Source organism: Amia ocellicauda, chromosome 1 (assembly GCF_036373705.1).
Source record: "Amia ocellicauda isolate fAmiCal2 chromosome 1, fAmiCal2.hap1, whole genome shotgun sequence".
Lineage (NCBI taxonomy): Eukaryota > Metazoa > Chordata > Actinopteri > Amiiformes > Amiidae > Amia > Amia ocellicauda.
In genome coordinates this window covers 36,925,723-36,997,811 of record NC_089850.1, presented here as the reverse complement: position 1 = coordinate 36,997,811, position 72,089 = coordinate 36,925,723, and the positions used below count along the sequence as shown (strand labels likewise).

At 39.3% G+C, this 72,089-nt stretch overlaps 2 protein-coding genes and 1 long non-coding RNA gene across 10 annotated transcripts; 2 read left to right on the top strand and 1 right to left on the bottom strand.

The window, feature by feature from the left end:
- Positions 1-14,128: 14,128 nt before the first annotated feature.
- On the top strand, positions 14,129-31,161 carry sertad4 (SERTA domain containing 4). 3 transcript variants are annotated; one of them, XM_066703517.1, is made up of 5 exons: positions 14,129-14,816; positions 16,068-16,192; positions 26,848-27,027; positions 27,295-27,410; positions 29,118-31,161. In XM_066703517.1, exons 3-5 carry the CDS (start codon positions 26,865-26,867, stop codon positions 29,904-29,906), a joined length of 1,068 nt encoding a protein of 355 aa, XP_066559614.1. In that variant the 5' UTR covers positions 14,129-14,816; positions 16,068-16,192; positions 26,848-26,864; the 3' UTR covers positions 29,907-31,161. The 3 variants fall into 3 exon arrangements, with proteins under 3 accessions (XP_066559614.1, XP_066559595.1, XP_066559606.1); XM_066703498.1 differs by lacking the exon at positions 16,068-16,192 and having other exon boundaries at positions 14,130-14,816; XM_066703509.1 differs by lacking the exons at positions 14,129-14,816; positions 16,068-16,192 and adding an exon at positions 22,493-24,840.
- Positions 31,162-37,520: 6,359 nt separating this feature from the next.
- Positions 37,521-48,712, top strand: LOC136749309 (uncharacterized). 6 transcript variants are annotated; one of them, XR_010816737.1, is made up of 7 exons: positions 37,522-37,652; positions 38,657-38,705; positions 39,024-41,749; positions 43,706-43,801; positions 44,172-44,371; positions 46,121-46,192; positions 46,596-48,018. It is a non-coding gene; the product is annotated as an uncharacterized LOC136749309 (long non-coding RNA). The 6 variants fall into 6 exon arrangements; XR_010816739.1 differs by having other exon boundaries at positions 37,544-37,652; positions 41,611-41,749; XR_010816735.1 differs by having other exon boundaries at positions 37,521-37,652; positions 38,657-41,749.
- An 8,935-nt stretch (positions 48,713-57,647) lies between these two features.
- gnmt (glycine N-methyltransferase) lies at positions 57,648-67,000 on the bottom strand. Its single transcript, XM_066703456.1, has 6 exons — positions 66,678-67,000; positions 63,457-63,584; positions 62,763-62,876; positions 62,478-62,620; positions 61,931-62,055; positions 57,648-61,769 (listed from the first exon to the last, which is right to left on the bottom strand). Exons 1-6 carry the CDS (start codon positions 66,881-66,883, stop codon positions 61,598-61,600), a joined length of 888 nt encoding a protein of 295 aa, XP_066559553.1. The 5' UTR covers positions 66,884-67,000; the 3' UTR covers positions 57,648-61,597.
- Between the last annotated feature and the right edge of the window lie 5,089 nt (positions 67,001-72,089).

Below are 72,089 nucleotides of genomic sequence, written 5' to 3'. Positions count from 1 at the left end.
CTTGAAGTTGTCCTTTGCGGAATTCTGTAAGGTTGTTATTTGATGTGTTTACACCATATGTCTCTCCAGGGCCATCCATTTTTTAATCTGCGAAAATCTCAAGGGCAAGCTTAAAACAGATGGAAATCTGAAGGCAATAAGTTGATGCGTAAGTGTGTGTGGATGTTTGGCCTTGTCAGCTTATATTCTGTATAGCAGTGTCCCCCCATAGTAAAGCAACATATCCGCTATGGACACGGGAGCATCAGAGTCCTTGAAATTAGTATGCATTTTTGATGTTGCTATTAGGAATCTCTCCCTTGCGCTGACTTCGATTGAGGTAATTGGTTATGGGTTGTGAGGCATGTTCACAGGAAAGGATACTTAACCGAAGTTCCATAGATTCAAAGGGATTAAGGGACCTGCAATTTATATCCATGGGGGGTGGGGGGTTGCTTTTCTCATTACCGATAATGGTTTCAAGAACATGTACGTGTTTCTTAAAAGGATGACTAACTTTTCTCAGTGTATAGTGGGCTATATTCTATAGAAAGAATGCGGAAGCCTGTTTATAAAATGATTAATTACTGATAGAAACACTGTACTGTATAATAGGAGACAGATTCTTGCTCAGGCAATGTGCTTCACCTTCACTTTTTCGAGGCAGCTTTCTACAGCGACGTATGAGTGTAATATCTCATCTTCACCTGTAAATGAGCTGGTCTGTCATTGTGTCTATCCCTGTCTTTGTCCTCCATTCTGCTGTATGTCATGGTGTGAGGGCTGTAGTGTGAGACGGTAACAGAACTGGCCGTGAACTGGACTGATAGTAATGAAGACTGAGAGCCAATTAATCCAAGAGGGGTGAAAGGCACTCGATCAGTCCCTGAGCCATCCAGGTGACTTAATTTAGTTTTTGGAGAAGAACTATTCAAGGTCTATAAGCGAGATTGTAATCAACCTCAGACACATCAGACATACTATTACAGGAGAGAGAGTTTTATTGATCGAAACCCTCATGTATCATGCTCTGAAATCAAAGGATATTTAATACATCATTATTTTTACTTCAGTTCAGTGCTTGGAGTGACTGTCAGGTTTGTGAGGGTGTTAAATTAGGGATCCATTTAAAACCATCTATAACAAGAATATATGCGCTGTTAAAAATACGAAATAGGAAATGGCATTTTCTTACCATATAATGTTTTTAAATATAATACAAATAATACAAAATCTTAATATAATATTGGTATGGTTTTCTATTATGCTTTAGTAATAGGTTTTATGTTATTATTAAACGGATACTGTAATACTTAAAGATGTTATAATAATGGATCTTTAACATAAAGTTTTGCTGGAATGTGATTTTTTTTCTTAGATGCTTGTGGTTTTGAAGGGAAAGGAGAATGCATAGGGTTCTGAAGGCACAATTGCCTCACAAACCATCCATTAAATAAAAAAACAAACACAATCCAGTATTTCTATGATGAAGCCTTCACAGGTAGACCTAAAAAACTGAGCTATGTGAATTTTCAGGCTGAGTAATTTCTCATGTTAGCAGCATAATTTTACTTAAAGAAAACCTGGATGTACATTTAAGGACCTTGTTATATTATTGGATGCAAACTTAGGTGGCACTGCTCTGAAATCTGTGACCTTGTTGTTGCGATTCTCATTTGGTAAAGTCTTCAGACGGTATAATTCACACCCCATAGGGGATGCACCAGCACTGTGGATACGCAGCCGAAGAGCACTGATATGGACACACTTTCGATCCCAAGATAACAACACACTGATGAGTGCATGTTGGCAGCCAGCTTGCAGTAGTGACACCAGTTCTGACATCTGACAGTTGACAGGAAAGCCTGCCTAATTGCATTAGCCTATATGTTCTAAACTGTCGCTTACTGGCCAAGCTCTGCTTCAGTACCAGTTTGCCTGACATTGATGTAACGGGTCAGCATAATCCTACTTAGTAATATGGCTGCAGCCATACTGGTGTAAACCTTGAGCCAACAGTTGCCTCATCATAGTAAAGTTATCTGGGTCGTCACTGACCTCCTTAATTCACTGCCTGATACTGCCTTGAGCTGTCTGGCAAATGGGCGTAGCTAGTTCTCTTCATAGCCTTTCTAAACCTTTCTTAGCAAACTCATAGGGCAGGCACTGTTTTCAGAGAGGCTCTATTTTTTATGGCCTCAATACAATGGGCGCCGGTGCTGCTGTCAGCGTCTCGCTCAAACGCCTTAGACTCCTTCAATTGTGCACAGGGGTTTCCCATTCTCACCAGGGATAACCAAAGGGGTGGGGGGGGTGGGGGTGGGGGTGGGGGCTTTGAATGAGGGGCAAGGATCTTAATTTAAAGCAGTGCTGTTTGCCCAGGGACATTTTACACTGGTGCTCCACAGCTGAGCAAAAGCACACAGGTGGTGAGGCAACTGACTCAGTCCACGCGGGCTTCAGTGCTTTTGGGAGATGATGTATTGGAAGTTGCGCAGTCAGTGTGGCAGTAGGTAGGTTATAGAGCAGCGGGTACACAGCTCTGGTTCTCATTGGCCGCAGTTGGGCATGCTTTCTACACCTTGTTCACATATTAACTAAATAACAAGGATTGATTTTAAACTGGCCACACAGAGAACATCATAACAATATAAAACATTGTCCTTGCAGATTTGGAGTTGTGCACCCATGGCTCAATGGCAAGGAAAACAAAACTGAAACAGACAGGAGATCTGAATCTGAATGCTCTGTATATCTTTCCATGCTCAATAATACAGTAGATATCTGGCTGTTGTCTGAAACGTTGTTGGTGGATGTGCTGTACATGGTGTTTAAACTTGCTTGTGATCAAAACGAGTTCTGTAAAGCAATGCTCTAGACGTGGGCTCACTTTCTTACATCTAATCCAATTTCTCTAGAGATAATTAACATCTGTTCTGTCCCTCCTTTGAAACCAACTTAATAACAACTGCATTTCAGATGCACAAAAAAAGGCAAAATCACTTAAACTTTTTTTGGTCCATCACTGTTTTGTCCCTTTGATTAAGGGGTGTGTTTCCAATTAAACATCAAATATGAGGAGTAGTTTTGATACTGAAATCTCTGTTGTTTTAGACATCTGGTATTGATCTCGGGAAACCACTGGATTTTCTAATTATTTATTTTCCCTGTATTTTTTTCAGTTGTCCTGGGTAACCAGCTTTGGAATTCACAATTGAATGTCCCCTAATTCTTTTTCTATGTTTCTTTTTAAATATAATAGTGTCATCTTCAACTACAATGACCACCTCAGAATTCTGTCAGATCATATTTTTAAATTTATATTTCAGACTATCTTCTGATTTGCATTATATACATAATAATTCATTGCAATTGATAAGGACAACGTATTGTACAGTAGCAGCCCTCCTCAGCCACCTACTGTGCACTTTGGATTGGACATGAAGGTGTGCCCAGCCCTCGAGCAAGTGAATGTAAAAGTGGAGTTGTACCATGATTTCAATAGGTAATTAGATGCGTTTGTCAGCCACCAAAGGATTGACACACATTAGAGCCCTGTAAATGATCTCTTAGCTGGATATCTTTTTTCCAGTGTGTTGATGATAAATTCCTCTTCTTCATGCAAGTTTCAGAAAGCGATCTTTTTTGATTCTTCTATTGCGTTTTAATCAAGATAGTTAAATCCTATCAATTGTTACATACTGTATACTTTATAATATAGATTTTTCCTATCTATTTTTATATTAAAATGTGAGATAATTAAATCAAGAAAGTATCTGGTATAAGTTAAAGCTCTGTGAGCAAGAATAATTACGAGTTAAGTTAAAATCTGTTTGATTTATTGATTTATTGACTACTTTATGTGTCATTTCAACACTGCTCAAGAACTGATCACCAAGCATATGGTTACTTTCTCTTCTGTTCATCTTATTATGTTAAGGTGTAATCCAATGGGGAATTAAAAACCGTAAGGGAAGAAAAAAAAAAAACAACAAAAAAAAAAAAAAAACATTGTTACTAAATGTGATGTTGTCTTGGTTGTGCTGATGTCAGCGGTGATAATGAAATGTCTCTGGTCTTGTTCCATCCCCCATTGAAGGTGTACAAAGGAAACATACATGAATCAGCCTTTGTGAAGTGATATGCTCTGTACAACAAAAGCACATCTTAAAGCACAACAGTGAAACACACCTTGTGAAAGTTAGTAAACATAGGAATCCCCTGACAGCTGTTCAAAAGATGACTCCCTGGCGAAAGCTGACAAACTAGTGCTGCTGAGATGTTTGCTGCAAACTATGTTGAGCTAAGTTGAGCTCCTGTGCAGCTTCAACCACTTTCACTATTGATCAAAGATTTATTTTTCTGTCACTTTTCTTTTTCCATAACTTACTGAATACAATTACATTTTTTTTTTCTGAAGGAAAAATGTACCTGAAATTTAAATAACGTCCGGGTATGAATAGCAGTATCCTACTTATGTATAAAACAAAAGGCAATGTTGGACCTGTATTAAAAATAGTCATCATGGGATTTGATAAATAACTGTTTTAAATATGTAGAACAGACCCCCTCACCTATAGCAAATGCCATGCCCAGCTTTATCATAAGGGAAAATGCTTTATTCTGTAACTAGTGGCTTTCCCTTGGAGAAGAATCCACTGTTGTGTAATTTATATTACATTTTCATTTTCACTTTGGATTTGTGATGAATATTCTGCATTTAGCTTCAACATCAAAGGAGTGAAGCTTATTGATTTAATTGTCCTACCTTGGGCACTTCAGCAAGGCGTCCTAAAGAGGGGATCTACTATTGCACCGGGCCCTTTCTCACTGTTGCATTAACACCTTGCTGTTTTTTGCTTGCTGTTGCATTGATGTATTTTAATTTAATGCATTAACATGGAGACATAAAACCATGGAAGTAACAATGGGAACCACAAAATCAGCCCCCTGCAGGTGACTAAAGCAGCCAGCCTGCTCCCTACAGACACTGCTGATCTGTCATTGTGTAGAACTACACCATAAACCCTGATTTATTTATTTATTTACTTTCTGCAGCACCTATGTATAAACCATGTAATTTATCTTCAAAGGTATCAAATTAAGACAATAGTCTGGTTTGAAAGTATAGGAACAGACCATAAAGGTTTATCTTTGTGAACCTAAGAGGGTCTAGAGAAGCCTTAATTACATCATGAGTCCAGCTGTATTTATCTATATATACACCAGCACAATGTCCACAGTCCACAGATATTAGCACAAGAGACAAGATGTACAGAAACCGATCTTCTTGTGTATCCTTCCTATTCATATCCCAAAGACTGTCACGATCCACCTATTAAAATGGCACCTTTCTTTTTTACATCAGTCTTTTACAAGGTGTGTTCTTACTACTGTGGCTTAAATCAAGTAAGATTTTGTATGTGTATTGGATGTTCTGTATATTAATTTATTGATTTTTTTAATTTTTATTTTGGTTTTGTTTGGTTTCCTCTCTTTTTTAATACTGCCTATGACCACCGATCCTGTCGGTGCCTTACATTTTTTTGTCGGGAAGATTATTAAGACGACGTTGTGTCACTGTGTGTAAATGTAATTCTTAAGAAGTGAATTAATTTGTAACAATGTCTTAGATGATGGTTTTGTGAACAAAGAGGATTTGTATGTGATATCATCATTTTAAAAAAGAAACACTTCTATTGTGGAGTTGTGTGTCCCGTGTGTGTATTTTGTTTTTTCAGTTTGTTTGTTTTTGGGATATGGATTTAAAGGAAAACTAAAATAGGTAAGTGAAAACCGATTTGATATATAAGGACAAAGTCGAGGAACCTTAAACCTTAAACAAAATTATACAGTACAATACCATCTAATACAGTAGCCTTGGACAGACAGCAAATGCCCACTGTGCACATGGTAGGAAGCATGGCATGATAATTAGTTAGGTGCCCGTCTTGCCACACACAGCCTTTTCCGGCAGCATCAGGTCAGCATGATTTGTATGTTGTGTGGTTAAGTACATTATCATTACACCCACCTGTCTCTGGATCACTATTAAGCCAATTGTGCTCCGCTCTCGGATCAGTGTGTCCCTCTGCCCAGTACACTTTCTCTCTGGCGATGTAAGGAGCAGTGGCACATGGCCACTACAAGAGCCAGCAGAGATCTGTGAAGTAAGAGGAACTGGGATTGTGACCTGAAAGACTTAACAACATCTGACTTAAGAGCAAACTATTTGGCAATAGTTATATCAGTAATACATGCAGTGGAGTCAGAACAGTTACAAATAGGACAGTTATAGGGATTAATTACATCCATACAAGTGCAAGCATGAATGGAAATATAATGAGTAATAGTTGGGATCTAAAATTCAGGGAGCAGATTGAGATAAAAGTGCAACTAAGGTTAGGTATCGTATTGTCCAGAAGGCGAGGGTTGAGGTAATACAAATGCTGTCTTAATACCACTTTCTTGTCCAAAACATATAACACACAACAGGCATGTTTTGTTGCTTGATAAATATCAGTTTCTTCTGTCTCTTTGCCTTTGTAACATAACCGTGTATACGGTAATTATAGTAGCAATTAAGAGTATCGATGAGTTCAAGCTTGATCATCGCAGAAACAACCTCTGTAATTTTGTCCCACTCAAATCCTTGACTTCATTCCTGTTCTCCCCAGCTGGATCTATGGAAAGATAAGGTCAGTAAACATCTGTGTCTCACTCTCAGCAGAAAGCAATGGAAGACAGGTTGTGTTTTCTCTGACCACACTGCCCTTAGATCCTCTTTTCACAATTCCAGTCTGTTTAGCACAAATTTCCAATCTCAGTAGCCCAAGGGGAATTAAATTCACCTTGATAACTTGTTACATAATAAACTTTGCCAAATCCCAGTTTATTTTTAAGTTTCATGGCTGCAGTAGAATGAGATGCTTTCATGTTAAAATGCATCTCTTTGAATTCTGTCAAGATATTTTCAGATTCTCTTTAGGGCCAGGAATTGCACACACATGTAGACAACGTACAATCGTTACCCCCATCATCCCCTAAACCCCCCACACAAGCAGATGCCCCGTCTATGTTCCAGGGAGACTGTGGAGGCTTGGAGACAGCAGACTTTGAATTGTGGAGCCTAAGGAGCAAATTAAACTTCAACATCCCCCCCTGGAGAAAGACATCTGAAACAAAACATAACAAAGCAAAACAAAATTAGCTGAACCCATGAGAATGACAAAATTGAGCTGAAGGCTGTTTCTTATGGAATTTCTGTGTCTCCTGCTTATTGTGTGGTGGCCCGGGCAGGCTCTGATTGTTAGTCTAAATAGGCTGGAGAAAGACAAGACTGTCCCTCTGTCAAACCCACCTATTCCATTACAGCCAGAGCAATAAGGCAAAAGGGTCCCATAAAAATATGCTGCCCCCCCCAATGACCCTCTCTCACACCATTCAAGTTTATTAAGGTGTTCCAAAAATATGTGGTTAATTTCATTTAGCTGTACACTTCCAGGCTGAAATTGACAAGGGGGAAAAGTAATTAATTCACATCCAAATTCAAATAAATACATTGCAATACTTAATTTCTTCTCAAACGGAGGTACCATTCAATTTCACCTCGACATCACAATTCCCTGCCACCTATCGTGCCACCAAAAAAGATACAATCCTACAATGGCTCCTGCCAATAGTTCTCTGCTCTCAGCGCCACAACAGACCATCTGGGTCTATTTTGCCTGCACAGTTGGCAACCTTTCATCTAAGGCAATTCCCCCTGCAGCTACGTCATCCTGGATTGCATTGTACTCAGCTGAACAAGCCTGGTCTTTGTCAGACAGACAGTTGACTGGGGTTCACCACACATTAAGTTCACCATAGGGGTTTTTGCCATTTGCCCTGCTGTCGTTCTGCAGGGACTGTGCTGTATTATACAGTAATGATGTATGGGTTGTGCCTCAGCTAACCCCAGCAGTTCTTTAAAAAACAAATGTATAAAGTGCTATAAATCCAATTGTTGTGGACTGTCAACACATTATTCTAATAGACTATGTAATCAAAATAATGCTGAGTAGGTAGAATTTAATCTTCCAGGTTGAGGAGTTATACAAACAAGATGACCTTGGTAGAGCATGACATCAAAGGACACACACTGATTATCTGCAGCTTATATTTTCAATTTAAAGCAGGCAGACAAAACACATGTGAGCTTCCTGAGTCAAAGACATGGTTTTACTGAGTGGCCATTTTGGAACAAAAAGGTTTTGTTTCTTTTTGTTCCAAAAAAAAAAAAAAAATGTGTGTGTGTGTATTTTCCTGTCATCAGGTCTTTCTGTTAGGATTTCTTTGTTTCCTAGATATGGAATTAGGAAATTAGTATAGTTTAGTTTATAGTTAAATTTAGTATAGCTTTAATTCTCAATTTTATTGTGACATTTTACTGGGATACCATGTACTGTTTCTTAATCTACATTAAGGTTTATTTACTCATTTACATTGAATTTAGTGCCCTGCTATTTGAGCTATGTTTTTAGAAAGTGTATTTGTATTTATTAACATATTTATTATTTGTAGTTAACTGGCCATTCTCTGACTTGATTGTACTTTTACTGTTGTCCTTTAATAATACACTGCATACGTGCACTCTTGTTTTATATAATTTGTGCAAGTCCGTGAGTATTTTGACTTTAAATATTGTATACAGCCATTAAACTCTCTAGTTCAGTCCATAACCACAGTGGTAATTAGATATATACCAGCTCAAGATGAATTGCCACACAGCGTGTTCCAAATCCTGATACCGCAGGAGACATGCAACCACACATGAGAGCAGATGTGGAAAAAGGAGCGGGAAAAAAACAGAAAGAAAGTGATTTCATTACAATCTAAAGGATAATAAAAAGAATAAAAGGCGGTAGGATATGTGTGCCTAATTTATATGGTGGGTAACTTTATAGGTCTGTCTGGGGTATCCACAGTTTCCCTGGCACCTGGTGAGATCACAAAAAATGTCTTGAAGTCACTTCTTAAGCTGGCTGCCTGTCAGGAGAGTGCGGTTTGAGGGCTACATTGCAGCAGCAGTGGGATCAATTGTGTGACTCCACATCTGAAGGCCATGTTCAGGACTTTCAAACGCAAACAGCAGTCATCTGTGTGAGAGGGAAACTCCCTTTGCAACAGTGTTAGTATGCTTGGGAGGCCAGTATGCCCAGTTAAATTGGATGGAAAACTCTAGTCATTGACAGACATTTTCTTTAAGGCCCTGTTACCTCTTTATACAGTATATACAGTTTAACATTTTTCAACAATTTTATTTTTAAATTCTCCCCACCCCCTATATTTCTCTCTCTCGCTCTCTCTCTCTTTTGTAGAGGCACCTTTTGCAGCAATTACAGCCATGAGTCTATGTGGATATGTCTCTACCAGCTTTGCACATCTGGACACATGCATTTTTGCCCATTCTTCTTTGCAAAATTGCTCAAGCTCCATCAAGTTGGATGGGGACCTTTGGTGAACAGTGATGTTCAACTCTTTCCACATATTCTCAATTGGACTGAGGTCCTGGCTTTGACTGGGCCACTCCAGGACATTTAACTATTTTATTTTAAGCCACTCCAGTGTGGCTTTGGCTGTATGTTTGGGGTCATTGTCCTGCTGGAAGATGAATCTTCTCATAAGTCCCAGGTCTTTTGCAGACTTCAGTAGGTTTTCTTCCAGGATTTCTCTGTACTTTACTGCATCTATTTTGCCCTCCATCTTTACAGTGTTTCCAGGCTCTGACGCAGAGAAGCATTGCCATAGCATGTTGCTGCCACCACCATGCTTCACAGTAGGGATGGTGTTCTCAGGATGATGTGCGGCGTAAGGCTTGCACCAAACTTAGCACTTAGTATTGAAGCCTAAAAGTTCTATTTTGATCTCATCAGACCATAGAATCTTCCTCCACTTGGTCTTAGAGTCTCCCACATGCCTCTTGGCAAACTCTAGCTGATGAGATTAGATGTGAGTTTTTTCTCTTGTAATAAAGGCCACTTTTGTGAAGTATCCGGGTTATTGTTGCAGTATCCACAGTGTCTCCCAGCTCAGCCGTGGAAGACTGTAACTCCTTTAGAGTTGTCATTGGCCTTTTGGTGGCCTCCCTGACTAGTGCCCTTCCTGCCCAGATACTCAGTTTTTGAGGACGGCTTGATCTAGGCAGATTCACAGTTGCACCATATTCTCTCCATTTCTTAATAATGGACTTTACTGTGCTCCGGGGGATATTCAATGCCTTGGAAATGTTTTTATATCCTACCCCTGATTAGTTATTTTGAAGAACCTTATTCCGGATTTACAATGAATATTCCATCGTCTTTATGATGTAGTTTTTGTTAGGAATTGTACTAACCAACTGTGAGACCGCCTAGAGACAGGTGTATTTAACCTGAAATCATGTGACACACCTTAATTACACAGAGCTGGACTCCATTCAACTAATTACATTACTTCTAAAGACAATTGGTTTCACCACAGCTCAATCAGGTGTGTCATAGCAAAGGGGTGATTATTTATGCACTCAATTATTTTCTGGTTTGTATTTGTAATTAATTTAGAACAATTTGCAGATTATATTTTTCACTTTGACATTATGGAAATTTTCTATGTTGATCAGTGGCAAAACCTCCTGATGTTTTAACACAATGAAATGTGGAAAAGTCCAAGGGGCTGAATACTTTTGAGAGCCACTATATATATATATATATATATATATATACACTCACCTAAAGGATTATTAGGAACACCTGTTCAATTTCTCATTAATGCAATTATCTAACCAACCAATCACATGGCAGTTGCTTCAATGCATTTAGGGGTGTGGTCCTGGTCAAGACAATCTCCTGAACTCCAAACTGAATGTCTGAATGGGAAAGAAAGGTGATTTAAGCAATTTTGAGCGTGGCATGGTTGTTGGTGCCAGACGGGCCGGTCTGAGTATTTCACAATCTGCTCAGTTACTGGGAATTTCACGCACAACCATTTCTAGGGTTTACAAAGAATGGTGTGAAAAGGGAAAAACATCCAGTATGTGGCAGTCCTGTGGGCGAAAATGCCTTGTTGATGCTAGAGGTCAGAGGAGAATGGGCCGACTGATTCAAGCTGATAGAAGAGCAACTTTGACTGAAATAACCACTCGTTACAACCGAGGTATGCAGCAAAGCATTTGTGAAGCCACAACACGTACAACCTTGAGGCGGATGGGCTACAACAGCAGAAGACCCCACCGGGTACCACTCATCTCCACTACTAATAGGAAAAAGAGGCTACAATTTGCACAAGCTCACCAAAATTGGACAGTTGAAGACTGGAAAAATGTTGCCTGGTCTGATGAGTCTCGATTTCTGTTGAGACATTCAGATGGTAGAGTCAGAATTTGGCGTAAACAGAATGAGAACATGGATCCATCATGCCTTGTTACCACTGTGCAGGCTGGTGGTGGTGGTGTAATGGTGTGGGGGATGTTTTCTTGGCACACTTTAGGCCCCTTAGTGCCAATTGGGCATCGTTTAAATGCCACGGCCTACCTGAGCATTGTTTCTGACCATGTCCATCCCTTTATGACCACCATGTACCCATCCTCTGATGGCTACTTCCAGCAGGATAATGCACCATGTCACAAAGGTCGAATCATTTCAAATTGGTTTCTTGAACATGACAATGAGTTCACTGTACTAAACTGGCCCCCACAGTCACCAGATCTCAACCCAATAGAGCATCTTTGGGATGTGGTGGAATGGGAGCTTCGTGCCCTGGATGTGCATCCCACAAATCTCCATCAACTGCAAGATGCTATCCTATCAATATGGGCCAACATTTCTAAAGAATGCTTTCAGCACCTTGTTGAATCAATGCCATGTAGAATTAAGGCAGTTCTGAAGGCGAAAGGGGGTCAAACACAGTATTAGTATGGTGTTCCTAATAATCCTTTAGGTGAGTGTATATATATATATATACACACACACAATACAGTTACAATGCAAACACGTGACATATGAAAAGCTTATTACTAATGTATTACTAATTGGCCTGTAGACATCTATTTTCAATAGTTTAGTGATCAAAGAACCCCATCACACCATGTCTTACAACCCCTGGTGAATCAGCATTCATAATGGGGCTTAATAATTTATTCCTTACACCCACCCAGAACTGAATCCTATTTTCAGTCTTCAAAGTAATGTCAGTGAGCAAATTAGCAGACAAGCACAATAATCGACCTTGTATCCTGGAAAGGCATGGATCATACTTTTGAAAGTGCAGTTTTACACACACTGCTCTGGGAAGCATACACTTGAGAATTGTCAACTGCTGCAAGCTGTGGAAGCAGAATTCTTTTGGGAAAAGGCAACACAATCCCCAGACAACTTGAAGTTGTGAAACAGAAGCACAGGGGAAACAACAGCCTTCAAGTCTCATCACATACCGAACATCTGGTCTAGTTATAAATACAGTGAAAAGCACTGCATTGCTTCACTGCCATGACATCTACCACTTCCACTACCACTAGCATTTCCACTACCAGCTCCCCCTGGGGCACTGACAAGAAATAATTTAGTCTGACCAAAGAAAAGTTATTCCCTGATAGTTGGTTTATCTTTTTAAACACAAACCATGTGCTTTTCCTGCCAGCAGGGGTCATCCATTACACATCTCCTTTGTTTTGTGAAAACCAAGTACATAGGATCTGGGCAAAATAATTCTGAGCTCAGCACTGCATCTAACACATGAAATTTCAGAGGTGGGACGAGCCATAGCCAAGTCTGGGACTATTTGTAAGGAATTTATTCATTCTAATTACTGATATTGTCCAGTTGGGATGTAAACTTGTGACCAAAGGTGTGATGCTTCACTTCTACTAAATATGAAACTTCCTGGTAGCAGCTCTACAGTTAGTATCTAACTTGTGTGGGAATCGTCCTGAAGGGTAGAGCCCGGACGGAATCTGACAGACTTTTTTGGTGGAAAATCTGAATAAATTCATATATTGGATTTAATGTTCTTTTATAAAGGAATTCAAGTAAGATTTCAGATGTTCTGACAGCATTTGCTTCCAGCAGTGGTCAATGGTGTGCTGACAGCAGGTAAACAAATTGTCATTGTCATGGCCATGAAATGCAACTGTCGAACCAAGGACTTTTGAACCCGGATGTATTGAGAGTACACTAAAAAATGTGGAAAGGTTGTAGAATCTGTACTGTTTGGTAGAATAATTTTATTGTGATAATTTTACTTTATTATTTTATTTGATATGGTCCAGGCCTCAGCGTGGAATGCACTTTCTTGCATAGCGGTGGGTGCCACTGGAGCAGGTGACCAATCATGACTGAATGGTACACAATAGCAATTTTATTTTCTTAAAACATGTCTTAACAGATGTTTCAGGACAATGCTTAAGAGGTCTTTGCCAAGTAAAGAAAGCGGTACAATGCAATCTAAGCTATGTTTTCAAAATTGAGACAGTGCTCCATTATTATTATTATTATTATTATTATTATTATTATTATTATTATTATTATTATTATTATTATTACAAAATAAAATACATTTTCTTTACTTTAAATAATAATCTACCCAAACCCAGGTTGCACAAGGGACATTTTTCATCTAATCCACTGCTGAAACACTCATAAAAGCCTGCGTTTACATGAAAGTCAGCATTTTTTGTTTTACCAATTATTGCATAATTATAAATAACTAATATATTGTATATCACACTTCCCTTAAACCTGTATAGTTTAGAACTATGAACTATGAAAAAAACGAACCCTTAAAAATAAGCCAAGGTAACTCAAAACGCCCTGTCTGCCTGTACTGTGAAGGTTTTCAAAGGTTCACCCATGCAGGGTCTGCAAAAGTAATATCGGCAAGGCACATGAAGAGATTAATAACAATATATAGGTCTGGCTTAGACATGTGTTCCCGGCTTCGAGGATTTTTTTTGTACAAAGTTGTGGCCATATATATATATATATATATATATATATATATATATATATATATATATATATATATATATATATATATCAAGGGAGCCAGTGAGCACGCACTGGCGTGCTTCCCAAAGCCTTTCTAAATAGGAAGCACAGAACAAGATTCTAGCATTTCTAGAGATGCTGGAAAATACGAGTCGATGCTGGATCCAAGTGGAAATGCATAACAGATGCCTGAATCTCCCTCCCTCCCTTCTTCTCTCTGCCGGTCACACGTTACAGTCCTCCTTCTCGTCTGAATTTAGTCCAGCAGGGGACTACCGCTAAAACTGAGCACCAAAAAAAAAAAAAAAACATAATAAGAAGTACTTTGATGAAGGCTGGCTAGGGATGGGGCGACGCTTGTGTTTCCTCCAGACGTTTACAGCTGCCATTGCGATCGCCGGAGCAGCAGCAGAGCACCTCTGTCTGCGGTGACAACAGCTGGATTCCTAGTGGAGGCATCTGCATTCAGGGAAAGCAGGCGGTCTGGAGAGAGGAGATACACAGCGCAACTTCACCGGCGGTGTCTGAACACTAACATGGTTGTCAGAGTGGCATTGATGCTGCAGTCTGCCTACTCAAGGAGGACGGGATCCTCTCATTGTTGCATATAGATACAACACTGAGCCACACATTGGATACATGGTACTGAGCTGTGTCGCTTTATCAAGCGCCCTGCTTTTAGTTGTACGGTTGGAGAAAAAGGGGGCATCGTCATCTAAATCTTGACCTCTGATGCACAACTGTTTCTGGACACCCAAGGATAATAATATCTGCCGTTCATAAGAGGAACTATCTGAAAAGAGAACACCAACTTGGAAGAAAAGGACTCGTTTAAAGGTAGGTGCATCATTTCGTGTTGGGAAATATCTTTAGATATGAATCCAGACAAATGATACGAATGGTACATTGCAATGTTGTATTTCCCAAAGATTTTATCCATACTTATTGATACTGTGCTACAACAAAACTATATAGATAGATAGATAGATAGATAGATAGATAGATAGATAGATAGATAGATAGATAGATAGATAGATAAAACATATTTTTTCAACCCAATATCTGATTATGTAATTAATGACTGGCTATATCATTTTTGCATGTTGAACTATATATCTGACCTCAGTAGTATTTTCCATTTGCCTAATATACACAAACATTAATGAGGGTACTGGTGATATATGTATATGACTAAATAAATGATCTAGCGCCTATTTGCCTGCAAGGATACACATGTTTAATCGTATTCAGTGATCTCATAAGGTCCACCGAGTAAGACCAACACTGATATTTGCCATCACGATCATCAAATCATCTGGAAATATTTAAGTGCTGGCCTCAGGTGTTTTATACTTTTTTTTCCATAACAAACTCGAAGGTATTTCTTTTAAGTTTTTTAAGTGGAAAAGCATGCACCATTCAACGTGTCTTCCCAATTAGGTGATTCTCAAAAGCAAATATTAATGACTATAAAAACCAGTAGAGCAGAGGCAGAAACCATATTTTAACTGGGTAAAGACTGACCGGTAAACGGATTTATGATCACATCCTTCATAAGAATCCCGGACTTCACAAAGGACAGAAACCGTTTCATTTTTGCTATACTCTTATTGTTTTAAACACCGTTGCAAAGTGTAGCAGAATACATCAATGTAATAAACAGATTAATGTTACCAATTAAAATAATAATAATAATAATAATAATAATAATAATAATAATAATAATAATAATAATACTCTGTATTCTTCACAGGACTGAGCCACAAGTGCAGCGAATAGATTGCAAAAGGTGAAACGCCGTTAACAGACGTTTCATCAACACAATTGTCTTTGTCAAGTAGAAAACAAACAAACGAAATCATTAGAAACAAACTAAAACACGATAACAAAACAAAGCGCCAGGCATGTCCCTGTGCAGCTGTTAACAGTGTGAAGTGTGTGCTGCCACTCGCCCCCAGCCCCTCTCATCCCCGGGCTGCTTTCGGACACACAGACGCGCTCACTTCCAGATGTGCCCAGCTGCTGTTGCGCATATTCACAGACTCACACTACTGATCACAGCTCAAAATGACTTGTGCATCTTTACAGACCGGAATGGAGCTCGGACAGAATAGCCATAGGGTGGTCGTATATGGATGATCTGATACGAGGGTGTGAGACGCATGAGTGAGGAATAAAGCAGCGCCATCCAGGTTTAGGGGTTAAACCTACAGGTGGGTGCAGAGAGATACATCGATTCCGAAATGCTATGTGACAAGCGTTGATTTAGTATTAGGTTTTGATGTTAAGTGGTAAAACCTGGAGAACAATCAATAGCAGTCCAGAGTTTATTCAGAGTTTAGGCACCATGGCTCAGGCCCTAGTGTCACACAGTCCTTGATCTTTCCCACAATATATTTTCGGCTTCTAACAAATAGGGTTGCTTTGGATGTTGCTATTGTGTTGGCTAAACTAGGAGAATGAAGTGATTATCTACTGCTTAACCTGATAGGAGCTCCCCACACAAAGAAACTATCCACGTATCACAGTTGTTGTTATTATTATTATTATTATTATTATTATTATTATTATTATTATTATTATTATTATTATTATTATTATTATTATTTCTTGGCAGACGCCCTTATCCAGGGCGACTTACAACAGTTAGCACAGGGAGAGGAAATTACACCAAATTAAACACTTTGGGGGAGCATGCTACATAACATAAACATACAATATTGGCATTGACATATTCCTGTGCCCCAGAAAACAGACTATTTCAACCCTGTGGAGAAATGTTACAATAAGCAGACCTCTGCACACAATAGCCCTGGGTTAAGGAAGGGTGTGGAGCCCTAGTCTGAAGCGAGGACAGGACACACCTAACAGGTTGCTGTATTCAGGGTATTTTGCATGTCTGAGCAGAGACAACTGAAGGAATTGACCTTGTTTAAATACTGGCAGTCTTTCAGTTGGATTTGCAAAAAAAAAAGGAAAAAAGTCTCCTCCCCAGTCACTTTCTTCTTCTTCTTCTTCTTTTTCTTTTTATAAAAATAATAACAAGACACACAAGCTCCATGCACTGGTATTGAGGTTGGAACCAGTTTTCACTGATCCCTGCCAACAACATCTGGAGTCACTTGCCAGGAATTCAACCTTTGCTGTTTATTTCCCTTAGAAGGAAAACTGTAAAAGACGGAGCTGCCATGGTCTAACAGGCACTGGGCTCTCAGAACAATCGAGGCAGAATCATATTCGCATCTTGGGAGGGGGGTTAAAAAAATATCATAGGCCCTAGCTATGGAAAAGTTGCTCTCATTGCATCTGGTCCAAGTCTTAACTGCCTTGTATGCCCATTTTGCAAGCTCTCTTTATAAACTCCTGTCTAGCCTGCTTCTAAAATTGATCTATACAACCCCATAGAGATTATTTAGGCATCTATGCCCAGTAGAGTGCTATGTCACAAGCAGATCCTGTCATCGAAGGCTGGCTGCTGCCCTCACATCAACGAAGGCTCCTCCGTGGCCGCGTCTCCCAGGACCCGACCTGGTTCATTCTGCCTATGTCACCTTTGTCACTCCAGTGCTACAGGAGATAAAGAAGTGGAGCACTGCAGAATTTCCTGTTTAGACCGAGACTTGAGTAATGGTGTCTGATTGTGTGGAGTCCTGAGCAAACATCTATGTTGCTTAGGTTTGTATCCTATTGTCACTTGTTGAATCCTTTGTTTTAAAGGAGAGAAGGATTTTTCTCCACTAAGCCAAACAAATGATTTTCATTTCAGTGCAGATGCATGTCTAATTTTGAAATGCAGATAGAGGAGTTAAGAAATGAATCTGTGTTACAGCACTCTTGGTGGCTTTCCTGCTCATTGTGGTACGGGTCTCTGCAATTTCTGTCGTTTCATAATTGTGATATTGTTCCTGTATATAAGGAGGCTAGTGTTGATAAGTGTAATCCAAAAAAACATATGAAAGTTTTGCATCAAAAAGCATTTTGATGATAGTAAAGAGCATCAAAATATTCCCAAACAGACAATGATGATTCAGTAAATAAAGGCAGTATTTACACCAGTGGTTTCTGGGTGTGACAAAGCAGTGAATGAAAGACCACCAAGCCATACTGATGTTTATATGAATTGATAGAAGTGTTCTTGCTCACATGCAGGTCACTTGTGTATCATCAAAAATTAGACCTCTTCACTTTTTTTTATTTATGAATTGCTTATGCTTTCAGAAACACTCTCATATGTAGCCTTTCAAAAACAGTGAAAGCAGCAGTAAATATATAGGTCAGAGACACTACATCACATATTCATTCACTTCCAAACACTCTTAGGCTCTCAGATTAATATCTGTATTTCTTGTGTTGGTTATGTTATTAATATATGCCCAGTGATGATATTGCTTAAACAATTAAAATACAATTCTGAAACATTTTAACATATAAAACAAATTAAAATGTAATCATTCAGTGACTGGTTTTGTATGTAAATGATTTTCAAAATGATGCAAAGCAGTGTAATGGCAAAAAGTCAGCTTAAAATGTACAATCCTGTGGTAAAATGAGAGAAGTGCCAAAGGTCCATTCCTAAGGTTCAGCAAATGTACTACACAGTGGCTTTCTGAAAGCAAGGGCACTGGATTTACAAATGTAATGGACATTACTCATCTTGGATACTTCCTTGCATAATTCCTCTGTGGGTGAGATTTTTCCTGGCAAAAAATGTTACCTCTGACTGTTAGCTGGGTATTAACTTGTGTGTTCATGTTCTTGGTCATTCCGGGTTGCTGTGCTTGTTCTTTATACAGAGAAACTCAGTGTCCGCTAGAATCCTTTCATCACCTTTCAACAGCGCAACAAAATGCACTAAGTGTTCAATGATTTTCATTTGACCTGAGGGTGTAACCCATGTGTCTCTTTAAGCTGAGACATGTGCCAAGCTCTTGGCCTCTCACCGTTCAATAATGCTGGCAAGTCTTGGACAGCTTCTGTCTATTTACACAAGGCTCTCAAACTTGAAAACAGGTTACAACCCAGCACTGCATTTTTTTATGTACAGTTTTCAAATTAGCACTGGACTGGAATGCCTTTTTTGTAACCAAATTAGTCTTGCTTCAGAAAGCAAAACAAGTAAAGGCATGAAAGAAACAAAGCAAACTTATTAGAAAGCAAAACCTCATTAGCTGTTTTATTAGCGGTAGTCAAGAAAAAAACGAAACCTGAATGCTCTGTAAAACACAGATAATAGATGCTTGAAGGCAAAAATTAAGCTGTTTTGTTTTTCCTCTGGCTTACTAAGGAGCTCATTTGAATAACTGCTTGTTATTGCGGATGTGAATAGCCCATTCCTGCTTGGCTATGAACACTTGGATTAAATAAATTACAAGCAGGGGACTAATTGTTTTGAGTTTTATTGCCTCCTCTTGACTCTTGGCAGAAGCTTTATTAAATAGGCTCTATGGGAAAACTCTTCCAGCCACAGCTTTCCCTCCTCTAGATATGGTGTTCACTTTTTGTGCTGTTTTTGTTAACCAGGTGCAAGTGGTGCTTAAGAATCCCTTCCTTTGAACATGCTGCCTAGTTACTCTCCAACGTAAGAGCTCAGGGCCCTCTTAAACTGGAAACACATGTCCCTGCACCAGAGTAACTGCTTGAGGAAACACAAGCTTCATTAGGCAACCATGGATAAATTCCCAGACCCAATGCACAATACATAAATAAACACACTTGCCAACCTAGTAGTATTTGTGGTGTAATCCATATGTATGAGGTGACGCAAGAGGGTAGAGTCAGAGTTCACGGCACGAGAGTGGTAGCTAGCCTAGCCTCATGGTGTCTGTGTAATATAGTTGTGCAAATAAACCAGTCAAATAATACTCCAGTTGCAAAAAACAAACATAAACCCAAACCTGTCCTATAATCTGAAACATTCAGCTCTGACCTATACTCAATTTCTGTTTATAGGACTCAAAGAATTGCACTTATTTGCTATTAATCACCTTGAAGATGTTTATATCAACACATATCTACCCTAATATAATTTAGTAGTTTTAACAGAACAGTTAATGAACAGTTGTGGTCTCATACCATATATCTCGGTGACAGGGTTTTGGTGATCGTGCAAACAGGATTTCCTAAGGAAAGCATGGTAGTTACAGGTCCCCTTGCACTTAAGCAAAGGAAACATTAAAGTATCTGAAAGCAGTCGCATGGCTGAAAATTGATGTTCTTTTCCAGCCTTTTGAACATTGATGCATTGAAGGGTCTTACAGTTACAGCTGTAAAGGAAGTTGGTTCAATAGCAGGGGGATTGCTTTGCCAATTTCAGTTCTGTACATTCAAGGAATTTGAGGAGGAATCTGCCAGTGCATGACAAGATGATGCATGCTCTTGCCGTAACTCTTGTCAGCCATGTTGGGGTTGCTGCTGACAACCTCACGCCCATTTTTTTTATTATTATAATTTTTTTAATAAATGGCTTTATTTAATGAGTACCTGAGAACGCCACGAAAGGTGAAAGGCAGTGATTAAATATGCAATGTTGCTCCAGCAGTGTGACTTATGGCTCTGTCATACCTTGCTGTGCCTGATCTCCTCGGTGCTGGTAAGGTCTTTACAGTTCCCCCCTTTTTGGACCACCTTGAAATAAAAAGGCTGAATTACTCCCCAGTTGTGCTGCTGTCTCCGCATGTGAATTCCAGTCCAAAACCAACAAGGTGGTTCAAATGATTGGGCGTTTCTGTTATTTCTGAAGCCTATAGAGTTGTTTTGGTGTGACACATGACCTACAGGTGATATTGTCCCACGTGGGCAGACATGAGCACTTTGAAGTGGCCTACTTTGTTTATGTTTGTTTGTACATTGCACACCGACCTGATTTGGGGAGTGAACGAAAGGTGTCTATTATATTATCACCATTCCAGTTTTAAACATGTTAAAGCTTGCAAATTCATCTTCCATAACTCCCAGCCCAATCACACGCTTTAGTCTCAAGGTTGATGGAGCTTGTGTGGGTATAAGGGAGCATTTGCCTCCCTGTAGTCTGGGCAGGTTCATTAAAACAAAAGAGTGCACACACACACAACTCAGAAACATTGTACATTGTACTGCAGGGAAATGAAAGATAATGTGAGCATTCTGTGCTGTTACCAGGGGGATATGACTGCGCTCCCTGTGCTCTGTGGTTTATATATCCAGTGTACAAAGTAGAGTGCTGGGCACATTAGGAGTTCTGGAATGGTACAAGAATGTGGAATATGGCTGGGCTTCCATCATAGAAATAAGCGGAAAATACATGGAAAATGTTACACTTTACTTTACACTATGGTTATGCATTCTGTCAGAAGAAAAAAATAATAATAATAAAAAAAAAAAAATATATATATATATATATATATATATATATATATATATATATATATATATATATATATATATATTTATTTCCCCCCCAAGTTAACTTCCAAATAAATACATTAATAGTATGCAAAGTTATGCAAAGTTTTTTTTTTCCTATCCTACTTCTGAATGTTTGTTCATGGCATTATCAGTTTGTTCCTTACTGTAAAAATCACGATCTTCATATCAGTATAAATCAAAGGATAGCAGCTTGAAGTTCTAAATGAGATGTTTCTGTCGGTGAGTTACAGTGACAACACAGAACAACTTCAAATCCACTTTGGCAGTGCAGTCAGCGTTCACACTCAAACCCTCAAGGATTTCTTTTGTGTAAAGGTTAAGTGCTGTCAGTGCCCAGCCCTTGATCAAATTCTTGTCTAACGGAAGGTGAGACACCCTTGGAAATGCTGCATATGTCATTAATATTGTATCTAATTATATGAACAAGGTGCGTGAAGATTTGCTCCTAGTGGGTGTGGGTGCTTCTTATATCTAATTGTTTGTGTCCTTTTTTTCTTTCTAAGACCTCCATCAAGACTGACTTTCACAGACATTTGTATCTTTCCTGGTAAGGAAGAGGCTTCTATTCTCAGCCCTTGATGTTTGAATTTCAGTTCTGTTCTCTTACATTTGCCTCTGCTATATCTGAAATACAGGTTTGGTTTGTCTTTGTCACTCCCTTTGAATCTGTTTTGACCTTGGTTACCTAATCTCTCTATAGCTTTGTCTTGTTTATTACAATCAAAATACATATTTGTTGTTTGTTTTGTTGTTAAGGTGGCTGTTTCAGTTTTGTGGTGAGTCTTGAAGCTTTTCCCTGGACTTTCAAGAGTAGCAAGTGTCTGCTTCTGCTGACAAGCAGACACAGTTGCACAATGGCAGGTGAATGAACATAATTGTTAAAACCAATCTCTGGAGATGTACTTGTTTCTGAAAATAGGATGATGGGTTAGTTTTTTACAATATAACATGATGAACCAAATCCCCTACATCCCGCTCTGTGAAACCTGCTCCTTCTTTTGAATATTTTTGCCTATTCTCTGATGAACAATACTATTTATTTTTTAGCTGATGCACGTACCCAGGGTGATTTACACTGTAGCTGTCAGAAGATATCATAATTTCAAGAAACATAATAATATGAGCCAGAAAATACATTATACAGGTTCCAACCTAATGAGAGTAAGATCAAATGAGAGGAAATTGAAAATACATTGTGTTTTGGAATTTGGAGGCAGTTTAGGGATAGATCAAGTCAGGGCAGAAGATATGGCAATAGTTGCAGCAATGGTATGTGCTGAAAGCAGGTGCAACTACAGCTTTGAAGATGCAGTGGACAATTAAAGCAATTTAAAGGGCTAGAATGAATACAGATATACTAGTGAGCAATATCAGGGAGCTTCATGGTGTGAAGCAGATAAGTGTGTTCAAATTGTATTAAAGATTGAGTGAAAGTACATTAAAGGTTGACTTTAACAAGGTTGACAGACCTGTGGTCTGTCAGAATCCTCCTGGTGAACAGTGTGGTGAGGAGCGGCCTGCATTGACACACACTTCAGTGCAGCTATTAACTCTGGAATAAACCTGCCCAACAAGGCCACTTCCCTGGAGCTCATGTAGCAGGGCCAGGCATGACCAAGTCAGGGAAACTTTCAAGGGAGCATCTGCAGCTACAGTACAGTGGGATCAAAGCCAAGGAAAACTTAAACACAATGTGGTTAGTGTAAGAAAACAGCAATACTCATCAATTTGAAATGAAACACACGCACACAAACACACACACGCACATGTTTTTACATGAGCTGTTCTTATGTATTTGTAAGTGTTATGTTTATCTCTATCCTTATTCATCATGCCAGTAGTGTGAATAGGGAGCTGTTGTCCTGCAGTCTGACACTGTACCTGTGAATGCTGGTTAAACAAGTCAGCTGAATCTGACTTGCAATTAATGTTTTTCATTTGTGCTTTTGAGTAACCTGTTATTTCCAATCTCAGATTAAAATGCCTAAATCTAGAAAAATAAATTCAATAGGATTTAGTTGGGGATATGAGAGATCTACCCAATAACTGATGATGGGTGATGAGAAGGAGGAAGGAATTGTACACTCTGTTGGACATTTTGCAATATATTTTGGTGGCGTTGTTATTGTCAAAAGCACAGGATTGTGTCAAGCAAATATCTTAGCTTTTATTTGTTACAGTCCATTCAATTATGTTTTAGGCCACTCAGTTTACTTGCTGTAGGTATTATAACTCTTCCCATTATTTTTAAGAGTGTGCATACCTGAATCTTTTCTAATATGCTTGTGGTATTAAATTAAGATGTTTTTCTGTGTTTTCCAGTAGGTCGACAGGGTTGTATGCATAGTTATCTGTGGAGCCTAGATTTAAAGGTAGACCATTGTCTGCAGTTGGATACATTCCTTAAGTTCCCTAAAAGGATTGAGTTGCACAGAGAGACACTGGCTTTTTAAATGATTTGAAGGGAACAAATTATGTCGCCGCTGTTGGAAGGACCACCCTAGAGAACGAGATGGAAGCCACTTCCTTTTGTCAAATGAAGTGAAAGTGTTCTGACTGCATCAGTGGGATAGCATAGACATTTTCTTAAAGAAGCCTTTGATTGAGAATTCTCTCTCTGTCTCCCCGTCATGCTTGGCAGCTGCTGCTTAATATTCTGCCGACTGCAGAGATACTGTGTGTGTGTGTGTGTGAGTGAGAGAGAGTAAGTGTGTGTGTGGGAGCCTCTGTGTGTGCAGTCTGTGTCCTAGGGGGCAAAGTCAATCACATGAACTGAAATCGGAGCCAGTCTCGCATCTTAGCCCCTGCGAGTGTTTTGACTGAAACAGAGCATTCAGGTCCAAGTTGGGTTCTCAGGCAGCAAGTTCCCGTCTCGCTCCCCTGCCCCTGCCTCGTGCCTTCAGACTGCAATTAACTTCTCATCATCAAAGAGAATAATGAGCAGGGAGACAGGCAGTGAGAGAGTGAGATAAGAGGATGGAGCTGGGGTTGCTGCCGGAGTTGGGACTGTTTGAACAGAGGCAGCGAAACAACACTCTCTGGGCGAGCGTGTGTTTTTAGTGTTGCATTCCACAGAGAGAAAGAGAGAGAGGCTGAGAAAGAGAGAGAGAGAGAGAGAGAGAGAGAGAGTGTGAGTGAGAGAGAGAGAGAGAGAGAGAGAGAGAGAGAGAGAGAGAGAGAAGCCCTGAGGGAGGATTTCTCTTTTATATTTCTCTCTTTCTAAAGAATAAGAACTCTTCCTTTATCTGTTGGAAAGCAAATAGAATTGCCCTTTTTTTACTGTAAGCTGTCTGACGTGCATGGATTACTAGCGGTGGAAGGATGGCAACATCTTAAGAGCCAGGAAAGATAAAAGCCAAGGAGAGAAGCGTACACTCTGAAGGAGAGCTCTCCTCTGGGAGCACACGGGATGATGGCACCGTGTCTTTGAGTGAATCGTGCATAAGAGCTGCCCAAGGTAAGTGACATGTTTTAGAGAGGGAAAGCTAGCTCATTATTCTTTTCTCATTTTTAATGTAATAAACAGCAAGTTCATTAACACCTTGGTAGTTCTTTTTCCACTCAGAGGATTGGCTTGATCCCATTTTATTTATACTTCATCAAACGTCTCATTTGGCCTTTGAGTCAGAGGAAAGTTGAAGTCAGAGACATCAGTGCAGAGCATTATGCTTTTTCTTTTCTTCATGGATTCTGCATAACATTCCAGGACATGTCCCCTCCCTGTTTAACAGCAAAGACACCTTGTAATGCAGATGCTCTCTTCCAAGTCTGGGATTTAATCCTGCACTGAGCACACACTACAGATCTCGAGTCCCTACGTGTTCGGGGGAAAAATGAATGCAGAAGTTTTCGTGTAATAAATCAGCAAGGAAATAATTCCACAGTAAGTGATTCTGAGCATCTCGATAAGCCCTGATCCTCTGCACTAGGAGATGTGACTGGTTGGGAACAATTGGCGCCGGTTGCGAACATTGTCAGCCAGATTAGCAGGGACTTGATAAGCAGGGCTTCACTTTGTCAAAGAGCTTCAAGCTTTAATAGTCTAAGAAATAATTCATTAATTTGCCACAGCTGGTGTGTGAGTGCTTAGACGTTGATGTAGGGCTTCTGCCAGGGATAGCTGTGTGTCCCAGGGAGGAGCGGTGGTGTGGCATACAGGACTGAGGCCAGGGTGGGAGGGCTGGGAAAGCATCAGAACAAGGGAACACAGTGAAGCAGCTCTTCTTAATTGAATACAGAGGGAGGTTGTATTGACTACAGGGAGATCTGTAACTCCTCTACAATTACACAGACTATAACAACAACAAAAACAGTTACAGTGTGTTAAATTGACTGAAACACCAAGAAGTTTAATTGCCATTTGTATTGGTGTATCAATTTATTTAAGTGTTTTTTTTTTTGTATAATGGAAAAAATGATGTCCATTATATTAACCAGAGGGGTACTCTTTCATTTTATTGAACATTTGAAAGTATTTGTTCTTAGATTTGTTGGACACAGCCCAAGTCCAGCATCTCTTCTTCAATGCTCATACTTTACACACACACCGTGATTGGCAGGATGCTGTTGATGGATGGAGTTGTCATAGGTGTCCAGTACATCGGCTTCCTTCTTTTTCATCTGGTGTGTGCTTGGAAAAGCAGTATATATATAATCGACAAGGCAGACCATTGCCCAAACAAAAATGCAAACAAACAAAGTAAATAAATCACAGCTGTTCTGGTCTCATTCAGCTCTGCAGCAGACAGTTGTGTGGGTTATTAAGGCAACATTTGCTTTGCTGAAAAATCTGGTGTGTCAGTCCCAGCCTCAAATGATCAACTTCATACACCCAAAAGTCCAACTGCAGTGGGAATTAAGTAAACTAATGTATTACACCTGCCCTTTACAGTACCGAAGTACCAAAACCTTACTTGTTTATTTCATTTTCAGCAGGACTCAAGTCATTGAACAAGATAGGGAAACAAATATTTTTTCCATGACTGAACATGAGGAGACATCACTGTCATCTCATCATAGACATCTTTCTTGCCTGAGGGCCTGGACTGTGCTATCATTAATATTCTCCTATTATCAGAGAATCATTTGACTTTTAAAACCCTGATGGTGGTGTACCAGTGTGTCATCACAACACTCTCCTTGCTTTACATGCCAGGCAGTGCTCTGCAATGGGTTTTATTAATATATATAAAAGGAGGCCTTGAAATGTCCTCCTGAGGTGAAAGTGAATTGCATTACTACTGAGCTGTTGAATGCTGTGAATATGCATATGCTGCCCTTGCCTCATTTGCAAATGAAATTCAGAATGGAAAGCAATGGAAAATGGTCAATGCTGAGAAACAAGTGAGTACAAACTGGTTAATGGATAAGGGAGGATCGTCTTCAAAAGATATTTGTCTTTATGTATTTTTTATTTTATATCTCTTCTAAGTTGTGATTTGCTTGTCTATCCCTCCTCACGCAGCCTGGAACGTGTGAGAGATGACCCTGGTCCTGTCGATGAATCCGTTTTGCGATCACGCCGCCTCTGAGGGAGGTCCCGCAGTCCCACAGTACCAGCCCATCTGGGAGTCAGAGCGCCTCAGCAAGAGCTGCATCTCCTGCCCTTCTCCACTAGAGGTCGCCGTGGAGCAGCTGGCAGAAGGTAGTGTGATGCGGCTGTGGAGGCCGCCATTGGACGATGCCTCCAGGTGCTCACGTGTTCAAGATGATAAGTCGATGTTACCGTTTATTACAGTTTCATCCATTTATGTGATCATTCACTCTACTTTTATACAAACGTTCCTCATGTGCACAAAAAACAGTAGAAGTTTTAAGAGTAAATCTAAATTTACGTAGAAAATCAGCAATGATCTTAGACAGGACGTTTTGAACATTGTGTAATCCTGTCATTCCTCATTGATCCCAACAGAGCCCCATTACAGAAGAGCTCCAGATCATGGCGCTGCTTCAAGGATTGCCTATTTTAAAAGGAAGTATGTGGAAGATGAGGATTTCCATCTCACCTTCAGGAGTTGCTGCCAGACAGTGAGTGTCCTCAAAGATCCCACTCAAACATGCTTTTTGATTTTTGATGATGTATCCAGGATCAAAGTGTACACAAGTCTGTTAGAGTGACATTATCAGGGTATTCAAAACGCCAGCGTTGGGAAACCAGTCTTTTGGCATAGCTGTTTTGTCGATCATTTGGGGCTGTGTGCATCAGGTGCTCAGAGATGGCATTTTGAATCTAGGTCCACTACACAAATATATTGCAGGGATCCTTTACTACCTCGTACTACCACTTGCTCAAAATTCATTAGGATTCTACTTTTGTCCTTCAGGATGTTATTTTTTCAGGAAACATGCATGCAATTATTTGTATTATTATTTCAGGCTTAAAGGTTTAAGGAATTAAAGAACCTGCTGGGGAGATTTCCCCAAGTCAGCCCCAGCCTCTACTCCAGTCCAGGTCCAAGGGAAAACCTAGAGGCACTTCCTTACAGAAATAAAGATGGGTGGAACGAATCAAGTGCCAGACCTTGCTGTGCAGTGTGATTCCCTTGATGCTTTTGAGAAACAGCTTGATGCAATTTGAACAGTAAATGTCTTCCATCTGGATGAGCACAATTGTTCATCCCCTATTGTATGCATTTATTTTATTTTGTTCAACAAAGCAAATGGTGGCACTAGTAGAATCAATATAGCTTCTTCAAAATTTGGCCTCTGAGGATGAGATCTCGATGAAAAATAAAATCATAATTATGTGAACATGTAGATAATAGGCTAGGTTAGTGGTAGGCCTGATAGATTTGTTTGTGTCTCAAAAGTATAGAAACTGATATCAATGAATGAGTTGTACTGTTATTTTCTTCAAGAGAAATATTTGTGGTGGGCTGGATAGGTTGGTAAGGTCAACATTTGGTGAAGGGCTGAGACCCCTAAAGGTTTCTGTGAAATAAATATGAAATTCAGATCTATTCCCATAAATTTGAAGTTTTACTTTGTGCCCTTCGCTTTGGATTCTAACCTCAGCTTTGTTTAAATCTGAGAGAAACCTAACCTAAATAATAAGATGTTTCTATTGTCTGTTGCTCTTTAAAACAGAGCAATACCTCACCTAATGAATGCCTGCAGAAGAAAAACATAGACGAACATTAATAATACAACACATAAACATTGTGGAGGGAGAATCAAAACAGAAGAGTCAGACAAAGGAGGCTGCAGGAACGCTGGTTTAATGGCATCTGTGCTTGAGCCGCATAAAGAAAGATCACATCTTTAGTAATATACCTTCTTGTCAGGGGAAACTAAACCTGCAAGTCTAGGCAGAAGACTAGCAAAATGACTTTTGCTGCAGTGCGAAATGTTCTCCACTTTTTCTAACTCCGGTGTAATTCCTACTACCTTTTTTGATTTGAACATTCAACATTTTACATCAGCTTTCAGAAAATGGGAAGTCAATTTTGTTCAAGAGCAAAACCCTTTGAAATCACCCCGTAGATCTATAAAAAAAGCACACTCCAAAATGTCATACGCACCATAGCTCCAACTCTCTGACAGGAAGAGAGATATAAAAAAGGTGATGGAAAAGGTACTTGCCTCTCAAATACCTCATGTTGTTTTAGGTCAGCACTGAGCCTCATAATAAGGCTACCTGTTTAAAGAAATGTATAGTGTTATTCAGTTTCCATTCAACTCCTTTAAGTGTTCAGCCTCGGGCATTGGCCGTAACTCTGCTGCTTCGTCCTGCAGATGCCGCCGGCGCTGGAGGAGAGAGCCCACGTACTGCGCCTGTCCCTGGACAAGCTTCGCTTCATCGAGGACCCTGAGGCCTTCCTGCGCCGCTCCGTCCTGGTCAATAACCTCTTGCGCCGCCTGCGGGCTGAAATCTTCCTGCAGGGGGACTGGTGCTTCCCCCCACCTCCCGCCCCAGCCCCACCTTGCCCCTGGGAGGCCCAGCCCTCCCGCCCGTGCTGCAGCAGCCCACTCCCCGCCCAGGGACCGTACCGCAAACGCATCCGCCTGATCCGCGGGGAGGGAGAAGAGTGTTTTCAGGGCTGCTGTTGTTTCTATGGGGGTCGCTACCTGCGCCTGCCCTTTCCTATCTGTGAGGAGGCTGCCACTTCTTCTTCATCTTCCTCTTCACCCCTCTCCCCCTCTTCCTCTTCTTCTTCCTCCTCCTCCTCCTCCTCCTCCTCCTCATCTTCCACTTCCTCCTCCTCCTTCTTCTCCGTCTCTCCCTCAGTCCCTCAGTTACTGCACCTCGAGGGTGGCGAGACCAGACTGGATTCATTCTACCCTTGCCTGGACCTGCCAGAACCAGTCAGACCGGCCGTTGAGCTGGAGGCCAAGGAGAGGTTGAAGCAGAGGGATAAAACTGGTTCATGGCAAGGAGAACGTGGGCACAGTAAAATAGCAGGCAAACAGCGAGGGAAGGGAGAGGCACACGGTGAAATCGCAGGTCATTCGAGCTGGAGTGTGGACACAAGTGAAGTTGGACAGGAGCCCATGATGTGCTGTCAAATGAGTAGGAAAATATAGTATTTTGCTTTGGAAAATAAGCTGGAGAGCCTGTGTTTACCGTGCATCAGGTGCAGCAAGGGAAAGTGGAGTGGAGTCACAGTGGAGTCATTTGGAGATTTTGGAAGAAGGAACTTTTCCTGAGGAGTGGCTGTGTGTCTGTTTCTTTACAACTAATGAATATAAGCCCTTACAACAAAGGAGTATGGATTCCATTTATAACAGAGCACAGTAAAATGCTAGTACACAAAATGGGTACAAACAGTCAGAATTTGACAGTTACAATTAAACATGGTGCCTTATTTTTGTAATGTTTTAAAGTTGTTTTCTTTCTTTCCATAATTAAATAGTTTGTGTTTTGGGAGCCAAGTTTAATTATATAATGCACCAGGAGATGTGACGCAGAGCACTTACTAAGGAGTAACTGCACAGGGTCTGACTAGCACTAACAATGGTGAAACAACTGAATTATCGTGAGTTCCCCAAGGGTCTGTGCAAGGACCTGTCCTAATCTCTCTTCACATCCACCGTTTGGGTTCTGTTTTCTTCTTTCATGGACTCTTAGCATTTCTATGCTGATGATGGAACAAAGGTGACCGAATAATGACAACCAAACAAGATTCACTATAAAATGTTATTATGTGGTATTCATCCAGCATTCTCTTTGGTATATTACTCAGTGCATTTGACAAGGCTCAAATTCCAGTACCAATATCAAGGGTAATGGAGGGAGTTACAGCATTGTTGGATGCTTTTAAGGCGGGTATAGTGTGCTTTACATACTCTTTTTACTACACAAATCTCATAATAAGTCCTGGACAGATACCCAGCTTCAGATACCTCCATTCAATGGCCTCAAAGCAGTCACCTTGTTAAACAAGCTGCACACATTTCAATAGATTTTTTCTTCTGAGCCATCCTGTGCTATGTAAAGTTTTTGTACGAATCTAAATGGGCCAAAATTAAATTAAATTACGTTAGTTTAATTGATCTGTTTTTAATGCCTGTACTTTGGAAGGTAAGATAAAAGGATGCACATGTAAAAGTATTTTCTTTTTTATTTCGTTTTATCAGTTTTTTGTAAATCTTCATTATGTAATTGAGTCTTGTATTGTGGACATTCCAGGAGCTTTCTCACACTACAAAAAGTAAAACCAAGCAATACTGCAGTGTCGGGATACTGACTGAGAAAGAGAAGCACAAATATTTGCTTTTATTTGTTTGTTTGTGTGTGTGTTTTTAATTCTGTCTAGGAGTAAAAATGTTTTGACCAACAGTTTTTGTGTGATTCTTGTGAAAGCTGTAAAAATCAATATGAATAAACCAAAAGAATATCCAGAAATGTTTATATAACATGTTCACTATCAGCCATCTTGCTTTCTCCCTCCTATTTCTGAACCTGCAGTTCAACACCTCACCACTGAAAGCAATGTTCCAAAAGTGTCAGCCACCATTTTGCTACTGTGTGGCAGTCATGTGTCTTTTCTGGGAACTCTTTTGTTGACCTCTTAAATATGACCTCTTAAACACGATTCCTGCCTTGAAAGTGAGAGATTATCAAATCCAAAACAAACTCAATATGAAAATGATGAATAATAAGTGTCATATATTTGGTCTGTGTTCTGCTCTTTAAAGAAACCCTAAAGGGATATTGCTGCCTGGGAGCTATCCCTGACATACAGGTGATACAAGTAGGATAAGAAAGTCCTGCAACATGATGAATGGCCACTGCGGCTGGCTTCTGTGTATATGTCTTCAAAGGGAGTATGAGTATTGAGTATTCACCTTTAGAAATGAGCAATGACAGAAATCCTACCTTTAGTCCCAGAAAGTGTTTTGTGTTCGACTGTTGCTAGAGGGACTCACAGGGGCTCTCCTTCAGAAATGTATACCAATTCATCATACAAAAGATCCTTACAAGTCCAAAGTTGGAGTTGGTCAATTTATTCCACAGTATACTAATAATGTTCTGCATGAAGCCTCCCACGCTCACAGTAAGACGAAATTTGAGCTACATCTTAATCATAATAATATCAGAACAAAAATAATCATTCCCCTCCTTCATCATTCTGTGGTTAGCACAATAGTAGTGCAAGATGAAGAAAAAAATGATATATTTCAAGAGCAAGTGGTAAGCAAAAATGAGGTTACAGAAAATATGGTCTTAAGTGCTGTCATCTGTCTGATTTTCTATTAAGGTACTTACTAACAGCAGTTCGGTACGGTCTAGACTGTGGATTCCTGAGCACATCAGTGTTCCTTCCTCATTTATCTTTCTGACACACAAGTAATCAATTTCCTTCTCTTCCCATACCATCTCCATTATCTCTATGGAAACAATATTTACTAGCTGTATCCCACAAGCTTGGATCTCGACACGAAAAAGCACAGCTTACAATGACTGTAAAAATATTCATTTATAAGCCTCTTGCGGCAGTAATATCAGGGTAGAGAATTGCACAGATTAAAATTGCATTAAACTGAGCACTCCAACTCAAATTCTTTACATTCCTTCCCTCCCCTCCTCTCTGGACCTGCCCCTCACACTGTTATTTACCTGATATGGGTAGTGATTGCTGCAGATTGTCTTGGTATCTGTGATTTCTTCCTCTCAAGCTGTCAGCTCTGTTTTTCATCTCTAAATATTTGTCTTTTGAGCAATGGTTGTCCCTGCTCCTTTGTTGCCAATGCTGACACTAATTACCATTGTAATTTGGTCTTGACTGGAAATGCAGCCGTGATATCTCTTTGGTGCACTAGATTGTGAATTCATAGAAGTCCTGTGAATTCATAGTAAGGCACCGAGAAGTATGATTCACCATGCTGAAAACCACGGGAAACATTTCATTGTGTAAGCACAGAAATTTCAACAGAAATGTTTCTAGCTTCACGGCTGTATAGATCTGGATCGCTGTCGTGGATTCTGTATGCGAATGCTGCTCTTATTTGCCCCTTGACATATTTGCTGTTTGTTCCTATGTTCAGAATATTTACTGCATGCTTTTAAATACCTTTGCTAAACTATCTCTGTCTATGTTATCTCAACACTTTTCTTTTATAGTGCTGTAGTGCAAAATCTTTTTTATACACTAAATATTCAGTATGTGAGGGACTGTGGGTTGGATTTAGAGTTTGTCTTTGCCTTACTTCTGTAAAGTAAAAAAAAACAACAACAACAACAACAACAACAACAACAACAACATATGTGCATATTAGGAGAGCATATAATACAATACCACTACTACTACTACTACTACTACTACTACTACTAATAGAACTGTACAAGGCAGAGACTCTGAAAGACTGTAATTTATCTTCATTCTGTCATGTAGTGTAGTGAGTAATAGTGTCAGGTTTTGAGTAGAGGTATAAATATCTCAGAGCTGTGAGGATCCATTGAAAATGAGAGTCTTCATGCTGATGGGGAGTGCTGGGATTTCTCTCCGGGCTGAAGACTGCAGCCTGCTGTCTTTGGGATTTGGCATGTTTTAGTGGAAAGGTAGTCTGCAATGAAGGGAGCTGTCATTTGTCAACAAGGAACTTTGGCAGCTCCCTGTTTCCATGGGAACTGTCTGTTGCTGGGGAATGGTTTTGCATCACAAGGCTCTGAAACTGATGCCAAATCTCCACACAGGTTTCTTTACATAATTTCATTCACATTAGTTTCAGCAAGAAAGTGTTTTTTTGTATTTTGTTTATTTACTCGTGCATTCATTCATTATTGTTCACTGGACCTTATATGTTGTCTCTGTTGAATAGTAGTTGTAGTTGTCCTTTCTATTGAATTTAAGTTTAAATACAAGCATCCTGTTCCTGAGTCTGGGTGTAATGATATTGTTAAAATTCTGAATCTTTTAAATGGCCATTTAATCCTAACATGAATCTACACTGGCTCTAGTTCACATCCTTGGTGTGACAGGATACTGACTATAGCAGTATTTTATCAGTCCTTGGCAAAACTCTCCTTCCTTCTGTTCTGCCTCTAATTATGAGTTGCAGTTCAGTGTTATCACACCTGTTAATGAGCAGTCCCTTTATTTTGTCATCAGTCAGTTCCTCCAATGGCCATAGTCATGGGACATTCTTCCTGATCTAACTCTGTTTCTTGTTTGCTGTACAGTAGTAGAGAAAGGGAAGAAGGAAGACAATCTGACACAGAGACTGGAAAGGTTCTATATATCTTACTTATACACTATAGCCACAGGTATAGAGCAATAATTCTAAGAACTGTGCATGTTCCCCTTTAAGAAATCCAGTTCTGGGGTCATACACTTCATTGACTTTGCTCTCCAGTTTGTTTTGTCTCTTCTAATTAATTCCAAAACAATGGCAGGTACACTTGATCTACTAGGGATGTCATCATGCCCTATACAATGTAGTTATAGTTTAAAATACAATTACAAAATGACATCCATACATAAATATAAATATATATTATGGAAACATCTGCAACATGATAAAAATATATCACTTTTTTAGAATACATTAATGTGTTTAATAAAATATGATAGAATGCATTTTAAATTTATGTATAGTACATAAGGAACATTTATTCTGTTAGTTAGTACTGGGGCTCTGACTATTGTCCGAATAGTCAGAACACCAGCCATAGAAAGCACCAAAATATGAAACTAGACCCAAACCTCCCTTCATCCGATGTATCAGTTTTTACAAGCGGAAATGCAACAACAATAGAATTAAGTAGAGCAATTTAAAATGCACAAATACCCAGTTACAAGGTTTAGAGGTATATGAAAACAAACCATAATTTTGGCTGCCCAGTTAGCCAATAGCATTGTCCAGAATTCCCCAGAAACAAAAATTAAACCAACCACCTGGCTGCAAGGAGACAGCTGATCCATGTTTACTGACTGTCCAGGAGCTGTTATCAGTATCACAGGTGTGCCACCACTGAGAGATCTGAGATCTGAGAGTCATATCTCCTTCTCTGTAAACTGATAAAGTTCATATATAGATTGTCTTAATTTATTTTATATTAAAAACCCTACATGGTTCCATGGCTGAGTTGGCTTTAATCACCACTTAATAACCATGTTCTGTTCTTTTCCTGGCTCTTAACCTTTCCTGTACGACAGCTAACACTGTTTTAAAACACAAGGAACAAAGATTTACAGATTCTAGCACTGGGGAGCGGGCTGCACAATATCCTGCTCAGCCAAGAACAATCGCAATGAGTGAGACGTAAGTAATCAAAACTGACAAGCAGAAAAGTAGGTAAATCAGGTTATTGTTCCTATGTCAAATGCACTTAAAAGGCAAGTATTATGTTAATAAACTGTAATTATATATAATAAAGAATATATTACACTATTACATGATACATTCTGCAATCTCTAAGTCACTGCCAAGAATTTGGGTGAAAAAAATCTGAAATAATAGAGATATTTAACACTTTTCTGTATGTGTGATACAATTTGTATAACAACTGCCTAAATATTCCTATAAAATATGTATTTAGCAAACACAAAAAGTCAAATTATCTAGGAGATAAATATGAAAATGTATCAAAATATATGTTTATATTTGGGAAATCTGTTTTTTACCATTTCATAGGACAATGTATGCCAGTGCTGATTTCTGTGGTTTCAGTAGTTTAAATTAAATAATAATAATACAAATAATAATTCATTTCAGCTGGTATATATTATCTTACTTTTATGGGACAGAGAATTATGATTACTATAATTCACCTATCTGAGAGTGCAGATACTGAGTTCTGGGAGCATACAAAAAAGAAAGGAAAAAAAAGTTTTAAAAATATACTGTTCCAGAGGGTAAAAAAATTATGAATAAGGCATTTTATCAATTTTTTTTCTTATGTTCTTATCAACAAATACATATATACTCAGCAAAAAAAAGAAATGTCCTCTCACTTTCAACTTTCACTTTCATTTTCAGCAAACTTAACATGTGTAAATATTTGTATGAACATAAAAAGATTCAACAACTAAGACATAAACTGAACAAGTTTCACAGACATGTGACTAACAGAAATGGAATAATGTGTCCCTGAACAAAGGGGGGGTCAAAATCAAAAGTCACAGTCCGTATCTGGTGTGGCCACCAGCTGCATTATGTACTGTAGTGCATCTCCTCCTCATGGAGTGCGCCAGATTTGCCAGTTCTTGCTGTGAGATGTTACCCCACTCTTCCACCAAGACACTTGCAAGTTCCTGGACATTTCTGGGGGGAATGGCCCTAGCCCTCACCCTCCGATCCAACAGGTCCCAGACGTGCTCAATGGGATTGAGATCCGAGCTCTTCGCTGGCCTTGGCAAAACACTGACATTCCCGTCTTGCAGGAAATCACGTCCAGCGAAGGCGGGTTTGTGCCCATAGGCGACGTTGTTGCCGGTAATGTCTGGTAAGGACCTGCCTTACAACAGGCCTACAAGCCCTCAGTCCAGCCTCTCTCAGCCTATTGCAGACAGTCTGAGCGTTGATGGAGGGATTGTGCGTTCCTGGTGTAACTCGGGCAGTTGTTGTTGTCATCCTGTACCTGTCCCACAGGTGTGATATTCGGATGTACCGATCCTGTGCAGGTGATGTTACACGTGGTCTGCCACTGCGAGGACGATCTGCTGTCCTTCCTGTCTCCCTGTAGCACTGTCTTAGGCGTCTCACAGTACGGACAATTGCAATTTATTGCTCTAGCCACATCTGCAGTCCTCATGCCTCCTTGCAGCATGCCTAAGGCACGTTCACGCAGATGAGCAGGGACCCTGGGCATCTTTCTTTTGGTGTTTTTCACAATCAGTAGAAAAGTCTCTTTAGTGTCCAAAGTTTTTATAACTGTGACCTTAATTGCCTACCGTCTGTAAGCTGTGAGTGTCTTAAAGACTGTTCCATAGGTGCATGTTCATTAAGTAAACCCTTTACAATAAAGATCTGTAAAATTATTTGGATTTTTACAAAATTATATGCGTGTGTGTGTTTATTTACTTTGCTCTTTGCATATTAGATAAGTTAAATGTAGATTTTTAGTGTTGTGTGATTTAGTTGAGGGCTTTATTTTATCTTCATTGCATGTGCCAGGAGGCATTATTTTGGATAAACATTCACATTTCTTAACTTATCATTACAAAGACACCCTCTTAACTAAGCATGTGACACTGTAGTGGTTGAAGTCTACTCCCCTGATTGTTGATTAAACATAAAATAAGAAACCTACCACAACAGTTGCTAAGAAGTATCCACTTCAGGCATGTGTACAGTATCAGCAAAAAATCTTAATCTCTCCTCAACTTCTCAAGACAGTGTGAATCTGCCACTGATACACATGCTTTCAATTTCTCTATATCATCACCATCAGCCCATATCGATCCACTGCTGGATGAAAGCCATCCCAAGATGTTTCCACTTGCTTCGATCTACAGTTTCTCTTTTCCATGTCATGCCTGCAAAGTGTATGACTTAATCTCCCAATCTTTTATGTGCTCATCTTCTAGGTCTTTTCTCATCTCTTGGGATCCATTCAATAGTTTAATTTGTTGTTCTTTGGTCTGTTCTTTTTGCAATGTGTCTCACCCATTGCCATTTTATTTTTTTTCTCTCAATTATGTCACATATTTTGTTTTGTTCTCAGATGAATCTCTTTTTCTATCTCACGTCAGGAGAAACGAAACTGAAACTAATTTCCTTCCTCTTAGTCTCAGTGATTCTAAGACTGTCAGTTTGTTCTGCACACATCCAGAGGACTTCTACCTTTCACTGCCAGATTTTCTACTTCTAACAGCTTCTGAACACGTAAGGAATATATATTTCTATCATTTTTGTTTTGTTTTGTAATGAATAAAACATAATCATAGACAAAAAGTGATGCAGATGTTTTACTATATGTACAGCAGTAAGATCAGTATATATGAGTGATATTATGAGCCAGAATCAGCTCTCCATCAACCTCTATTCATGTTATTTTTACGTTAAAAGTTGTATCTATAGTTTCTAAATGTGTTCACATCCGTTGCTTATAAGATGGAAAAAGCAATTTTTTTGTTAGACTGTTTAAAAAAACCTTTGGCTCCTGTACCAGGAAGAGCTAGAGTGCGTGACGTGGCGGATGACAGACAGGGAAAGCGATGTTACTGAGTAAAATTCACCCCCACAGTCCCCCACATCAGATACAGGAGAGCAATACACATTTTTTTATTTTATTGTATTAGTTTAATATGCGGTGGCATGATAGGCTGATAATTAGCTCATGCACCTTCGCTCAAATTAATAATAGTGCTTAATTATCATGCACGGCAAAGAATAGTATAATAATAATAATAATAATAATAATAATAATAATGATAATAATTTAGTATATACTTTGTATGTATTTCATTATTATTAATTATAATATTTCCTTTGTTCGTATGCAGACACTAATAGGTTCAAGTAGTTTACTGTATTAAGTACAGAAATGATTTTGGGGGCATTTTTCTAAATTCTTCTAAATTAGAGAAAGCGAGCCTCAGAACGGTTACAATGCACTTACAAATATGACATTGTGTTGGGGGGTCACCACTTTGGGGGTCGCAAAGTGCGGTCCGGGGGAAGAGGGGGGTGTCGAGGAATTGCCACACGGGAGTCAAGCGCCCCATCAAACAAAAAAATGATCCGGCCCTTCTGGCAATGCTACCGACAGTACTTTAAAAGTGAATTCTGAAAAAAGTAAAAAATGATGACACCCCACCTTTAACCTTTCTTAACACTGTTTAGTACACAAGAAACAAACACAAATTTTCTCACTTTTTCTTTCACAGATTCTGTACAATATCCTGCTCAGCCAAGAACAATCGCAATGAGTGAGACGTAAGTATTCAAAACTGACAAGCAGAAAAGTAGGTAAATTGGGTCATATATCAAATGCACTTAAAAGTATTATGTTAATAAACTGATTTTTTTTTTAATAATTTAGGTTATATTACGCTATTACATGATACATTCTGCAATTTCTAAGTCACTGCCAAGGATACTGGTGAAAAAAATCTTTGGAGTGTTCTATATTTGTGATGCAACGTTTATAACAAGTGCCTAAATATTGCTATAAAATATATGTTTAGCAAGCACACAAATTCAAATTATCCATCCATCCATTTTCAAAACTGCTTATCCTGGCGAGGGTTGCAGAGCCGATCCTGGCAGGCATAGGGCACAAGGCAGGAATACACCCAGGATGGGATGCCAGTCCATTCTTGACAACAGGGAAAACATGCAAACTCCACACAGACAGGCACCCCGAGCTGGGACTCAAATCCAGGACCCCTGGAGCTGTGAGGCAGCAGCGTTAACCACCCCAAGGTCAAATTATCTAAGAGTTAAATATAAAAATGTATCAAAACAGTTTATATTCGGGAAATGTTTCTTTCAATTTCATGTTATATAACAAGATTTACTTGTACTGATGTCTGTGGTTTCAGTAGTTTAAATAAAACAATACAAAAAATATTATTAATTTCAGCTTGTATATATTCTCTTACTCATAAGAAGAAGAACATAAGAAAGTTTACAAATGAGAGGAGGCCATTTGACCCATCGTGCTCGTTTGGTTTCCATTAATATCTGAGTGATCCAAGGATCCTATCCAGTCTGATTTTAAATGTTCCGAAATGTTCAGCTTCTACCACATCGCTGAGGAGTTTGTTCAGATTGTTACAACTCTCTGTGTGAAGAAGTGTCTCTTGTTTTCCATTTTTAATGCCTTGAAGCCCAATTTCCATTTGTGTCCCCGGGTTCGTCTGTCCCTGCTGATCTGGAAAAGCTCCTCTGGTTTGATGTGGTCGATGCCTTTCATGATTTTGAAGACTTGAATCAAGTCCCCACGTAGTCTCCTCTGTTCCAGGGTGAAAAGGTTCAGTTCCTCAGTCTCTCAGTAGGACATTCCCTTCAGACCTGGAATAAGTCTGGTTGCTCTCCTCTGAACTGCCTCTAGAGCTGCGATATCTTTCTTGAAGTGTGGAGCCCAGAACTGTACACAGTATCCAGATGAGCTCTAACTAGTGCATTGTACAGTCTGAACATTACTGCCCTTGTTCTCAATTCTACACATTTGACAATATGCCCTAACACTGTTTGCCTTTTTTATTGCTTCCCCACATTGTTTGGATGGAGAAAGTGAGGAGTCCACATAGACTCCTAGGTCTTTCTCATACATTACTTCATCTAGTTCTATTCCTCCCATAGTGTAATTATAGTGGACATTTTTGTTACCTGCATGTAATACCTTGCGCTTGTCCACATTGAATTTCATCTGACAGGTGTCGGCCCACAGCTGAATATTATCTAAGTCCCTTTGAATAACCTGTGCTGCCGAGATTGTATCTGCTGAGCCACCTATTGTATTATCATCTGCAAATTTGACAAGTTTGCTAACTATCCCAGAGTCCAGATCATTAATATAGATTAGAAAAAGCAAAGGCCCTAATACTGATCCCTGTGGAACTCCACTAACAACCTCACTCCAGTTAGAAGCGACTCCTCTAATCAACACCCTCTGTTTCCTACACATCAACCAGTTCATAATCCATCTACTTACATTACCCTGAATGCTACAGCTTCCAATTTGAGGATCAATCTTTGGTGTGGAACCTTATCAAAAGCTTTTTATTAAAATCTTAGTATATCATATCATATGCTTTCACATGATCTACAGCTGCAGTTGTGTGTTAGAAAAATTCCAATAAATTAGTAAGACATGATCTGTCTCATCTAAACCCATGTTGACTATCTCCAAGAATATGGTTTTCATTAAGATGCTCCTCTATTTTCTCTCTAACCATCTTTTCCAACATTTTACAGGTGATGCAGGTGAGACTGATTGGTCTGTAATTTCCTGGCTCAGTTTTTTCCCCTTTCTTGTGGATTGGTATGACATTTGCTGTCTTCTAGTCAGTTGGCACATCCCACAAGTGTCTTCTGGAATATTTTATTTAGCAGCCTATAAATAATTTCCCTCATTTATATAAGTACTGTTGGAAAGATCCCATCTGGCCCAGGTGATTTGTTTGTTTTTAATTCTGCTAGTCCCTTTAGTACCTCCTCCTCATTTATCCTGATCTCTCTTAGGGTTTGACTGGACTGGTTGTTAACATGTGGCATGTTATCCATTTTTTCTTTTGTAAAAACCTCTGTGAAATACTCATTTAGAACATTTGCCACATCTTGTTAGTTTTCTAAGATACTTAGATACTGTGATCACAGTTTGCCATTGGTTCTCTAACTAGTGTCCCTCTGACTCTATCTTGGTCATTTGAAAAGATCAAGTCAATGCATACACTCTCCCTGGTTGATTCTCTGACAAATTGAGTTAGAAAGCAGTCGTTTACCATCTCAACCATTTCTATTGCTGCTTCTGTAGTCCCAACTGGGCTTTCCCAGTCTAAGTTTGGGAAAGTTAAATCCCCCATCTTTCAACTTGTATTCATCCCCATCATTTTCTGTAAGCTATGTTTTGGTCACTCCTACAACATCATAGTCACACACCAGCACTGTGGCTTCTAGGTCTAACATCTTGTTCCTCATACTCCTGGCATTGAGGTACAAACATTTCAGGACTTTCCCTTTGTTTTCTTTCCTTAGTGGAACATCTCCCATTTTCAGAGCCCCCTGCCCCCCTGGTCCCTAGTTTAAAAGATTCTCAATTACTCTGCACATACGCTCTCCTAATGTAGGTTCTGCTCTTTAGTTTCTTTCCTAACTCTTTAAATTTGTCTTGCAGAACCTCTGCCCTGCCTTTTCCTATGTCATTGGTTCCAATGTGGACCATGACCAGTGGATTCCCCCTGGCTTTGGCCAGTAGCCTGTCTACTAGTTTAGGGAGATCTGCAACCTGAGCACCAGGCAGGCAACGTTACCATGTGGGTCTCCTTATCACTAGAACACACTGTATGATCTACACCTCTAAGAATTGAGTCTCCTACTATAACTACCTCTTCTTCTGAGGGGGAGTGTGCACCGTGGTGGTCTGAAACTAGTCAAACAACAAGATGGCTGCCTCTCACCAAATACATACCCTTATGGGATGAAGAATTATGATTACTATAATTCATGTTTGTGTAAGTGCAATACCTATCTGAGTGAGCAGATTGAGGGCACCGAGTTCTGGGAACATTTATTTTTGTTTACCATTGCATGTTCTTATCAAAATATATATATATACACTCACCTAAAGGATTATTAGGAACACCTGTTCAATTTCTCATTAATGCAATTATCTAACCAACCAATCACATGGCAGTTGCTTCAATGCATTTAGGGGTGTGGTCCTGGTCAAGACAATCTCCTGAACTCCAAACTGAATGTCTGAATGGGAAAGAAAGGTGATTTAAGCAATTTTGAGCGTGGCATGGTTGTTGGTGCCAGATGGGCCGGTCTGAGTATTTCACAATCTGCTCAGTTACTGGGATTTTCACACACAACCATTTCTAGGGTTTACAAAGAATGGTGTGAAAAGGGAACAACATCCAGTATGCGGCAGTCCTGTGGGCGAAAATGCCTTGTTGATGCTAGAGGTCAGAGGAGAATGGGCCAACTGATTCAAGCTGATAGAAGAGCAACTTTGACTGAAATAACCACTCGTTACAACCGAGGTATGCAGCAAAGCATTTGTGAAGCCACAACACGTACAACCTTGAGGCGGATGGGCTACAACAGCAGAAGACCCCACCGGGTACCACTCATCTCCACTACAAATAGGAAAAAGAGGCTACAATTTGCACAAGCTCACCAAAATTGGACAGTTGAAGACTGGAAAAATGTTGCCTGGTCTGATGAGTCTCGATTTCTGTTGAGACATTCAGATGGTAGAGTCAGAATTTGGCATAAACTGAATGAGAACATGGATCCATCATGCCTTGTTACCACTGTGCAGGCTGGTGGTGGTGGTGTAATGGTGTGGGGGATGTTTTCTTGGCACACTTTAGGCCCCTTAGTGCCAATTGGGCATCGTTTAAATGCCACGGCCTACCTGAGCATTGTTTCTGACCATGTCCATCCCTTTATGACCACCATGTACCCATCCTCTGATGGCTACTTCCAGCAGGATAATGCACCATGTCACAAAGGTGGAATCATTTCAAATTGGTTTCTTGAACATGACAATGAGTTCACTGTACTAAACTGGCCCCCACAGTCACCAGATCTCAACCCAATAGAGCATCTTTGGGATGTGGTGGAATGGGAGCTTCGTGCCCTGGATGTGCATCCCACAAATCTCCATCAACTGCAAGATGCTATCCTATCAATATGGGCCAACATTTCTAAAGAATGCTTTCAGCACCTTGTTGAATCAATGCCACGTAGAATTAAGGCAGTTCTGAAGGCGAAAGGGGGTCAAACACAGTATTAGTATGGTGTTCCTAATAATCCTTTAGGTGAGTGTATATATATATATATATATATATATATATATATATATATATATATATAATTTGCTTTTGACCAATTAAAATGGTTATGGTAGAAAAAAGTATGTAACAAAGTTTAACCAAAATAAAATAAAAGCAAAATATGAGTACAGAGAATGCATGCTTGCTGTGCATATCAATATAAAGGTCTGAACTATATTATAGTTTCTTGGGTGTGAAGTAATATTGTCAAGCTGTGTTTTTTGTCTCCAAGGTAGACATATCTTCTGACTTCAAATATCTTTTTATCTACTTATTACCTTATCCTCAACCTCACATTTTAACTATGAGTTCATGTTTTTTGGTTTCTAAAGTCGAAAAAAAACAACAGTGAAAAACTCTGCTAGTGGGAGGGAACTTCAGGAGAAATGAAACTGAAACTAAACTGAACCCTTCCTCTTAGTTTAGTGGTTTCAAGACTCTGTCACTTGGTTTGTTCTGCACTCACCCAGAGGATGCAACATTTTCCTGCAAGATTTTCCACTTCTAACAGCATCTAAACACGTAAGGAATATATATATATATACACTCACCTAAAGGATTATTAGGAACACCTGTTCAATTAGTTCAATATATAATTTGTTTTTGACCAATTAAAATGGTTATGGTAGAAAAAAGTATGTAACAAAGTTTAACCAAAATAAAATAAAATCAAAATATGAGTACAGAGAATGCATGCTTGCTGTGCATATCAATATAAAGGTCTGAACTATATTATAGTTTCTTGGGTGTGAAGTAATATTGTCAAGCTGTGTTTTTTGTCTCCAAGGTAGACATATCTTCTGACTTCAAATATCTTTTTATCTACATATTACCTTATCCTCAACCTCACATTTTAACTATGAGTTCATGTTTTTTGGTTTCTAACATTTAGATTTGACCAGTCGAAAAAAAACAACAGTGAAAAACTCTGCTAGTGGGAGGGAACTTCAGGAGAAATGAAACTGAAACTAAACTGAACCCTTCCTCTTAGTTTAGTGGTTTCAAGACTCTGTCACTTGGTTTGTTCTGCACTCACCCAGAGGATGCAACATTTTCCTGCAAGATTTTCCACTTCTAACAGCATCTAAACACGTAAGGAATATATATATATATATATATATATATATATTTATTAAATAATAATGACTACAGAGATCACACATGTGCTGTGACTATCAATATAAAGATTTGAACTATATTATCATTACTTGGGTGTGAAGTCTAATATTGTCAAGAAATTTTACATTTTCAGCTGGTTTCACAGATTTAAACTAAGTATAGACTTCCCAATGTTATTTTAGATAAGGAAGTTCAAGACTAGGGCTAATCTGGGCAAGTGATAAATCAGGCATTTTTGTTTTTTAAGATATACAGGGAAATAAAATGTCAAGGAAATGTGCCCTGAAATTTTTCTTGTTATAGATTGTATTTCACAACTGGTTACTTGTTTTTGATCTATTAAAAGCATGGGTATGTTTAAAATCATCACTTTTATGCAGAAGTAAAAAGATAAGAAAGTTAGAATGTGCATTCATATGCTTCTAACACAAACAGCTAAACATAATTTAAAATCAATCACTCAATGGTTCTTGTCTTTTCACTTCCAAGCCTTTTATTTGTATAGTGGCTTACCGAGGCCCTCTATAATTATTCTATTGAAAACTGAAGTGGAGCTGCTCTCTGATACTGTACCTCCAGGTCAGTAGTTCCCAACCCTGGTCCTGGACAAGTCCTGTGTCTGTGGTTTTCATTACAACCAAACTCATCACTGAACTCTTAATTGAACTAATAATTGCCTGGTCTTCAACCTTATTGATTGTTTTCAGCTCTTAAACAGGTGGATATCTTTTTGGTAAGCAGGTGACAACAGGGCTTCAATATAAGGCAGCAGACACAGGAGTCCTGCAGGACCAGGGTTGGAAACCCTCCAAATATCACAGAACAGAAGATAATTTATTACTAATTTTGTGGAGAGGATCTGTGTATTATTCAGGCATGGAAACTGTGGAATTCTCCTTCACATATTATATCTCAAATCGCCAACCTGCGACTAAGGTAGGGTATAAACCATGCAAAACCAAGCAAAACGTCGTCAAAAAACTTTCCCACTTCGGTTATCTGAAAAAGAGAATACTATCCAGAGCCAAGCAGTGAGGGAAACCATCAACTGGACTTGAGAAGCCAGATTTGAGCCTACATGTTGGCGAAATTGCAAGCTGAGCACAAATGAATTGCAACAGCAGCATGAAGAGGCAGGGAACCAACAGAGGCCGGCACACCACCAGTCTCAACCAGGAGCAGAGTCTATAAGGCCATGCTTAACTGGGAAAGGAATAACAACAACGTCTGTGCCACGCCCTGCAAGCCAGAGCGGGGGGTAGTGAAATTGCAGGGAATAGCTAATTTGTATTATTTGCAGCACCCAGGTAATATCAAAACAGATAGAAGTAGAAAAGGCTTTTGTCTCACAAGTACAGAAGTCACAATCCCAGTGAACAGCAAAAGAGACAGGATGTCTGTCCTGAGTGACAATGTGCAGTGGCCTATTGGCAGCTTTGTTAGAAACATTGTTCATGAGTTCCCGCTGCAATGTGTAATGTCCCATCCCCCTTTGGGTATTATTTTCAAATTGAAGGATAACTATGTGCTACTCCAGAAACACGAGAATACATTGGGAATCTCAAAATCTAATTATAATCCCAGCTCTTGCTTCTCAAATACTGTAGGTAAGATAAAGCCAATCTTGAGTATAAACATCAAATAAAGTGTCTGCATTGTCTGAGATTCTCTGAACCTCATATCTTGGTTTCAGAAGTTAAACCTGTGTTATTTTTTCAACAGATTGAATCTGATATCTACTATCAATACAGGAAATTGCACATTACCTGACCAGCGAGTTACAATGCAAACACAGTAAGTGACTGCAGAACTACAGATTTACTGTGATTTAATAAGACGTGATATTACTGATATCACACCTATGATAGGTAATTCTCAAAAATGTGTTACTTGATTGTTCAACTACCTTGTAAAGTTCAGGAATATCAATATACTTACCTTAGCAGGAGAGACAATATAATTAATACCATGAATAAAATAGCAGAAATAGTACAATCTGAAAAATGTTTATTCAGACTTCAGACTTAATATGTTGAAAAACTGGGTAACATTTTTTAAAAGTGGAAAATCCAAACGAAAATGTGTACATGTTGAAAAATATTTTAGAGAACAGTTTTAATTATAATATTGTGAACAATCTCATAATAAGTTCAAACCAGGGTAACATATTTTGTTCCATGTTTTCTTGTCTTTTTAGAATTATCTATGGAGACTCCAAACTTTCTTCAGAATACATAAAGTTATCAAAGCTGAACCTACAAATAAAAAAAAAATTGGATCCAGTTCTGAGAATGAATCTAGATTACGCTCTGGATGTCTTTCGCTACATGCCTGAAGCAAATGTCAAAGAAGCTTCACTTCTTGTCACTGGTGAAAATATACTTGTGAAGTTTAAGCAACCATATAAAATATATACGTTACATTTTACTATAAGCTCAGATGGTCGAGGCCCTCAACTGCACCAGAAAATTAACTGTGGTGACACAATTTCGGTCTCTAGCATAAACAACATGTACTTCGCAGGACACCAATGCCAAAATGATTTTGATCCTTGCATACACCAAGCCCGCAGAGCTCTGTCTGGAAAAGGGCAAATAAATACAGTGCTGAATGTGATTTGTAATAGCCTGTCCTTGAGTTTCTGTACTTCCGTAACAGACATTGATGCAACGTTAATTACAGTGAAACCCCAGTGTCGGTTCAAGTGTGCAAAAAATTGGAATATTCAGAAGTTAATGGAGATAAGGAGCTGGTTAGAAAAGGAAAAGTCTGAAAACAAGGGTTTACTTGCATGTCTTGATTTCCTTCTGAAACATTACAGTGAACTCCATACAAATAAAATTTACAATAGTAAGATTATCCTTCAGAGTGAAGGTGAAACAGTGGAATTAAATCATGAGACAAATTATAATTGTTACAAAGAATTTGCCATTTTTAGTGATGGCAGTCAAATATATATGTATCCGTCAATATCTAGGGTTGTGGATTGTTTATGAAAAAGCTCGGAATACATGTCCCCGGAAAATGTTTTGTTCAATTATGTCATTAAGAGCTCAATTAGGGTGAAAAAATGTTGGCCATCCAGGACTGGATTTTGGCATTCCTACTGTAAAAGGAATATTGGAGTTTTTGTGTACATTTGGTTAGATCATATAGCTCAGTTTTTTTATTCTCAAATGTAAATATTTCATAATGTTACTTTGTAGTTGGTAAACTACTATTTTAATTGCTTAAACAAGGACAAAACATTTAGTGTAAACCTTTAGTATCGTAATTTGAGGTTTCATCCTAATGGATGTACATTTTGTTGTTGTTATAGTGGTGTAATACATTACAAATATTAATTCAAGTACATTTCTTTTTCATTGTTGTATAAAACAATATAAAATATATTAATGCAGATTTTCCACTGAATGTACAGAAAAATGTCTACAGAATTTAGACAAATTCCTGCAGATTCTGTGTGGGCCTAGTTATAGAACATTATATATCATAGTTACTTATGTTATGTGGATATATAGTATACAGTGTCACACTTTAAAAGACTCTAACCTGTACCCTTTCAATAAATATATGTGAATACTTTAACTTTGTTTATAATAAAATGCATTTATCTTCAATGTTTAAATGTTGTCCTATAATGTGAACTGTAAACATTGTTTTATTTATTTTAGTTTGTTATTGTGATTTCTCCTTAAATGCCATTTACATATATGCCAGAGAGACACAGTATTTTGTCCACACATAGCAGGTTGGTTTTAACTCCTTGGCTTTTTCAGTAGACCTGTGGCAGCTATCTCGGAGGATTGGAGAGGATGACTGACAAGGTACTGATGAGAAGTGATAGTTTATAAAGTGTAATAAGCATTTTCAAATTTGTGTTACAGTAGTTTTCTTTCAGAACTAAAACATATCACTCTTATTTTGATTAAACAGGGTGTAACACCTTCATCAGCAGTGTGCACGCAGTTATTTTTAAAAGCCTTGCAAACCGTCTTTCGCAGCACTGATGAGAGACTCCCGTGTGAGCCTGTGTCAAACTCCTTCCTTTCTGCGGCTCTGAGGAAAGACCTGAAGCTCCACGCTGGAGGGTCACGCGACACACCCTGTCTGCAGTCTAATTGCTTTGGCTAGGATTCAGGCAAGGCTCTCACAGGTCTTGAATCAAACTCTTGTTCCAGCCGAATGTGGAGCAGAGGAATGCACCTTTGGTGATTTGGTTTGAAGTGCACGCCATCCACGTGTCTTTGAAGAGCACAGTAAATCACTGCAGTTCAAAATAAATAAATAAAATAAGCCATCTCCCAAAACCCAGCACTGGCCCACTGGCTTATTTCTTTAAGTGATGTCCTGAGTTATACTGAGAAACATTAATCTAATTGACAGGGATGATACATCCAGGCAGTTAAAGCTGCAGGCTGTCGGGAGGTCAATGCAGAAGTAAATGTAACAGATAAACAAACTTCTGGGACAAGGACACATAACCCTGACCTGGAAGGAGTCAAAGAATGAATAAAAGCAATATAATCTCCCACCATTATATGAATGTACCCTAGCTCTGAGCTTCTGTACAACACTGTGAAATGAACACAGAGATAGCACAAGAGATGTGTGCACAGAACATCTGATGTCACAACAGAGGCCTTAAGTTTCAAAACTGCGTCCATGTTCTTAGGCTGACAGGTATGCAGACATGTAAAAGAGAATAAACAAGTAATAGAAATAAATAATTAATAGCTTCTTTACTTGGCAGGGGAATGATTATTAAAAAGTCCTGGACAACAGAATGTCTGTCCTTGGGTTTTTATTGTTACCGTTTTGTTTTAATTCCACACTACAATAGCATTAAACTGGAGCCAGCAGGAAGACTTGAAAACCCATTTGCGTAGACTCAAGGCAGATCTCGCACTCCCCCACCTATACAAAGAACTTTATTAACATAAAACTGGAGACTAGTACACATGGCCCTGTTCATTGGCAAGGTCCAGCAGGCCCTCCCAGCAGAGTCATTTCTCATTTCTCAGCCTGGAAGGCTGTCAGTGTTCACTGTGGTTGCTCAGTTTACTGCAGCCGAATACCCAGTTGAACTGGCCATATTGGGCTAGTTTTCACTCTGATGTTGCCAGTTATACATCTGCATCTGTGAACACACACCGTTTTTGTTGGTCATTGGCATTATTATTGTCCATGGACACAGATCCAACATCCTGGTCCAATTATGTCACTGCATTAGCTAACTGCTCTAAATTCATGATTTCATGGCTAGGATTCAACATAGCCAGCTATTTTGGTAATATAATATTTGAACGCTGCAGTAGGTAGATTATTTAGCACCTTTGTGAAGGCTACATTACATGTAACAACACTGTAGCAACAGACTTAATCGTTCACAACCACTTAGCCAAACAAAGTAACATCCAGACAATTTTAAATTGAGTATTTGCTGATTTTGTTATAATACATTAGTAACATGATACAGACGGACTCATTCAGAACTGGACGATAATAATTTGGTGCACTGATCCCCTCTTTATTTCATATGAATTCAGCAATCACTTGCTGCTAGTCACTAAGCCATAACACATGCCGTGTTATATGAAGACTGATCTGTTCTTCCTTCATATCAATCTTTAATCCATACACAGAGCTGTTCCACCATGTTACAGAATGTCCTACTTGCTGTTTTGGAATGATTGATTGCTGTGATTTATAGATGGAAAAAAGCATTTAAAATTAACTCACAAGTTTGTATTTTGAGAGAATATGCCCATAATTACTAATTACTTATAATCAATACAATATTACCCCATGCATTTTGAAATCAAACAGAAATCAAACACAGAAGAATGAAGACAGATTGTACAAGTGAAATGCTTCATTTTATTTATTTTATTACAGTATTAGTATTAGTATTATTGTTGTTGTAGTAGTAGTTTTTGTTGATATGATTATTATTAAATCCATCTAAGAAAAGTTCATAAACTAAAAAGTTTCAACGTCATAATTTCTGTAGATGATGTACGGTGATATGAGCAAAAATGATGATGTCACTGATGAGATGGAATCATCACCATAATTATATGAAATAATTAAAAAACTAATTCAGCTGTTACCTGACAGACACATAGTGATGAAATACAGTGACACAGTGTAAAAATGTGTACCTATCTATATACATTTACAGATTACTACCAGGCAGTGTAAAAGGTTTTTAAGATCATTCTACAGACATTTGTAGTCGACTTGAAAGTGTGCTTCACTGGCAAAGCCATCAGGCTTGAGTGTGTTTCTGTGGGTAGGGGCTTCTATTAAGCTTGACTGCCTAAAGAAATCCACCTTTCAACATCTGGGTGCAGTTGTAGGGAATGTGTCTTGTTTTGACTGGCCTCTTTCAATGGAGATTTTCCCCCCCTCCTCCCTTTGGTCCAAAATGAAGTTTCTTTATTTTATGTAAACATTCCTCTGCTATCCCTGCCATGGCTGCTCTCGCTCAACAATAGAGTCAGTGTTTGGAGAAAGCCACAGAAACAAGCTGTGTGATCAGGCCAGACGGGCCAAAAGAACTACAGATACATTCTTTCAGAACGCACCCTGAGGAAACACAGAGGTTTTGGGCAAGACGTTTTCTGTTTGGCTTGGAGCAATTTTCTGTTATTTTTGTCTAACCTGTGGAAAACTGGCAGATTTTTCAAAAATTACCTGGAAGCAGACCTGGCTGCAACAGTAACTGGAGTCTTTCATAAAAGCAAACTTAAGTGCATGTACCTGTTCTTACATTGATAAAGGCAGCAGATGATGATATATGTAATATATTTCACATTTTGTTAAAAAGCCTTGGCCTTTGTCAAAGTGGTCCCTACTTGCCCTATCCATCATGGAAACTGGAGTTGCATGCAGTCCACACCGTTCAGACAGGTGTCTAGAGGGTATATCATTCTGTTCTTTCAGGAACACTGCATCTGAGTGGTGTAGACAGGTCAGTACAGGATCATTATTAAGAACTGTGTGTTTTAAGTTCATCCAAGAAAAAAATAAACAGATGAATAAATAAAATCTCAATTGGATTTTAACATTGATGACAGGCCGCTGTGGTGGAGATGACTGCCAACACAACCGGTATTTGGTGCTTTGGAGATTAGTTGGCACAAACCCACTATCCTGCATCCAAGGCATACACAATTACACAATGTCTGTACTCGTTAGTGTATTTGAGGGTGGCTCCATTTGGACCAGAAGGTTTGATTCTGGGCCAAACTCTGATCATCACTTCACATCACTCCGATTCCTCAAGTTCAAGGCTGGGCCTCATCGTTAGAACTGGATCTGACACACATAATACAGGCATGTCTCTTATTCACGAATACTAGTGTAGTAGTAGTAGTAGCCCCCCTCCCCCCATTTCCCCACTCCCACATGAAGTTGTCCTCTTGACTTAGGAAGAGGGAGAAGGAAAGGAGAAAGAGTTCCCTAACCCCTCCTAGTGTTTGTCCAAATCCCCTGCTGCCTGTGGCAATGTCCAAATCCAGCTATGTTTGCATGGCTTTCAGCATCAAAGAATATGAAAGACAAAAAGGAGAGAAAAAGACGATCACAGTTTTGTGCTGGGGATCGTTGGGAGCACAGAACAAGCTCTGTATTCTGTTACTTCAGGCGCTGCCAAGGGGTTACTTCACCCCCCGCTCTCTTGGCCTGAGCTGCGGTGCGTGAGTCAGTGTCTGTAGTTCTGTTAACCAACCTTGGCCCCCTGAACACAGTGTCAGTGTGGGAAAGAATTGCTCAAGCTGGTTACTATTATTCCTCTTGGTAACTCTATACAGAGTATTCAATATCTTCAGCTATGCTCCAAATTGTGTCTTGGCCTGCGCATTGTGGAAAATCCCATTGCTCTGGTGCTGGTGTGGGCTGCTCTGTTAACATCTCTATAACTACTTGCAGATACAGTATTTATGGCCAAGATTCCTCCATTGTATCCACTTTTCTCATCACCGGACAGCAAATTAGCAACACCAGCTGGAAAAGTTAGGGCTTCAGGGGAGCAGCTGGGACTCTTTACCACAGCTTTTATAAATCACTAGGAAATGCCAAAGAGTCTGATCCACTAACCACACACACTCACACACACACATGCACACACACACAGTCACACCCACTCTCATACACCCACACCCACTCCCACAGTCTCTCACATAAAGAGACACAGACATATGAAGCCAAAGATATATCCCAGGGTTTGACATCATTTTAAAATGCTGGTTGCCCAGCAGGTCAGGTGCCTTGAAATGTTTCTTGCCCCTTCGAAAATGTACCCACCAGACTTTTTGCGTGAAGGTTATGCACAGTTGTTAGCAGTGATGTTGTGGTAGAAAAAACAATATGGTAATCAGAAACTTTTTAGCTTGCATGTTCGTTTCAATTATCACTTTCCGTCGTGCATGTAATCTAGCGAAGAAGCCTGAACTTGGAATCTGTGTTGGGCAGTTAGGCGGTCCCGTATGTCCGTATGTCGAACCAAGTATCCAAGACACATAAACACATATGCTATGAGGTGCTGCTGTGTTTGCTGAAACCTCACTGACACCCATTGACCAGTATTTCATTCACAATTCATAATTACAATCAAATGCACACACAAGGTGACAATAAATTAGAAATTGCCTTTTTGTAGTTGTTGTTCTAAATCACATTTTCGAAAAAAGGAGGTATGAAGGTCTGACTTCATCAATAGCACTGTGACCACATGCCCACTAATATGAGTCTGTCATAGTAACTCAACTCATTATGCTTCTAACGCTATGAATTTGAATCAATACATGCCTCCATATTCTTCTTTTCCTTCTTCCTGATTGGTAACTGAATTATTTTAAAGAAGACATTATAATGAGAACACACTGAATCAAGGTTTCAGTGATTATCTGCTGCACACTGCCTGGGAGCAGTAATGGAAGGAAAACAACAGCTATTGTCTGTCAGCCCACACTCACAACAGCTTCATCAAAGGAAACAGCCCGGAAGAGGATTGTTGTTGCTATCCAAAAAATTAAGCAGATTTATTTCAGCTGTGACTGATTTTACCCTGATTCCAAGGCCGGTGGTTCAGAAAGGTGCATGCTATTATTGCCCTAGTGCAGACAGCCTCCACCTAGTGTCTCCTGACAATGGAAGTGCTAAAGCCACTGTGACTCAAAGTTTAGTCTGGACTTTTATTAGAGCTCTTTGCCAAATTCTTTGAATTGAAAAAGAAAAAATGCCTCCAAAGAATGACATTACATTTTCAGTGAATTAACCATTTTGTTCTGAAATGGATTATTAATAGCTGGACCTGACAGATTTTGTCCTCAGAAGACCCTGTCATGAATATCAATAGACTGCAGCCAATGTGTTTGACATGCCATAGTCCCAGTGCACATGCTCACACCCAGAACAGGATGCGAGTGAGTTCTGTTTCAATTAGAAACATGCTACAGGAAGCGCGCAAATCGTTTGCATTTTGGTGACAACATTTAACTCTTCAAAAGCATAGAAGTGGGCCCCTTGTGTGGCCTGAGCATAGGTGGCTATAATCAAAGCTCAGCACTTGCACACTGTTTAAAGTTACTCGTAGCTTCACTATGTGTCCACCCAGCATGGAAGCCTACACATGGAGCACCACAGGAAAATAGGTTGAAAGCCATAACAAACAGGCAGCGATTTCTCGTTTTTCCCCCCATTTGTCGGAGCTGTGCCAAAAATAACATTCAGCCCATAATGAAAACCGGCCTGGTGTTCCATTTTCTCAATTTCTTTATTTGTAATTGAACAGTGAGGTAACGTTAAGGACTGTAGCCCCCCACCCCCCACCCCTTATTAAGTCGGCCAGTGAAGCCTCACTTCTCTGTGTATTTCGTAGATTAGAAACACATTGCCACACATCACTCGGCATCATTAACACCACACATCTGTCAAAGCCTAGACTTGCACTGGAAGCCAATGTTGACATCTGTTTTATATATATGAGGGGCATGGCTGCATTGTCAACATTAACCCTTTAACTGGTGCATTCTGTGAAATAAATGCACCTTTTAACTGCAGTTCCTTAAAACTGTTCAAAGTTCAGTCAGTGAGAGCAAACAAATAAAGGCTCTAGAGGTCATGTTGTCAATTATTTTTCATTGCCATTCTTCTTCGATGGTTTTGTTTACTCCTGATCTCTAAATTAGTAATGTGTTATGCTTGAAAATAAGATACAACTGATCATCCTTGCCATGCTGGAATGTTGCTTGTGCAACAGGAAGAGCAAATATTCTGCTTGCTGTTTTTTTTAGTTCAGTGGTGGGAAATCTTCAGTGATCAGGTCATGCCACAAACAAGTCAGTGGGCCAATTTCACAATGGGAAGTCTGATTTTACAGCGATGAGGCAACAGCTCCCCCCTATGTCAGTGCCAAAAGGTGTTCATAGTCTTACGCACAGTAAAGTGTAGAAAGCACAGTGAAATCATAGTAAAACATGGAGACAAAAACCACTGTGACACAAACCAAACAAAACAACATACATGCAAGATAAAGCAGTGGTAAAAACATGGGGGAAGTGTATAAGTATAATGCAAATTCACTGTAGTGAACTCTCATATAGCAGCCTATCTCTGGCACCACATGGCCCAATCCTGTGTGTATCCTAATATCTGGACAGTCCAGCTGTATTGTAGACTTTTCTAGCATCCAGGAGTCAGTTGAATAAAACCCCTGAAGTACTAAACATCGTGCTCTAAGTATTAATTATAGCAGCAGCTTTTCCCTTTAATAGTATATTAACTTTGATGTGTTGAGGTAATTTGGACAAAGAAGGGCAAGGTGAAACTGAAGTTAAGTTGTTTTATGCAAGTGGCCACATGCCATTTGCCACCGCACTCAGTGTACAGTACGTTACCCTTGGCGTACATATGACAACTTTAAACCACATCAACGTTTCCATTGGTCGAAAAGAAAAGGGATTAGTTCTGTCTTAGATTATAGCATGTGCAGTAACAAAGGGATAAACCCACTTTTTTTTAATTTGATTTCCAACACAACACAACACCATTTCCTAAAGATAACAAAATACCGGGATAGGACGCAGACAAAATGTGTCACAGTCTTTAAGGTGAAGAAAAGTCTTTAGGGTGAAAGAAAGCAGACTGCGGTCTTTGTGCTATTTTATTACAGAGAAATAATGTGCTATAACTTGTACTGTATGTCTGCTGTTGCTGCATGTGGAAAACTGTTTCCTTTGTTACCATTCCAGCAGCGATACATACCATGGCTATAATATCACTGTATCCTATTTTGCCAGCTATTGTTGGGTGGCTATGATGTTATTGTACTGGTAAATAGTTAGGCATGCTAAGCTCCTCCGAGATCTCTTTGCTGGATGCTTTGCATACAACGGGATAATAATAATACTAATAATAATAATACAAAAAAAAACTTACCATGGTAACAGAAAGAAGGGGAGAACAACAGGGATTGAAGTCAAACTGACAGGATTATTAAATGTATTCACTGCAGTTTATCTCTCAAGTTAAGGAGTGTTTAAATCACCACATGGTGTTACACATTAAAAATGATGACAAAAGCAAATTTTCAACTCGCAAACCACAGGCATTAGTGCCACATAAAAAAAGATATATAAAAAACTTTTTTTTTGCTCGCTCTCTCAGAAAAGGAAAATATTATAAAATGTAGGGATTGTGTCAAGACTTGGGGCCCAGTGTGCCAGTGACCAAAAGTGGTACAGCTCAGTGGAAAGCAATGATGGAAAATGAGTGTGGTTGGGGATGTGCAGACCACGAGCCATGGCTCTTCACCAAGGTACACAAACAAATCTGCTCTTTATGTGACGGTTTCCCATGGTGTCCCTGCTCTTGTGGTAGCCTTATACCATGCAAAGAACAATAAAAAAAAAAAAAAAAAAAATACAAGAGTGACCTATTTGTTTTTACTTTAAACGATTTAACACTGATGTTTAACGTTTTGAAACGTGGGTATAATTGAAAACATAAATACAGAATTCACTAAAGTCTTATAAGTATGTTAGGTTTCATTTACTAAATCCAACAAATTATTTTAAGGGGGAAACAGGAGGAAAGAAAATATAAAGTAAGGAATAAAGTTATGAAATATGACTTCATATTGTCCAGAAATATTGTGCATCTGTAGTAGGGTATACTGCATATATTTCACTGGTTCCATTATTTTAATCTGCATACTCCATATACTTTTGAACAGTTAATTTAAGAAAACAAATCTCATCATCATAATCTCTGTGCTCCACGTTGTAGTGTTTGGCAGGGTTGACATATATAGACATATATATTTCCTATATAGACCAGACATTTCTCCTTGTTTGTCTATTATCATCTGATAAGATATGACTTAGGAGGTTAGAGATAGGTAAGTGAAATTTCAAAATGCTCAATCTTGCTTTGTATTTGGGGCAAATGGAGATGGGGTAAGAAATTGCACTCACCTGTTTGTGTACTGTGTAATGCTATGTTAAATAAATACATTCAAAAAAACAGTTCAGCTTCTGAGGCCTTAATAGTCCAAAACAGAAGCTTAAAAACCCAGCAATCAAGATGAAACAAATAGGGTTCTCTGGTTTGTAACCGTTGTTATGTTCTTGATCCTCAGACATGGAGCTCAACATCAATGCTCACCAAGTGCAAAGTAACATCGGCTGTCAGGCGCAAACAAATAACTTCAATGTCATTCTCCAAATAATGTATTTTAATTTAAAATTAAGCTGGAGAGGAGCTATTAAGGCAATAGTTTCATAAAATATGTCCTATATGGTGGTAGATTCATGTCCAGCTATACAACATATAACTTGTTAGGGGTTTGATAATAAATCATTATGAGGGGTCTCAGTGCTTAAGAGCTACAATTACAAAGACAATGAGAAAGATCTAATGAAAGACTAGGGGAGAGGGTTGTTCTTATTACAATACAAGGTCATAATAATGTAATACTTTAGCAGCAACACTGCAGAAATAGATTCAATCAAAATAAACAATTAATTAACTGAAATGTGTTTGTAAGCATTAACAATATTGACAATATTCAGTAATCTTGTGTTCAGTACACAGCTGGACTGGCACTGCAGAAGACATTTTGCAACAGTAATTCACACACATGGGGGCGCTCACACACTGACTGGGTAAACACAGAAAATTAGACAATGATTGTACTGCCTTCTATGTACAAGAAATAATAGGGGACTCCAGTTTTAAGCAATGCTTTGTATCCCAGTCAAATGATTGGATTATTTTAATGAAATGGATTCTAAACATTGTAAACAGTTTATTAAGACATTTCAAACAAATATGACAAATCAGTTCACCCCCAGCATGGCTGAAAAAAGAAACATATCCCCAAAATCACATAGTTTTCATTAAAATGATTTTATCCCAGACTCCAAACAATTGATATTCAACAGCTGATAACTGAAATAAAATAAAAATTACATTCCCATTCCAGCAGATGGCAGTATTGCCCAATAGCTGGAATGCCAAGTCATACAATCCACTGAGTAACTCATGCCACATTATTTGGTTATTCATCAAACAATGCTACCTTTGGAAATTTTGAAATGCTTGTAGTAAGTGGCAGACTTTGTCATTACAAAACAGTGGAAACTCACTGACTGACTGAGACAAACAATGAAGTTTATCATTAATCACTGAGGATCTGGAGAATAAAACAGTGCAGAAAACCACACAACCTTTGGGAATTTAGCTGAACATGCCTCACTGAATAACCACATTGTCTTTTGCAGCTAACGTGGTTAATGTACAAACATGGAGAGGCTGTTTCACTTAACCACCCACACTGTTGCACTGCCATGTAACATCTTCTGTCACTTCCAGTTAAATTATTCAAGCACCTTCTGCCACTTGTACTGTAGTAATCCTCATTAAAGCAGATGTTATCACAACATCTTGATGTGATCATTCTGGTGGACAATAGGTAAGCAGTCACACCCTCTCACACTGCATTATCTCACAGCCTGCTTACAGGACATACTTGGATGTTTCTTGCAACTGTCATGAGGACTTACAAAACTTAACGAACTTAACAAACACAGAACAACATATGTTGCCTTTTAAAGTTAAATTAGAGAGAGGAAAGCTAAGCTATGCATCTGCCCCTGGACACAGAAACACACTATATACTGAAGTGAAGTGTGCAATTTAAGCCCTAGTCATTAGCATTAGCACAAAGACAGATGCATTTCAGTGGATAATTGGTTTGTTTAGGGACTGTTAAGAGGTGCTATAGAAAAGAAAAATACTCCTTTCAATTCTTGCAAATATAGGTCAGTTTTCTACATGTTCATAAAAGGAGTAAAACTCCAATAAGTAACATTGGTATGAGCCACAACAGTCTGAAGATCTTTTTCATGATGTTTAAAAGCTGGAATATGAGATATATGTTTGGAAAAAAGGAACAGTAACTTTGAAAAGACAGCAGGCAACAGTAATACTTTCACCTCAAAAGAAATGCCCATCATTTTTGTACTAATGTCAAATGGTAATTACCCATATTGATTTTACAGTATACCTAACAATTATACTTCTACAGTAGTTTACACAAGATAACAGGGAAATGTCTCATGAGGCTACTGAAAACATACAAATAAAAATTAAACAAAAATAAATCTTACTGAGTAAAATGTAACGAAATGCAGATTTATCACATTGAAAACAATACTAATGAAATGCAAGATTATCACAGTTCAAATAAATCACAAAAGTGGCATGTATTTGTATTTTAGACATATTAAGACACTTCCCTACACAGTATGTGTCAGAAGTAAAAATAAAAAAAGGAAATTGGATTATTGATTAATGAACATCATCAATTGAGATTGTAGATCCACAATATTTGTATATTTTCTCAAGCTTCCCAGATAAGATTATTTTCAGTCAAAAAGTGAAATATGCCTTAGTGAATAAAGCAACAGAAACAACAGAAGACCCCATGGAAAAAAATATTTTCTATTTGAATGGTGGCAGCTTTTGTATTAGAAGGCACAGGAATAAAACTGAACCAATAAAGCAAAACGATACTTTGGAAGCTCACAATAAAGCTGCGCCGACAGCTGGCAGGATCCAAAGACAACAAAATACTTTGGGGAAGGAACTGAGGCTCGAGCAGATTAGGGATTTGGATGTGATGCTGCATAATTATTTGCAGAAAGACAGCAAATCTTCTCACACTCGGAACGCCGAATCTTTTTTTTATTATTTTGTTCCTGTCATTTTGGCATCAGCATACAGAGTACAGTATCCATGCAACAGCTATGTACTTCCTTGCATAGAGGTTTGCATAGGTATTTTGTCTGTCAGTAATGTTCAGGCTAACGAAGTACACAGAGACTGCTATCGACTAAAAAAAGCAAACAAACAAAAAAAAAGCTAGCACTATTTCCTTCCTGTTGGTTTTTTCTTTGGTGTTACTGAAACAGAGTATAAGGACCCTTGTAAATTGTGTCACCATCATTCAAATGATCAGTAGTTATTTCTACACAGGTTTATTGTAGGGACTTATCCTTCACTCATGATCTGAGCTTCAAGATGTGCCCTTCACAAAATGTTTTCCGCTACAGCCACTGATTTCTGGCCAAGTTACACATAATCACGCATACACAGAGCAGCGCGTCTGAGTTCTGCACATTATCGAGGAAGAAACGGTTTCATCTCGTGCCATAATTTTGAAATATTTCTTTGGTTGCAGAAACTGGGAAGGAGGGAGCGGGGAGTTATAGTTAATCGTTCAATTGGAAACAAAAATTAAAAAGACTTAAATGCTGACAAGAGGAAAAACGTATACTGAACCCAAGAGTCCTGGCAATTAATTCATGTCTTTGAAACAGTGACAAATATATAATGCTGCTTAGCGATTACCAAGCCAAACCCCAGCCAGACTCAGTCTCACATCCAGTGACCTTCACACAGGGAGGAGAATCACGACCCCTTAGGGAATAGGGCCGATGCGGTGACAATTAAAGGGAGATATTTATATCATCTGCTTTTAATTTCTTACCGATTACATATCCTATTGCGTGTGTCTGGCACGATTACCTTTGGTGGTTGTTAACTAGCAAATTCTCTTTTCATATACTGTAGTTCAGGCAGGAAATAAACTTCCAAGACACGCGGCAGAGGCTAACACACTGGGATCTTGTAAAATTCAGATCCATCCTCTGGTCTGAGTGGCGTGTTTTTATCAAGGCTGAACAAGAGGATGTGACATGGGGAAATGCAGATATCAGTGATCCGCAGGGCACTTCAAGAACTCATATGCATGCATCAAAGGATTTCTCATCTTTCTACAACCATAATTAAACCCCTTTCAGATTAGCCATTCTCGGTTCCCTCTAATACACTTTGCCAAGTGCTGGTCTTTTCAGCTGTGCTTAGTCTTGTTAGTATTTTCGCCACAAGGCCAACTCTGTGTTTCTCTCACCCTGAAGCCAAAATAATAGAACTGCATGGCACAGTACAGAGACAGCGCTACAGTGCTCCTCCCTCAAGTGATCTCAGAGCAGCTTGTTTTAAAGAAGCAAAAAAGAACATTCAGATCTGAAATCGTACTGGACCAAAAGCAGAAGTAACTGAATAGATTTGGGGCATCAAAACATAAAAGAATATGTAACAAGCAAGATAATAATGTATTTAAAAAAACAACAACCCAAAAACAGATGGTATAAACGTGTTGCTATCACAATCTCTCATGAACATGGCCAGGTCATGAGACTGTCTCTGACAGATGGAAAAGAAACCTCTTGGAAATGTATGGCCTTGAGCTCCTGATAACTGCATCAACAAACATCTGCAGAAATCAGCCTGGCTTCCTCCACCAATCTAATGCACATGCAATCACGCTTATTTAATGTGTAACTGGCGGTGGTGTTGACAGTACTGAGCTGCTAAAGCCCAGCTTCTACAGGGGCCACACCCTACCCCAGTGACCAGCTGAGGAGTAAGAAAAAAAAGTAAGAGGCAGCCTGGGCAATCGCTTGGTTATCAACCTGAGCCCCAATGAAAAGAGTGAGTGACTGAAGAACCCAGGCAGTTTTAGAGAGGCCAAATTACAAGGAGAGAAAAAGAGTGAGAGAGAGAAGGGGAGAAGGAGAGAAAGCAGCTCTTCATCTCAACATCAGCAGGTCATGCAGCTGGGGCCTAGGCGGTCTTCTTGACCACGTGGATGAAGTAGCAAGGGGCCTGGTCTGTACTGGGATCGTAGCTCTTAAAGTCGCCGAACACACTCTGCTCACACTTCCCCCTGAACGCCTCTCTCAGCAGCTCCTTGAAGTTGTCCAGCTGGTGAGGGTAGTAGGACAGGCGGAACTTACTGCAAAAAAAATACAACAACACGAAGGCGAGTTAGAGCGGTCATCTTGTCCAATACAATAAGTGAATGTGTATATACAAATATTTAAGCAGGCATTTTCATATATTTAGCATGTATAGATTTATATGTGTTTCTAAATATATTAGAAACAGCTCCGGTACCTGAGCTCAGGTGTCTCCTCAGCTCCCTTCTGCTTGGGGACCTGCACGGTATAGTCCAGAGTGATCATGTGGGGCTTGCTGTTCACCCACAGCACTGATGTGGAGATGTCCTGAGTCAGATCACTCTGGAACACAGAACGACAACTTGCATGTAGCAACCCTAGCCTGACACAATGCTCGGTGAGAACATTATGTTTTTCCAATTCTGTGGTTTCAGGGGAGGTAATGATGTAATTCTGTTTCATTAAATGGAATTTTCATAAGTAAAAGTATTTATTTTAACAGCTGTCGCCCTACACAAAACACAGACAGCGGTTCAGATGATGATGTACACAGTGGTGACTGAAAGTTCAATCGTATTGCTCAATTTGTAACGATTTTCAACAAAATCCACTTTCGTTTTCAAGCAGTAGACGAGCAGCAGAATTTTAAATACACTTAGACGAGTTCACTACCTCAGGAAACACATCTGGTGTATTTTTTGTATTGTTTGCTATTCGTGGCGAGTAGTGGAGGCTGTGTCTATGTGCTCTGCCTGCAGTGGTACCTTGTAGTAGATGTTCTTTCCCTGAGGGGCTTTCCCTGTTTTCAGGATGTAGTCGTAATTCCGGTGGTCAATGATCAGGATCCCACCAGGCTTCACCATGCTGGCTATGTTTGTCAGCGCCAGCTTGATATCACTCTGGTCCCCTACATGGATTACAATCCAAACACACACACACAAAGAAATAAACACACACCTTGTTAATACAAAGGATTTATACTGGTACAACCCCCTGGTGCAATAAAATGACATGCTTACTACAGCCATCTTTACAGGCTACAGGCTTACCTTTGAAATCTGGCAAGTGGGCGAATGAGTTTCCCAGGCAGATGACTGCGTCAAACCCATCTCCTGGCTTCTGCACGTCGTCTGGTAATGTAAGCCAGTTAGCCTCTTCAATCTCTGCACAGAAAATAAATAAGTACATTAAGTTCATTTAACATTACAGGGCCTAATTAAGAGTTTATTGACTTTCCAGTAACAGACTACAGACGATCAAAGCAGATTACTGACAATTAAAAATCCCACGGCACTGTTCGCAAGCAAAAAGGCTGCCGACTGTTGTGCAAGCTGATTTCCACACCAGGGTTTCTCAGTCTGGGCTCCCTAAATTTCACCCCTCCAGTTAATCGCATGTCCTGACCAAAATACTTGTTCATTTGTTATTCTGGTCCTGATGTAAAGGTCATTGTGAGTGCTCAATGATTTGGTGTGTGTTTTTTCTTTAATTTTCTGCTTATGTTTGATACCTGATCTGTAGCAAATTATATAAACACTGCAGATCCATTGTATCACCAGTTTCCAGCTGCATAAAACATAAAAGTATTGCATAACCTACAGTACTTCTACAGTGTAGTGTATTGATTTCAGTTTGTTTGTACAGCACTCTTATAGTCTTATGCTTAAGTGGAAACTTTTTTGTGTGTAACTGACCACTAGGCCCTTCAACATGACTGGCGTAAGACAGAGGTAGGTCCTTTACCCCACTGGTCGAAGGCGGCCTCTTTCCTCCTGTCCCACCTGGCCTTCAGCGCGTACTTCAGCATCTTGTCACTGGCGTCCACGCTCACCAACTTGAAGCCCTCCTCCACCAGCATGATGGAGTCGACCCTGCACAAAACCACACCGCACACTGTTGATTGGGCAATACACTGAATGACAATACTGCGTGACCATTCCCATTGCTGTAACATTCATGTTGAGCACAACCTTCTAAAAAAGGGGAGTCGCAATGGTCTAGATGGCTTTATGCAATTTATGCAGTTTCCCAACTGGGCTACAAATGGGGCTTTGCACTCACTTTGAATGTGGCCTTTCCAGTAACGTGCCACTTCATAACAAGAGCTATAATTAGCAGGGAGCCGTGGGGTGGGGTGGGGAGGGGAGTGTGCAGGGAATTCCACCTTCAAGACAAGAGCCAGTCTGCAGCCTCAACAAGATCCAATGACCGGGCAGCTGTGGAAGGGAAGGCCCAAATATAGCCTGGCCACTGACCTCGGCCCCCATTCCACATTTCCATCGCAGGTTCACATCAAAAACATGTTTACGAGGTGGTTCGGTGAACACAGGATGCTCACTGCCATCCAGCAGTAGTTGTATAGGCAACAACTCCACATGGGTGTAAATATAAAATTCCTAATCCTAGTAAGGCAATATAATTCAAAATAATATTTCTTAAAATTCTCCCCTTAAAAAATAAATAGCATATTTGAAAGCATCATTAGGAGGTTTAATGGTAATGAAACAAATAAAAAACTGTTGAGACAATATTGATCAACTAAACAGATAATCTTGCAAAAGCACCATCTATTTGAGTTGGTCTGTCTTTATTTGAGTTGGATTAGAGCATCCCTCTTCAGTATTTTTCCCCTTGGCAATTTTGTCAAATTGTTTCATAATTATTAACCAGCCTCCCTCTTTACGAAATCCTTTGTTGAAATAAGTTACAACATTTTAGATTTATTCAGTTTCTACCACTTTTTGATCCAGTAATGTACGTGTACATTAAACCAGATCATTAGAAAAGGCAGCATGTTAAATTAAAAATCTGAACTGAGATATTATCATGTTTATATTTATTATGACATGCAGAGAGATGGATAAATCAAAAGTTACAATGTGGAGTGGCATAATTGTATGAACTGATATAGAGTTTGCTATAAGAATGTACATAATTCCTTAACTGTTGAACTCATATTTTCTTGCTGGTTTTAGCTTTTTAAACTCTTCTCTCTAAAGTTAATCCATTTAAGACCATTAGCAGAACAATACTCACTGCTACAAAGGATCCCGCTGAAACAGTTATTTGTTTTATTGGGGGAATCTTGTCTATCCAGGCAGAAAAGTTACATTTCTGTTGAGGTTGTTTTTCCTTTTTATTTTGAGGTTGTGATTGAATGGCTTCATATGGACTAACGGCCAGGGAATAGCAATGAAGAAATAAAGTTTGATTCTGCAGAGATGGTAAATAAATTCCAAGGCTGCACTGAAAAACACATTTAATTAAACACAATTTGCCAGTAACTTGACACGTAACTCTTTTTTTTCCGAATCACATAATCCTAGTGTTTGGTTAAGTGTTTCACTTGAACAGACTTTTTTTATTTTTTTCCCATGAGTCCTGCTGTCTCGTGTCTGGGGTAGAAAGAGGCAGATCCGTAATGTCAATCATAGTGACAGTGCAGTGCACACAAAGGCCTACACACCTCTCTGTACCTGTATGATCTATTACTGAAAAACTGTCAGGATCCAAAGTCTCTGCTTGTATCGGTAGCTTGCATTGACACAACACCAGACACTAATTTGTGGATTTTGCTCTGTGTAGTTTGTGGACTGAAAAAGGTGCAGAAGGTACAGAACACTGTCCTGTGTAACAGCACTCTGCTTCATATTAAAAGCAGTTTAGCCAGACTACCACCTGCTTTGAATAGTTTGTTTTTAAATAGATGTGGCAAAAAATTTGATAACATGTGCACTTGCATGGCCCTAGTTACTATGAAGGCCACTGAGAGAAAAAAACAACAGGGCCGATAGCTTCTGTCTGGAGCTCCAACTTATCAGTATTGGTTTGGAAACACAAGGGCAAGGCCACAGCACCGTCTGCCCCCCACACCAAGCCATGGGAACTGGGGAGGCATGACCAGCTATCAAACTGCATTAACACTCTGTACTCCACTGTGCCAATATTACCTTGCCTCTGATCTAAAATATACTAGTCTGAGTGATTGCAAGCATTTCCTGACACAGAGGAAACAAAAGAGAAGAATTTCAGGTGTTCACCGTGGGTTGAGTTCAAAATTCCAGTGCCTACCATCAGCATGTCTTATGCCACAAGCAAGAAAACACACCTGCGTGGATGACAAGGCTCAGGATACACCTGAGAATTGCCATGTCATCTGTGTACCTAACTCAAATTAATCTCTCTAATCTCCAGGATTATCTGATGGGCAGATTTGTGTTACATGTAAATAACAAAGGGAATATTTTTTGAGCTCAATTTATAGTGGAACTCTATATATAAGGTACTATAACTGCTCTTTATTATTATTATTTTCAGGACTGGGCTGATGTTGGAAGAACATCTGCTACAGTACAGGATGTGGCCTTCCCCGCATTTTTGTTTTGTTCTGTTCAGTTGTGAAAATCCTGCATAAAACTTTACGGTTTATATAATGGTTTTATCTTCGGTGGAACACCCTGACTAGTTTAAATCTCTTCCCATGCAGAAAATCACATTCATCAGTTATACATCTACAGTGATACATTTGAGTGTAAAGTCCAAACCCTGTGAAACCTGTACAGGGACAGAGTGCATAATAAAATGCATCCTCTGCCCATGACATAAAAGTGAAAAACTGGTAGGCCTGGCAGCATAAGGATACTTTACTGTACTGTTTTGTATTATTACTATTATTGCCTGTCCAATCATGCATGACACTACACTATACTACTACTACTACTACTACTACTACTACTACTACTACTAATAATAATAATAATAATAGACAGGTGGAGAGACAGGTAGCTGGCTTGCTAGATAAATGTAAAGCAAATGACATGGGTGTATGCAAATTATAAGTGTAATAATAATAATAATTAACATGCTCTGATTCTTCAGACGCGTGGAATGGAGTATTGAGAGATCTGGCCATTGCACTGCTTTGGTATGAGGAAACGTCACTATAAATGATGATGAATAAATACCCTGTACCGCAGGCTACATCCAGCACCCTCTGGCAGCCGTGCTTGCGGAGCAGAGACAGCACCCAGCTCTTGTACTCGTCAGTCCTGCTCCGGGTGTCCCCGATGTACAGCTGCCACACTTTCGCTGCCTTCCCGTCTGCGTACTGATCTGGCAGCCCGACCGCAGCTACCCCGAGAGAGCGGGTCCTGTAAACACTGTCCACCATCTCTACACTTCACTACTGCTAACTGCAAGCAAGGAAACGGAGCTGTGTGCCACTAATAATAATGAATACTGCTAAACCGGGCTCGCTCAGATGCCGTACCGCTCTCACCCTTTTCTCTCTTCCTCTCTTTTCTCTTGTGTCATTTGTTTTATACCAATAGCTACTGTGCAAAACTTGTGACCAATCAGAAGCCAGGATCGCCTCACGCCTTCCTTTCTATTGGCTGCGAGTGCTGCTGACGTCATGCCCCGCCTGTTGAACTGAGTGTTTGCTTTGGTTTTTTGTCTTTTTCTCCCAGGCGTGCGAGTGAAAGCGAGGCTGTGGGCGGAGCTTCACAGAGCAGCGTGTCTGGGCTGGATTTCATCAGCAAAGTTGTGATTTGTTTACTACCTCTAATATTCATATGTCGAGCTTTTTACCAAACACTATTAGTGACTAAACCACTATTAATAAAGGATTTATGTTTAGTACAGACAGGTTCACTATTAATATTAGTATGGTCAGCAGAGTATTAACATGCTGGATAGTTACTGTACTTTGTCATTTTGTACACTTAGCTCTCCCTTATTCTGTGAAACAATGTGCTGTACAGCATGGGCTGTTTTTACAGGTATCAGTTATGTCCATTTAGTTCAGTGCAGTGGCATTTCAAAAAACATATACAAAATATTCAAAGCCTGTTGTTGTTTAGCTTGGCTGTTATGTACTGATATTGATAACATGATTTCTGCTTTTAGCCGCCTCTGTCTTCTCGCAGCATCCTTGGAGGTCATACTTTTGTTTTTGTTGGACTTTTGTTGGACTTTTCAAAGTGCTTTGCTAAAGGCCCAGTGAAGGCGAGTGAATCTAATATCGGGGATTTGATACTGGATTGATCAAAACTGTACCTTACATATAAGGGATCAAAAACAGGCTGTTTAGGACAGTACTGGTGTTTTTATGTGCTGCTTATTACCCATTTCCCTGCTTTTGTATCTTATTAGCTTCTGAAAGCTCTTTTCAAGGTAGTATTTGTGTGGGTTTAGTATTGTTGACCTACTCCTCTCCTCGTGATTGGTGGGTGAAAGCCCCGGCCCCTCTCCACATGCATGTCAGTCAGATCCAGCTTATCCCGGCCAAGTTAGAGTAGCCAGCAGCAGCACTAGAAATGTACAGCACAGCCCTGCACACTGAAACCTAATCTCAGGCTGTGCTGACGGGGGGGTACGGATTGAGAGACCAAAAAAAACAAGATCAAAACTGGAACTGACTGGATCTGATAGAGTGGACCTTTCTTGTCGCTGCCTTAGGAATTGTATTTCTTAAGTCTCTCCTAGTCAGAAATACTGTATAAATACAATAGTATAAGGAGGGACAGCTGAGAAAGAGATGATGCAAGCCTTGTATAATATTGGCACATACCAGGACTGCTCGGCTGCACTGCTGTCAACCCTGGCTGAGCTACTCTGCTGTAGGGTCGCCCTGTCTGGTGGAAAAACTAAGTATTTACTACTTTCAGAACAAGTTTGTTTTGTTTAAATTTGTCATAGATTTTCTTATCCTGTGTTATTGTTCTTATTGTTTTTGTTGAATAACCACACATATGTTTGTAAATCAGTTGTATTACCAGAAATACACATTTCAAATCAGTGTAAATCCGTTTTAATAAATATATTTTTTATTGGAATATGAACCCCCTTCCTCATATTCAGGCACATGTCTGTGTATTATTAGCTGTAATGAAGCTTCTGAGAGAACTACTGAATCTCTCTCTGTCTATATATATATATATATATATATATATATATATATATATATATATATTATTATTATTATTATTATTATTATTATTTTATTATTTTTATTTCGTGGCAGACACCCTTATCCAGGGCGACTTACAACATAAGTGTAAAACAAAGTGCAAAAATACAGTTAAGTACAAGGCATCAATCATTACAAATTCAATTTAACTAAAACATAGTAATTCAATATACATTTTACAAATTCCAATTTACAGTAAGTACAGTAAGTGAGGTCCTACATCCTGGACGGTGAAAGCTAAGTGCTGTGAAGATGTTGGGTCACAGTCAAGGGCTACGGGAAAGGGAGCAAGGAGGAAAACAATCAAAAGGAGCATAATAAAACTGTGAAGTGCTATCTAGCAGGGATAAAAGGACTAATATTACAAGTACTGTCAGAAAAGATGCATCTTGAGTAAGCGCCGGAATGAGGTCAAGGACTCTGCTGTTTTGACTTCGGTGGGCAGGTCGTTCCACCTTTTAGGGGCCAGGGATGAGAAGGAGCGGCTCTGGAGGAAGGGGAGTGGAGAGGAGATAGAGTTAGTCTTCTGGCACTGGAGGAGCGCAGTGATATATCCACCCAATATCAGTTCATATTAGCTTAACAGCGCCAGCACACAATATTAACAACAACATTTTATCCACAACATTTACCTTACATTCTATGACTATCGGTAGATTAGTGTCAATAGAAGCTCATCTCTGTCGACATGATTCTCAACTTCACTCCATAAACTTCACAAAAACATATGTCTACCTTGGAAAACAAACATCGCAGACAGAGATACCATGGAAGATGGAGTTTGGAAGAAGCAGATCGCAGCTGAAAGGAAATCTACCCGTTTGCCTGAAGAGAAAAGTATTTGATAAATGCATCCTACCAGTGCTCACTTACAGCTGTGAAACTTCAGCATTTAAAAATGAATAACAGAAGATCGAGAGCTTGCTGGGTAGAAGACAGTGTTCTATATACAACGCTATGTCATTATGCTAATATTGCCTCTGGACTAATTCAAGTCAGAAGTTCAGGTAGCCTGTATGAAGTCCAGACAGAGTCAGGGCCCAGTGTCTGCTTTTGAACTTTCAAGTTTGTTTGGCTTGGAATTAGAAATATTAACTACTTGGCTTGACCCATTGTCCTGTCACAAACACAGATTATTTGCTCAGTTGTTCATTCCAAAAATCATTATTTTCTAACAGGCATTTTGTTGTTTATTCCTTTTCTTTCTTAATTGTACAGAAAACATACATTCTTACTAAATCTGAAACAAGGACTTTCATGATCAAGGGATTTGCTTCACTGCGACTGTGTTCCTGACCTTTGAACCCTCTCCATGGGCGTATGATGGCTCTTGTGGAGAAGAATGACAGTTGATGAATCTCAGACAAGTGCATCACACTCAAGGGTAGCACATTGTTCTGGATTTTCATAGCAGAAATGATTATGAAGTGTTACATTTGTCCAGTTAGTCAAACATCTAGAACTGAGTAATTCAGTGTTGCATTGAAATGAAAACAAAAAGTTTGGCTTTGAATATTGTGCAGATCTGGAAATAACACTCCAGTGTTCAGCTTAAGTTAGTTTACACATTGTTTTCTGGCATGGCCTTCCCCAATCAATTGTATTTTAAAAAAGCCGTAGCATAGCAGTAGATAACATGTTAGAGACAGAAGGTCTAAGTTGCATATTAAACTGTTCTCCTTACAGTGGCTCTCAAAAGCATTCACCCATTGGACTTTTCCATATTTCATTGTGTTACTTGAAATCAGAATGGATTTAATCAGGAGTTTTTGCCACTGATCAACACAGAACATATCCATAATGTCAAAGTGAAAAATATAATCTGCAAATTGTTCCCAGTTAATTACAAATACAAAATAGAAAATAATTGAATGCATTAGTAATCACCCCTTTCAGTCAATATTTGGTAGAGGCACCTTTGCCAGCAATTACAGCCATGAGTCTACGTAGATAAGTCTCTACCAGCTTTGCACATCTGGACACATCAATTTTTGCTCAAGCTCTATCAAGTTGGATGGGGACCTTTGGTGAACAGTAATTTTCAACTCTTTCCACATATTCTCAATTGGATTGAGGTTCGGGCTTTGACTGGGCCACTCCAGGACATTGACCTATTTTATTTTAAGCCACTCCAGTGTGGCTTTGGCTGTATGTTTGGGGTCATTGTCCTGCTGGAAGATAAATCTTCTCCTAAGTCCCAGGTCTCTTGCAGACTTCAGCAGGTTTTCTTCCAGGATACTTTAGTGCATCCATTTTGCCCTCTATCTTTACAAGGTTTCCAGGCTCTGACACAGAGAAGCATCCCCATAGCATGATGCTGCCACCACCATGCTTCACAGTAGGGATGGTGTTCACAGGATGATATGCAGTGTTAGGCTTGCACCAAACATAGTGCTAAGCATTGAGGCCAAAAAGTTATATTTTGGTCTCATCAGACCATAGAAACTTCCTTCACTTGGTCTCAGAATCTCCCACATGCCTTCTGGCAAACTCTAGCTGAGATTAGATGCGAGTTTTTTCTCTTCCTTAAAGGCTACTTTTGTGAAGTACCCGGGCTATTGTTGCAGTAGCACAGTGTAACCCAGCTCAGCCGTGGAAGACTAACTCTTTTAGAGTTGCCATAGGCCTCTTGGTGGCCTCCCTGACTAGTGCCCTTCTTACCCGGATACTCAGTTTTTGAGGACCTGATCTAGGCAGATTCACAGTTTTGCCATATTCTGTCCGTTTCTTAATAATGGACTTAACTGTGCTCCTGGGGATATTCAATGCCTTGGAAATGTTCTTATATCCTACCTATCCTTGATTGGTGCTTTTGAAGATCCTTATTCTGCATTTGCATTGAATGTTCCTTCATCTTCATGATGTAGATTTTGTTAGGAATTGTACTAACCAACTGTGGGACCTCCCAAAGACAGGTGTATTTAACCTGAAATCATGTGACACACCTTAATTACACAGAGGTGGACTCTGTAACTTGTAAAGACATTTGGTTTCACCACAGCTCAATCAGGTGTGTCATAGCAAAGGGGTGATTACTTATACATTCAATTATTTTTTGTTTTGTGTTTGTAATTCATTTAAAACAATTTTCAGATTATATTTTTCACTTAGACATTATGGACATTTTCTGTGTTGATCAATGGCAAAAACTCCTGATTAAATCCATTTTGATTTCATGTTGTAACACAATGAAATGTTATGGCTGATCGGAGTGTATATATATATACACTCACCTAAAGGATTGTTAGGAACACCTGTTCAATTTCTCATTGATGCAATTATCTAACCAACCAATCACATGGCAGTTGCTTCAATGCATTTAGGGGTGTGGTCCTGGTCAAGACAATCTCCTGAACTCCAAACTGAATGTCTGAATGGGAAAGGAAGGTGCTTTAAGCAATTTTGA

Bases quoted from the DNA above. Each gene is read 5' to 3' on its own strand.
- sertad4 (XM_066703517.1), top strand. From the start codon at position 26,865: ATGACCCTGGTCCTGTCGATGAATCCGTTTTGCGATCACGCCGCCTCT. The intron at 27,028-27,294 runs GTAGTGTGATGC...TGATCCCAACAG, and splicing joins CGTGGAGCAGCTGGCAGAAG to AGCCCCATTACAGAAGAGCT. The intron at 27,411-29,117 runs GTGAGTGTCCTC...TTCGTCCTGCAG, and splicing joins TCAGGAGTTGCTGCCAGACA to ATGCCGCCGGCGCTGGAGGA.
- gnmt (XM_066703456.1), bottom strand. From the start codon at position 66,883: ATGGTGGACAGTGTTTACAGGACCCGCTCTCTCGGGGTAGCTGCGGTC. The intron at 63,585-66,677 runs GTATTTATTCAT...GGTTTTGTGCAG, and splicing joins GATGTAGCCTGCGGTACAGG to GGTCGACTCCATCATGCTGG. The intron at 62,056-62,477 runs GTACCACTGCAG...TCTGTGTTCCAG, and splicing joins GAAAGAACATCTACTACAAG to AGTGATCTGACTCAGGACAT.